Genomic DNA, 72,089 nt, shown 5'->3' with positions numbered 1-72,089 from the left:
TTAGAATCAAAAACAATATCAGCAGAGTAAAAAATGCAACCCGTGAAAAAGGAGAAAATATTTGCAAAAAATATATCTGATTTGGAATTAATGTATAAGATTTATGAAGAATTCCTACAATCTAACCACCACCAGAAGAAAAACATTACTATGTTTCTGACAACATACTTAAATAAAGATTTCTCCAAAGAAGATAACCAAATGGCTAATAAACACATGAAAAGATGCTCAGCATCACTAATCACGAGGGAAATACACATCAAGACTTTACTCAGATACCACTTTATACATATTAAGTTGGTTATTATTAAAAAAATTAATACAAAAAAAGAGAGAAAAGAAACCACATGATAACAGAATGTGGTGAGGATGTGACCAAACTTTAGTACTTGCTCATTGTCTGTGGTAGTATAAGAAGGTGCAACCTCTGTGGAAAGCTGTAGAATGCCTTCTCAAAACAGTAACCTAAAATGACCATAGGAGCCAATAATTCTATTTCAGGATAGATATCCCACAGAATTGAAAACAGGGACTCAGAGAGACACTGTACACCCCTGTTCACGGCAGCATGATCCACAGTAGCCAAATCCTTGAAGCAATCCAAGTGTCCATATGCAGATGAATGAATCAATCAAATGTGGTCTATGAATAGCATGGAATATAATTCGGCCTCAAAAAAGAAGGACATTTGATACATCCTACAACATTGATGAACTTTGAGAAATTTATGCTAAATGAAAGATAGCTGTCATATATGTATGATATATCTGTAGTAATGAAATTTATATACCAGAAGTAGAATGGGGATCACCAGGGGTTGATAGGGAGTTGAGGATTATTGTTTAGTGGATACAGTTTCAGTTTTGCAAGATGAAAATATTCTGTGGACAGAGGGTGGTGATAGTTGCAGAACATTAAAAACAGTACCACTAAACTAGACTCTTAAAAATGGAAAAAATGGTACATCTGATGCTATGCATATTTTATAATAAAGCTAAATAAAAAAGATGACATCAGGAAGCAAAAATAAATATTCATTTTTATTCACGTATGAAACTAGCATGTCTGTTGGACTGTTTTCCGGATCTGAGCAGGGCCCTGATGATTTGGAATTGGCTTGCTCATGCACAGGGCTTGTTTCAAGGGCACAGGAACCAAGTGTGCTCAGAAGTCCCTTTGGTCTTTCTGTGTGTCTGTGGGCTGACGTACCAGAGCAAAGTTGTCACTGTAATCACCTACAAACCCACCCAGGCTTGTTTACATGTTCACATTGTGGTTGCAGGGTTCAGAGAATGGGGAGTGTGATGAGAGGGGGAGAGATGCTCTCTTCTTTTTCTGGGGTGGAAGCATTGGAGAGATTGTTTACTGCTCTGAAGACAAGAAATATGCCCAAGCTCTTTGAGGGAATGTGAGATTCATTTGGGAGAACCTGAAAGACAACATATTTATAAGGGTACACATCCTGGTTAGTCAGGGCTGTGGCACCTTCTCTCTGTATTTAAGGTACCCATCTCCCGTGGGCTTAGATTGCCCTACATCTATTTTACATGAAGCATGTTTTAAGAAGCTCAACCTTCTACCTATCTGAAAGTTTCCAGTTGAGAACAGAGGTCTTTTTTCTTTCTCTTCAGTTTTAAAGTTCTTGTATTTAGTTGAGGTTTTAAAATATGATATGATTTTGTCATCCTTTATATTAAATATTCATCATGTTTGGGTCATCAGGTGTGAAAATAAATGAGATTGGAGTTATTAATTTGAAAAAAAGAAAGTATAGTCCCACAGCATTGATTTTAAATAGAATATAAACACAAATTAACAAGAAAATAAATCAGGAAGAAAAGTGCCTGCTTTCAAGAGAGCCTGGTTCATAGAGGAGCAAAATGATGGCTTTCAGCAACCTCAGCAACCAAGCTCTGGGTATTGGTGAAATCACCTTCCCTCAATAATTTTACAACTGAATTCTTCAAGCAGATGAGACACAGTCTACGGAAGCCTCAGGGATATGTGTGCCTGGTGCTTCCCATGAGCCTCCTGCTCCAGTCATCTGCAGTCAGTTACAATGATGCTGGCCCAGTTGGTTTTCATCCTAAATGCCATGCTATGCTTCAGCGCTTAAAGCAATCTTTCCAATATTGCTTACATTTAAATATTTGTTTATCTGACAGAGACTCAAACAGATGCAATCCTCTCTCTGAATATTCAAGACCCTCAGGAGCTCAGATTTGAAAGAAAGCAACCTTTAACATGGGATATGTGCATGGTAAGCATACACCTGAGCATGTGTGCGCTTACATAAAGCTAAATGTACAGTGCAACAATGACTTCTTTTGTAACACACTATAGGTCTGTTCTGCTAATTTCCATAACTGTTAATTATCATAATAATTACTCACCTGTGGAAGTTGGGAGGTGATGGACAACCCCTAGTTATATTGCAGCATGCAGACAGGGAAAGTGTGAAGGGATTAATTATACCATGTTAGGTAGGCAATGACATCTCTGTCTAATTGAAACTGAATATTTAGAGTTAGAGGTTTGCATTTCCCTTGTAATAACCAAGCTTTCTAAAAGTGGATTATAAAGAGCTGAGATTCCCTCCCCTCTCAGTTTTTATCAGAAACAGAAATATGCATTACAGAACCCAAACTATTAAGATCACAACTAAAATGTGAAATTTGGGTGTGTTGATTGTGTGCATTGAAAATCATTAGCTGATTTAAAAAAAAATTAAAATACTGTTTGCATGGTTTATGTTTTTTGGAGGGAGGGGACAAAAATTTCATTTCTTGCAATGCAGGAAAGAACTTTCTCATCAGGGAGGCCACTAAAGACCAAAGTCTTTTCTACCTTGGGTACCTGTCACTACTTCTTTAAGGCAGCTATTTTTTAAGCAAATTGGATCAACTACAACTTTTAAGTGGTCTACCAGCATTCAGAGTAACTCAGTCAAGGTAGTGTTATTAAGAGGGATAAAACTGCAGGTTTGCTTTTTAAAAAGTAAGAAGGAAAGAGAGGACCAGTTTAAAAAAATATATGTGTGAGAAAAATAATTCCTATTGACTGTTCTATATACTGATAAAATCTGAATTAATAAATATGATGAAAATAAAGTTTTGAATAAATAAGATCCTATCCTTTATTACTCCCAGAAAGTTAAACAGTTTCTCTTAAATACCTTGTTTTTTGTTTTAACTCTTCTTATGTAAAAATAGTCCAGGTCCAACTACTGCCAAGTCCCTTATAAGGCTGGATCTCTGAAAAATGTTGAAGCAAGCAAAATGCCCTCTGCCTTCATTCCACAAATTCTTTCCTCTTTGGGCTTCTCATCAGACCTAGTTTACTTAGGTGCCTTGTTCCTCCTACCATTCTGACCTGCTCTGCTGTCAGAGGATAATTTGATGAATTTACTTAAAGCAAAGTGAGGCAATTAATGGGTCTTAAACTATGAATCCTATTAATAGGGACTGAAAAAGATCTTAAATGGAAGGATTTTAAATATCAGTAAGTCGGAGATGTTAGGGATTGCAACCTGATGTCAGATCAAGCAGTGATTTTTTAAGTATTTTTCCTGTTCTTCCAAAAGCTAACAAGATCATCTTCTGGAACAATCCAATCATTAATGTTGACAGCATGTTTATTCTAAAATCAGAACTACAATTTTCATTTTAGGGGAAAGAGTGGAAACTGAGGGAGATTGGGAGTTCTGAGAGCTGACTCTTAAAGTCCACTGTCCACTTCCACAGTTAAGTTGTGTTAGAATAAGAAAAAATAGCAAGAGATTCTCTGAAGATAATGAATTTAATCAGAATTTAATCCCATTGCAGGGGAGTGTCCCAGTTAACCGTACATTCAGGGAGGTAAAGGAAGACAAGGATTTTTTAAGGTGAAAGGAAGAGAGTAACCTGAATTATTTTGAAACAATTACCCTTGGCTACAAGGATCAAAAACAAGATGGCACCAGTCAGTCCAAGGTTGGACAGCTGTTCCTGGGCAGACATCCTTGAGAAGTATAATCCATGCAAAGCTATGATTCTGGAAGAGTCTCTTTTGATAGTTCTTGTTATCAAGCATGAGGTGCCCTCCTTCATAGTCTTCTGCCTTTATTTATTTATTTTTTGGTTAGAGATTGATGGAGAAGACTCTGATTTGATTCTGACAAATTCTACAGTTGCTGTATCTTGAGGGAACATCAGGGAATGGTGACTCAGCTCATGGGCAGACCAGGGGGTGGCGACTCAGCTCATGGGCCAGAGTAAAGAGCTCCTTTCTCCCTAGAGATATGTCTCAGCAGCCTTTCCCTGCACCATTCTGAACACTTTGCTAAGATTGTGAATGCTGGCTGGCAATTCTGCTACTTGCTTTATCAGTTTAAAATTTCCAGAGCTTCTATTCACCTCGCAGAGACACCATCTTCCTATTTAGAGCCACATTGGACTGTGAAGTGCTCAGCTTTGAACCTGAGTGCAGTGTGTGACTGTCCTGTGAAGCCCTCCTCTGCTTTGGTGGTTCTTGACATCAAGTGTAATTGAGGAGATAAATCATCCCTACTTCCCTATGAGCAGTTACTGCAGCTTTTATCTTCCTGTAGATGTCATTGGGAAAAAAATCTGAAAAATGTGTGCTTGTCTTGGCTACAGTTCACAGAAATTTTGTCTCCAATTCTTTTTTTGACAATGTGGAGAGATTTTTTTTTTCTTTCAACACATGCTGATGCAAAGAGAATTTGAGGAATTTTCTCTTTTTTTTTGCCCTCAGTTTAATTTATAATTGTCTCCCCTCTACCCTGAAAGATGACTAGAAATTGGTCTTCTGAACATTGATGTTTGCTGACATTTTGAAAAGAGAAACTGTCAAGACAGACTGGATTTTTCATATTTAAAATATTCTCCAGATGATTCTGAACTTGCCTTTCATGCTGGATTTTTTTTTTGAAAAGCTGCTGTAGTGTTGGAGGCCAACTGAACAACATTTTAAAGTGACAGCACGGTCTCAAAATGAAGAGTTCTTAACAAGGTTTTGCTTCTCTCTTGTCATCTTAACAGTGCTACTCTTGAACATCGATTACAAGACCTTTTTAGATACAGGTGATACTTTCCTTAGCACTTATTTGGAGGTATTAGAGGTAGATTTACTTTAAAAACAAGGAAGCCATGATTCTTTCTGTTTTCTGGATGTTTCTATTTCAGGCACAGACTGTGTGCCCATTGAATTCATGATGTTCAACATTTGAACATGTTTGAAAATAGGATAGATGGAATTCCTGAAAGACTTGATAATGAGAAATAAACTGGGATAGGCTGAAGTACAAGTTCTGGGAAAGAGGAAGTCAAGTAGAAACAAATCAAGTTCAAGACTTTTCCCTTCTACAGCTTTCAGAGATTCCCCCGATGTTCCCAGGCATGAGGTGATAGAAGAGCCACTGGGATCACACTGGTGAGTGCTGTGGTGTCTGGTATGCAGTTTGTTTATGGCATTTGTGACTCTAGGACATCACTTCTTCTGAGGAGACCCAATTTTAGGACTGGTTGGTTGATAAAATCTGGATCTTGGGAGGTTGTACTTCATGATCACAATTTGCTCCATCTCTACAAAGATCTGGTGGTATTCCATGCAGTATTTTGCAAAAGGTGTGTAATTCTTTAATGAAGATAGCCCGACTTTACTCCTGAACTCTAGGGATTTGCACTGTGGTCTTGTAATTGAGGTCTGCCGTAAACACTACAGGACCTCTCTCCCCACTACTTTATACCACTGACTCTGAGTCACATGGACCAAAAGGGAGGGTTGTTTTTACTACAGCTTACATTGGCTGCAGCAACTTTTCCTGCTCTGAACCCACTCAAAGGTGGCAATGGCCTTTTTAGTGTCCAGTGTATGGGTTTGAGTAGTTCTCCCAGGTGGGGAATATGCTGCTTTCTGGACCCAAAGAATCCAAAGGTACCACACATCCATCTTGGGAATGCGAAGCACAAGATGCAACAGTTTACCTTTATTCAGTTAGGGCATCCCTGCATGCTCCTGCACACTGGACTTCCAAATACCTTATGGATGTGGCAGCCCCCGGGATCTTCAGAGGATTTATTGGTGAACCCTCTGAAGTATGGGCACCCTATCAACACTTAAATGATATCAGCAACTTCTCTGTCATTGTATCCAGTCTTCAGGGTATTATTGCTATGGTAACTTGACATGATGTCCTGAGAGATGTTCACCTGATCCAGATCTTGTTAGATTATATTATGAAAGAAGCTAAGGCTATTACCATAAACTTTAGACAAAATTATACACGTATGCAATTTTATATTAGAGCATAGAACAGTTCCAGGATTATTATTCCTGACCCTTGTACCCTGTAAGACTCAAAAACAAGATTTTTCACCCCATTGGTGGCCACGTGCCATGTAACAGGATCTGTGATAATTAGCTCTAGCAGAAATGACCACCTCTGGCATGGTGGCAATAAGTAGGGGTACCAACTGAGTTTGTAGCTTTCTACTTTCTATCTACAGGATCTATGTAATTTCTGCCTGGGTTTAACACCTCCCTCCATCAGTGACTTTAATTCTAGGTCTCAAATAGTAGACAAGGAATCAGAATTTTGAGGGTGCCTACTGCAGAATCTTGGTCACTGTTCATCTTTATTCCTTTTGTTGGTACAAATGGAGAGGTACCTTTGTTAGCTGCTCATCTATTTTACCCTTGGCAATGCCATAGTCAATTGAGCAGTCTTATAACTTTCTGTGGATCATTCACCCACCCCCAATTTTGCTATCCTGAAAATCACATCCTCCTGGTTTCTAGCTGTTATGTGCCACCACCTAGTCATTTCATGCTTTTATTAAGATATATATAATTTTGGCCAATAATGATGCATCTTAATTTCATTGAAATACAGAATATGTACCTTTCCTTTTCAGTTACCTTCAGGAAGAAAATTTCAATTTTGTCATCTTAGCTCCCTTAGGATAATGCTCCCATTTCTTTATATTCTTTTCAGGACTGCCTTAAAGAAGTGTTCTCTGTGATATGTGTATTTGAAGTTTTTCAAATGATACCTTTTATATGTAGCTTTATATAGAACACCTTTTTATAGGCATCATGAATGTATTCTGAGTAACATTATAATGTGTTTATTTTCTGATTTATTTACTACATTATTTTTTCTTGCTATTCAATACACCAACTTATTATTAATACTATTAATGATAATGAAAGTCAATATTTATTTGTGCAGTTTTTATATTTGCCCATATGTAAATGTCTGCTACATAAATACAATTATTCCCCCTCCATTCCTGACATAGGATACGCAGGAGACACAGAGACTGTGATCTATCTAAAGCCTTTGTGGATCATATGTGTATTTAGAGACGTTCTGGCTTGAACATCATTATTCTGTACCCTCATAAATGCTGTACATATTGTTGAAAAAATCCCTGTGTTGAAATTTTCTTCTGTTGAAGTCATTACAAAGGCAAGATCCAAGTGCCAGTCAAATAATTGGTCCTATATTAAGTATCTTTCAGTGTTATTCTTTCCAGACATACAGTCTTTTCACAGCTCATTACATCCTATCTTTTTTTCTCTCTTTTTAAATTAATATCTTCCTGAGCCCAGTGCTGAGCTCACTCAAGTCAGAAGTTATGAAGAAGCATCCTGGGGATTTCTTGAGCAAGTGTGTTTTTAGGAAGTCATTGAAGTGAAGGAGTTGGTCACTTAAACACAGAAAAGCATAGATCATTTTGACTTAAAAAAATAAATTGAATTCCAGTGTTTTCCTTGGTTTTGGTAATCCTTTAGACTTAGGTAAAAAGGTGTTGGGCTAAACTCCCGAACTGTCTCATGGCAAATAGCATGGTCTATGTACCCCACAATAGCCATTATGGCAGGAGGGCTTCATTCTCACTGACTTCATTTAAAATTGCTATTGGAATTATTTTACAAAGTAATTTTTCTTTTGTTATTTTGATTATACAAATATTTTATGTTAATTGAGAAATAATTGGTAACATGAGAAAACTTAAATTATTATTTTTTCTAATATTCTGAGGTAAAGATTTAGCAATCTGAGTTTCCCATCTCTCTGTATCTCTATACATGAAACTCATAACTTAAATCGCCAGTCCTGCCATTCATTGTAAATAGAAAAGGATGCTCAAAGCTGCAACCCAGAATCCTTAGTTCACAAACACAGCATCTCCTTTCTCCCACTTTCTTCCTTCCTGAGGCTGCAGACAAACATAAGTGTAAGCAAATGTACAGAACTGCATGTTGTGCACATGTCCCATACATGCACACATGCCTGCATATACATATGTGCCCATGCCCACAATAACACAACATGCACACACATAGACAACTATGAATCTATATGTTCACATGCAAACATGCATGTGCACAGGGGCTCACATGCCTACATGAACATGCAATGCTCACATGTGTATACATGCATATGTGCACACACACAGGTCAACCTCTGAACAAGGGAACATGTAAAACTGACAGGAGTCTGACTCCCACTCTATTTTTTACTCCTCTACAGGAGCCTAAAGTACTCTTCCTGCTCCCACTCTGCGTATAGTATAGTTAGCTCCTATTCATTTCCCATGTAATAAGAACCCCATGATCATTAGGATCCAGGAAGGAGAATCCAAAAGGAAAGGTGACTTCCCCCAAGGCAGCTTATTTTCACTCGTTCATTAACACTCTGCCCATTTATACAGACAAGTCAAAGACCTTGAACTTGGAACTTTCCTTATTTGGACACTTTTTGGAAGTCAAGAGTTAGGATCAAAGTAAAAAAAGAGCTGTCACTTTTCCTTGAGTCTAGCATAACGGGGACAGCACAGTTTATATAATTAAAGTCACTATTGTTGAACTTTTTAAATTTGATATCATCTTTATTTATAAACTTGTTGTGTTGTGTGGTCTTGCACAAAAAGCTATCTCTGATTATTAACTTGAGGAAATTTTCTAGGAAAAGACTTAGTCAGTGAACATCTTTAGTGCTTCTGAAACATACCTGGACTTCCTTTTTCAGATGTTATAGAAAATAAAGATAGAATAGAGGTGTTGGTAGTAGGAGAAGCAGTGGGCCACATTCATGACTTCTATTCTGAGTCAGGCTAGAGTTGAGAAGTTTTCATGTGTTTGTTGTTGTAATCTATTTTTCATTTTCCTTTTATCTTTAATAATTCATTTTAGGTCAGTTTTTTATTTAAAGAACAATTGAAAAGATAGTATAGGGAATTCCCAAAGACTTCTCAGATTCTCCTATTATCAACATCATCCATCAGTCTAGTACATTTGTAAAAACTGGTGGATAGTTATACATGAAATTAAAGGCATAACATTCAGATTTCTTTAAAATCTGCCTAATGTCTTTTTTTCTGTTCTAATTTCTCACCTAGGATACCTCACGATATTTAATTATCATGCTTCCATGGATCCTTCTTGGTTGTGACATTTTCTTACACTTTCTTTGTTTTTGATACTCTTTATTTATGTCAGTATGGACTCTAGGATATTAATTATTTATTTGGGGTTATAATCAAATATCATTTTATTTACTTTATTTTTTTTACCCAAATTATTCAGCTTTGACCATTGGCAGCTCTTTCAAATTTGCCCCTCTGACATATTGCCTTCAACATGGGGTGCTTTTTGTTTTGTATATACTTTGAATATATCCTTAACTTTCTTAATCTACTCAATATACCAGTCTCATCTTTTCCTGCCTCAGTCCTAGAATTAGCTGTTTCCCTAAAGAACTCTGGTTCCTACTTTTGGAGAATGATATCAGAAAGCAAGATCTGGGTGCTGGTTGGGCTTGTTGCTAATAGGGTCCTCTTTCAGGTCCTCTGAGCTGACATGATGAAGAAATGTGTGAGTATAACAACCCATGTATATGCATGCAATGGTGTTTCTGTCTACACCCATCTCTGTATGAAGCTGAACATAAGTTCGCTCTGATGCCCCCAATTTTAGCCAACCACCACAGGTGTGGTTCATCCCAGGCTCCTTCCTTTGCTTTAGTAACTTATGTCCTGAGAAATATGACTCATTGTACAACATGGTAACATGGCAACTGCAGTTCACACAAATATCTTTGTATTTTGAAAACTACTAAGGGTAGATTTAAGTGTTCTAGACGCACACAAAAGATAAGTATAAGAGGTAGTACATAATAGAATTATTTTGACTTGGCCATTCCACAATATATTCGTATTTTACCATATCATCATGTATCTGATAAAGATAAGATTTAAAAATTAATGTGAAAAAAAAGAAATCTTGCTGCTGCCATCCATTTGTCTAATTTTCAGTTCCTGTTTACATGTGGAACACTAACCTGCATTTAATCTATATCTGAGGGAATGACTTTATCAACCAGATTGCACTGCCACGCACATTCCTTTTGCCCTTGGTCCAACAGACAATTCACTTCCAAAGCTACTTAGACCAGCACCTCCTGTGCATCTGTAACAATTAGAGTTTCTTATCCCAGTCTTCCTTTCTTCTGGAATCCTCTAAATACAGTTTTATTCACTATATTCATATGAGATTTACAATGTTATCAACTTTAATCAGATGAGAAAATTCATGAATGAATGTTTTTTTTTTAATTTTCACTTTATAAATCACTTGTGATTTTTAACTTTCCTCACATTGTTCATAATTTTTAATTCTCTTTTCATGTACTTTCCTAATTTTTTGATTAAGATCATTTGTTTTCCATTTTTACTTATAAAGTTATTTGAGTAGTTATTACCATGCTATTTTTTCATATGTGTTGCCAATAATAATTCTCCAATTTTTTTTTTTTTTGTACCAGGGGTTGAACTCAGGGGCCCTCACCCACTGAGCCACATCCGTAGCCCTAATAATACCTCTAATTTCTCCAACAATCAGTCTATTCTGTCAGAGTCAATTTCTTATTGCTTACATTTTAAAGAAAAATTTGTTTTGTTTTGAGGAAGAAATGAAGGGTAAAATACAGCTCTGCATTTCCACACATTTTTTCTTTGAATTGTGGCATATAAGTGTGTGTGTGTGTGTGTGTGTGTGTGTGTATCCACTAATGAAGGTTAAATATACACCACGTGAGGAAATGATAGCAAGGACATGATAAAATGGGAAGCAATACAAATAATCAAAGCACATATTGTTATTAATTTTAATTCAAAATACAAAGAATAAAATTGCTCCATTAAAGTTATTTGACAACTCTCAGGCTCCCAAGCTTAATAAGTCCTCATTTCACCACGGATACTGTATGTGTTCTACTGCAGCCAATTTTTTATTATTTTCTTGGAAAAATCTCTGAGAAACTATGGATTTACTTTTTTAAAAAAATGTCTAATAACTTTTTCTAGAGTGTTCTATTCCATAATAAAATAATACACACTTTTGAATAAATCTGTAGGTCTATTTTTCAGAAAGGTAAGAAACTGCTTATGTTTATTTTTGGTGTTTAGAGTAATTTTATGACACAAAACTCATCATTATATTTTAATGTGTGAAATAATTCCAATTTGTGTTATGCACAGAATATTTATATTTTCACAAAAGAATGTATCTTCAGAGAAAATATTCATTGAGGAATGGGAGTTGAATTCAATACATTTTCCAGATTGTTCTATCTAAAATGCAGTGCGTTCCTGATTAATTTTTATTGCAGATGTTGGGTAGCTTATGCCCCCTGTGCCAGCATGACACTGGACCACTGGGACCCAGGGAGACAGTGGTTGACACTCACCCTTGTCCTGAGCTTGCCCAGGGAGCCATGGCGGCAGCCTGCAGGAACAGATGGCTCCCTCTCTCTCGTGCTCTTCTCTTCCTTTCAACCTGACGCTACTCTGGTGTCAAGTGCCCACATTTATTTATTAGTATTTATTGAAACATAATCACACCCCAGTTGGAATTATAAAACAATGCACACTTTTCCTGGGGGCTGAGGGGTTGGAAACAGTACTTCCAGGGTAAAGGTGAATTTGAAAGTGAAGTGAAACTTCTCTTCAGAGGACAGTGAACAGCAGCATAATGACCACTCTACACATCAGACTGCATTCTTTATCCCCAAAGGAGCATTATATAGACAAATAAATAAAATAAATTCATAGAATCAAGTGACATGCATAGTGTTCCATGATTTGCTAGAGACAATCTAAGATTCACTGCTTCAACTCTTAGGTCTGATTAAAATGTTGATTCATTCAACAAGTATTCGATTTAGTGAGCACCTTATTTATTTGTTATTCACAGGATTGTGCATCTTTATAGGGTAGAGTATGGTGTTTCAGCACATGGACATGTTGCATGATGATAAGTTCAGGATGTTTATGTGACCTGTCATTGCAAACACTAACCCTTGTCCTGGGATTGCATGGGAGCCATGGCTGCAGCCATGCAAACATTTAAACAAAACATTAGACAAAACATTCAAAATCACTTTTTAGCTGTCTTGAATGATACAATACTGTATTGTTACCTTTCATCCCCTTTCTGTGTGATAGACACCACTATGACTCTGCACCTGTTAACTAGTTTCCCCCAATCCTTCCCCTGTGCCCCTGCACTCTTTGGTGACCATTATACAACTCTCTACTTCTATGAGTTCAGCTTTTTAAACTTCTGCATAAGTAAAATCATGTGGCCATTTTCTTTCTATCCTGGCTTATTCCACTTAATGTTACCATCTCCAGATCTGTCCATGTTGCCAAACATCTCAATTTCATTATTTTTAATGGTTGAATAGTATTCCCTTGTGTATATATTCTTTCACTAATGGACACTAACTTTGATTCTCTATCTTGGTTATTGTGAATGGTGCTGCAATAAAAAAAAAATTCAGATATCTTTTCAAAATACTGGCTTCATATAGTTTGAACATATATATGTGTATGTGAACACACATGTGTATGTATATGAAACTATATTATTCAGCAACTGTACATTCACACACACACACATAATATGATTTCTGGATCATACAGTTTTATCTTGATTATTTTGCTGAATCATATGGTTTTATTTTTATTATTTTGAGAAACTTGAATAATGTTGTCCTTAGTAGCTGTTGTAATTTACATTTCCACCAACAGTATGTAAAGGTTCTGTTTTCTCCATATCCTTACCATCATTTGTTGTTGTTGTTGTTATTATTATTATTTAAGGACAACTTTTCTCAGTGGAGCAAAGTGATATTTCACTGTGGTTTTTATTTGGGTCTTCCTACTGAATAGTGGTGTTAAGGATTATTATTTTTTTATATACAGCTGTGGTTCATTTGCATGTTTTCTTTTGAGATGTGTTTACTCTGTTCTTTTGCCTATTTTAAATCAGATTATTATTGTTATTATTGCTGTTAACTTGTTTGAATTTCTAGTTTTTTTAGATGTTAACCCCTTGTCAGAGGTATATTATGCGGATATCTCATCACATATTGAGAGCCTACCTCTAAGCATTCCTAAGTGGGGATGCATTGGGGATGACAGGGTCTGATGAAGAAATCCTGCCTCCTCTGTGGTGACATTGCTCCCTGGACTGTGTGACCCTTGATGTTTTTAATCCCATGCCTGGAATTCTTTCATATTAGAGAAAACAACTGTTTTTTAGGTGTGATTCTCTAGGCTCCTTTTATTAAACTGCCACACCTACTCTGACAGGAGGAGCCATTCAGGTTGGATGAGCTCACTGCCGAGAGAACCCTGCTGGCAAGGTGGGCCAGGATTCTCTCAGGTGCTCCCAGCTCCAGGCTATCCATAGCAGTTTCTACTTCATTCTCACTCTGAGTTGTGGAACAGGACCTTAAAGCCACACAGATGGCCCCGTGAGAAAGGACGCCCACCATTCCTGGCAACCTGCCCTGCTCCTTCCCTAGCAGACACCTGGGGAGCACCCACTGCTTACCTGGTTTCAGGTCCCTTTTCTGGGAGATGGAACCCTGCTCTTCTGATCTGATCTGCTACTGACAGAAATGAGCAGAGTGTAAATCCCATCTGAAGTATTAGAGCTGAATTCTGTTGATATAAAAAACAAGCAAAGCACAAAACTGAGCACAAAAACATCTTTGTATTTCTTAATTAAAAGCTTTCACTGGACTGTTATACTCTATCATATTTCAGTTATTTGGGAACATAGTTAAATTTTTGGAATAAAAAATTATTCAAAGGAGAAGAGTTAAGCCATTTTAGTAGAACACTTTCTCTGCTTTGAATTAATGTATCTACAAACCATATAAAATTTGACTTTTAAGAAACTAATATTAGCCGGGTATGTTGGTGTACACCTGTAATCCCAGCAACTTGGAAGGCTGAAGCAGGAAGAGCACAAGTTCAAGGTCAGCATCAGCCACTTAGCAAGGTCTTAAGCAACTTAGCAAGACCACATCAAGGAATAAAAAATAAAAAGGGGTGGGGATGTGGCTCAGTGCTTAGGCACCCCTGAGTTCAGTCCCAGCTTCCAAATAATAGTAATAATAATAATAATAATAATAATAATAATAATAAATGCTAACATTAGATAAATAGGGTTTTTTTTTAGGAGACAACTTAATGTTTCTTTTTAATATTAGCAATTTTTAATGCATTAGAGAAAAACTAGCTTTGTGTCTTGTGCATAATAAAATTATACACTATTTTGCATATGTTAATGACAGGTGCAATACTTGAGATCTGCTGAGCCGCATATGACATGCTTATTTTGGTATGAGTCACAAATGATATCTATGAAGGAGCTATACTCATTTCTTCTTTCAGAACTGACTCATGTATGCACAAGACAGAAATGCAAACCAAGAAAAAAATAATAGTAGAGAAGAAAAAGAAAAAAGAAAAGACAAGAAAGGTCTGACAACTTTTTTAAAGAGAGAGAGTGAGAGAGAGAGAGAGAGAATTTTTAATATTTATTTTTCAGTTTTCGGCGGACACAACATCTTTGTTTTTATGTGGTGCTGAGGATCGAACCCAGGCCGCATGCATGCCAGGCGAGTGCGCTACCGCTTGAGCCACATCCCCAGCCCCTCTGACAATTTTTTAAAGTCTATATTCTAAGATCCAGAATATATAAATAACTTAACACCAAAAAAAAACAAAAAAAAAAAAAACGATGAAGAAATGGGCCAAAGAACTAAACAGACATTTCTCAAAAGAAGAAATGCAAATAGACAACAAATATAGGAAAAAAAATATTCAACATCCCTAGCAATCAAGGAAATGCAAATCAAAACTACCTTGAGATTTTATTTCACTCCAGTTGAATGACAATCATCAAAAATATGGGGGATAGTAGAGGATAGGAAAGGCAGCAGAACACAACAGACACTAGTATGGCAATATGTAAATCAATGGATGTGTAACTGATGTAATTCTGCAATCTGTATATGGGGTAAAAATGGGAGCTCATAACCCACTTGAATCAAAGTGTGAAATATGATATATCAAGAACTATGTAATGTTTTGAACAGCCAACAATAAAAAATTAAAAAAAAAAATACAAATAATAATAAATGCTGCCAAGGATGTGGGGGAAAAGGTATGCTCATACATTGTTGGTGGGAATGCAAATTAGTACTAATACTATGGGAAGCAGTATGGAGTTGCCTCTAAAAACTAGGAATGGGACCATCATATGACCCAGCTACTCCACTCCTTGGCATTTATCCAAAAGAACTAAAAGGAGCACACTGTAGTGATACAGGAGTTCAATGTTTATACAGTGCAATTCCCAATAGCCAAGCTATAGAACCAACCCTGGTGCCCAGCTTCAGATGAATGGATAAAGAAAATGTGATACTTATATACATGGAGTTTTCCTCGGTGATAAAGAAGAATGAGATTATGGTATTTTCTGATAAATGGATGGAGCTGGAAAGCATCATGCTAAGTGAAATAAACCAGACTCTGAAAGTCAAGTGAATGTTTTCTCTCAAGTGCGGGAGCTAGAACAAAATAAGGGGGAGGGGAGAGAAAGTGGAAGCCCATGAAAATAGAGGAGCGATCAATGGAGCAAAGGAAGGGGATAAGGTGGAGGGAGGAAGAACAGAAAAGTAAGGAACAGATAAGAAAATTAACCAAATGATGCTATGCACTTATATGAATATACCACAGTGAATTTCTCCTTTATGTATATCTGAAAAGCACCAACTAAAATAAAACAACAAATAAATAGAGAAAAGACCAGTAGAAGAGGTAAACAGGGAGGAAGAAAGGGAGGGATAAAGGAAGCACTGGGTACCAAAATGGAGCTAATTATATCCTATGTATCCTATGTATGTATGATTATGTCAAAATGAATTTCACTACTATGTATAACAATAATGCACTAACAAAAACACTTAAAAACAAATAAAATATGAACATAAAATGGGAATACATAATTTTTTGAAGAGAACCGATTTATTGTATACTGGCATTTCCCAAGAAAAATCCCAGATATTTTTCCTTATTTTAAACTACAAGATGACCATCAAATGTATTTTAATTCAACTATAGTGATGTACAACTTTCTGCATAAATTTATTTTTCCCTCATACCCCATCTAAAATCTCATCTCAGTTTCTTCAGATTAAAGAATATGCATCTCCCATAACATACCCAAGTGCTTTGTATTTGCTTATATAAAACTGTCTTTTATAGTGTATACAAACTGTACCTTGATTCAACTCTTACACAAGTGTGAAGGACAAGACCTATATGTAAATAAGTGACACAGACATTCACTAAGGGAAAGATCATAGTTAAACTTTTCATATTTAAATGTCAGCTCATTTAATGTAAACAAAATCACATATCATAGTAGTAAGAGAAGCTGAGTCATCTTAATAAAAATGCAAGAATATTTGCATTCTGTCAGAGGAAATGCCTTATTTATGGTCTGTTAATAAGCTATATGTTGATTTATTCCATAAGATATGTGCCTAAATCATTCTGATTAAGATAAAATAAAATGATCTTTATCTTTCTTGAAAAAAAATAAATCATCTCTAAGTTCATGTAATTTATTTTTTTTCTTAGAACAAGACATTTAAAACATTTTCAAGGACATTATGTCTTCAGGCTTTAAAATATCAAGTAATTATCAAATCAATGATCATTTGGGGGAAAGTAATGAAGTATGGAAAATAACCACTTCAAATTACATAAATCATTAAAATGGGTTCCATTAGGAAGGCACTTTAAGAGTGAGGGTGTTAAGTGTCTTAAAAGTTTGATAAAAATTGAAATCATCTTTTAAACAGTTTTTAACAAAATATCTTTAAGCTTTTATATGCAATACTTATTGATTTAAATTTGTTTTTCCTGGAAATTATTTCATTGAATAAATAAGGCTTACAAAGTTCACATAGAAGATTTTATCTGTTATTTTCCTTTTGCAAATGCATATTGCCAGTATTATGAGGGAAAAAATTCTTTTCAGTGTGCTTATGAATGGGATTTTAAAATTAAATTTTTATTTTTATCTTTTCTCATTGCACTTAGAACTAGCAGGGGAGAAACATTTTTATCACTCATAGAGAAAAATCACCAACTCCTTCAGAGCAAGAGGCTGAAAGGTCTTTCTTGCTAACCTGGAACAATTTTGCACGTTTATCTGGCATTCTTTTAGAACATACATTTTCAGTTTTAGTCTATGAACACTTTATTCTTCTTTGTGGTTTATTTTCTTAATTTTCTTCAATAATTTCTCTACCTCATTTGTATGTGTATCTTGGGTCAGGACTTATCCATCCATTATATTGTGTGTCTTGCTTGTGGTCTGCTGTTTTATTTAGCTTTTTCTCTGCTGCTACTAAAAGATCTGACCAGAATAATTTTAGAGGAGGAAAAGTTTATTTAGAGGCATATGGTCAGAGGTTTCACTCCATAGACAGCAGACTCCATTCCTTGGGGCTGAGTTTGAACATCATGGAGGAAAAATGTGGCAGAGAGAAGCAGCCCACATGATAATCAGAAAGCAGACACAGAGACTCCACTCACCAGATATAAAATATGTATCCCAAAGCCATGACCTCAATGCACTACCTCCTTTAGCCACACCCCACTTGCCTTCAGTAACCACTCAATTAATTCTATCAGGTGATTAATTCACTGATTGGGTTAAGGCTCTCTTAAACGCAATCATTTCTTCTCTGAACCCTTTTACATTGTCTCAATTGTGAGATTTTGGGGGACACCTCACATCCAAACCACAAACTTCTGTTCCTGATTCTCTAAAGCTCACACTCATCTGACAATGGGAAATACATTTAGTCCATTTCCAAGAGTCCCCATAGTCTCTGCAGTTCAAGTCCAAGTCCAAAGTCTTCTCTGAGGCTCAAGGCAATCTCAGGTATTGTGAGCTCCTACAAAATTAAAAGCAATTTACATGTATCCAGTATATGAAGGTACATGGTAAATATTTCCATTCACAAAATTAGGGACATAGAAAGAAGAGATAGGATCAAAAGAAGACCATAATCCAGCTGGGCAAACAAGTCCTATAGTCCCATGTGTAGCATATGGGACACATTGCATTTTGGTGTTTTCTCCAAAAGGGCTTGTGTGGCTCTGTTTCTGTGGCCATGTTGGTTGCAGCCCAAGTGGCCTTTCTGTTGTTTGACTCTGCTCATTTCCAGCAACTTTCCTAGGATGATGTCCTTTATTACTGGCATTTCTTAATCTTGGGGGTCTCCACTGCAGCTTTGGCTTCCTCCTCAAATTTCCACACATTGCTCTCTCAGGTGCTGGCTGCCTGCAAGGACTCTGACCTTTTGCGTGGCCTCCCAATCCTTCCTTTCAAATCTTGGTGGAAGTCTCCATGATCCCCTAATTCCAGCATCCTGCATTCCTACAGAACCAGCACCACATGTTTGACACCAACTTCTACTGACCTCATGAACACTAGCCTAGCTTCCAGGGACCCTGGATGCATCAGCATCTGAGTACCTGGGTGGCTGAGTATGTAGAAAAAAAAATTCCTAGCCTCCCTTGGGTAAGAAGCATGTGCACTGGTCTCTTCTCAAGATAATTTTTACTTTTACTTCCTTGAGTCTGAGATGGGTGTGGTCTTGCCAATTCCTGGGATGCCCTCAAGAGAACTATCTTAATGTCTTTAGGCAAAGTCTTTAGCATTTCTTTAGTGACAGTAAAAGTCTTAAACAACTATAACTTTCTTAGCTCCAGTTTTAATCTTGCCTTTAAGTTCAAGTTTTTCAAATCTTTCTGTTCTTCTTTCTGCTCCTGATTATCACAATAAATTTGGATAAAAGCTGCTAGCAATATCCATGCCAAGTTCTGAATGCTATGCTGTGTAGAAATTTCTTCCACCTGATTAAGAAATCCATTGCTCTAAAAATCAGCTTCAAGGCTGCTCTGGACCTCCTGCGCCTGTGTGGACCTCTTCCAGCTCCCCAGCCCAGTAGAGGGAGTAGGTGGTGAGAGAGATACAGCTTAGAGACTAAATTAGAGACCAGGAATTGCAGGGTCCACAGGAGATGTAAGGGGCTAAACAGGCTTTCACATCACAAGAGTGGACCCCAAAGGAGATTCCTGAGATTCCAGTCTTCCAATAAGGACCTGAAATCGCTATACCCCACATCCAAGAGTTCCACCTCCAAGACTAACCCTCCCACCCTAGTAACCAACATGGGGCTCTCCAGCTGCCTCAGTCTTGGGACACTGCAACTGCTGCCATAGTCCCCTTGATGTGGTAGTCTCCATTTTGGGACACCTGGCAGGGCCTGGAGGCAGCTGCCCGCAGCAGCACTATCTTCCCTTACTGCATCTCTGAACTGGCCACCCAACACCACCACATGACCTGCCTTCACTGCCCTACCTCTAGAAGTGGTTGCCTCCATCTTGGGACACTTCTGCCACCATCTTGGGTACCTCTGCTCCTGCCATCACCATTTCTAGTTGGGGAAACTTCCATCTTGGGACACTGGTGGGGACCTGAAAGCCCAACATTAAGGTACCTACAGGTTAGCTGTTACCAGCACCATCATCCAGGGATTCAGCTGCTTCCATCTAGGGACAATAGCCAGGGCCTGATATACCATCACCAAGGTGCAGGCTTGGTTACACCTGAGGTCTCCATGCCAGTTGTACTAATAGTTCCCATCTTGCTGCAGAGGCAGGAGAGAGCCTTGCATGGGGTCAGTAGTTTGGAAGAGGGTGTGAGGGCATCTTGATCCCAGCTTGCCCAGCCAAACCAGACCAGCACCAATTGGGTTCCCAGAGCCAACTGGGGCAGCACTTACTGGGAATCAACACCAACTTGGTCCCCAACTCCCTCCCCAATCTGGCATCCACCAATTACCTGGTCCTGTTGGTTTGGCAAGTAGTAGGGTCTTCTGGCTCCCAAATCCCCAGTCTTTCAACCCCCTCCCCAGCCACCACCCTGCCCTGCACTTGCAGCTATGTGGCCAGCCTGCAGGTCTCACCACCTGGTCCTGATTTGCCCGATACAGATCAGTTTTCAAGGACAGGCCCACAGGTCCCAGGACTCATTGCTCAGGACCTCCAGAGACAGAGGTTTCTGATTGGGAAGTTGAAAGGGTGGGGGGGCAGTAGAGGGAGTAGGTGGTGAGAGAGAAACAGCTTAGAGACTAAATTAGAGACCAGGAATTGAGGGGTCCACAGGAGATGTAAGGGGCTAAATCCAGGCTTTCACATCACAAGAGTGGACCCCAAAGGAGATTCCTGGGGTTCAGTCAGTCTTCCAACAGGGACCTGCAATCGCTATACCCCACCTCCAAAAGTTCCACCTCCAAGATTAACCCTCCCACCCTAGTAACCTTCACCAACCTGAGGGTGAAGATACCAGCAAACTCCAGACATCCCCATGTATCTGATGAGAAGGGAGCAGGGAAGATATTGAACTCCAACAGAAACAATTGTTCTATTTTCCTTTGAGATTTTTTTTTTCTCTCATTTCCCGCCCTCGCATCCCCAACATTTGGGAAACCAAGTACTTTTCAAGCATCAGGCTACTGAGTTCTGGGATGTTTTAGTAGTATATTTCAGTTTCGTTGTATGTTGTTTTATTTTTACGTTTTTCCTTTTTCTTTTTAACTTTTTCTCCCCATATATATTTTTCTTTCACTTATCTGGTTGCCCAGTCTCTTTTTCTCTTTTATCCTGCTAATAACCAACTTCTTTTAATTCTTTTATCATGCTTCCTATGATTTAATACCTCTATATTATCACCTCCTGCCTCATAGACATTCATCCTACACCACCCCATTTCTCTCTTTGTCCAGCAGTAGAACTTGTAGACCCTTTTTCAAACCTAATGTTTATATTGTAGATAATAATTGAACATATCATTTCTGCTTATTGTGACAAAACTGTAAATGTCTTAATAGGAGCTATTTGGTTTAAGGCCACACATTATTTGCATTATATGCTGTTAGTATTGATCTCACCCTTAAAGGTAAGGTATTAGAAACCTTCAGGGACACTATAAGTCTATAGGGTAGATAATATAATATCTTGGATCTTCACTGCAAGAAGGGAAGACACAGGAACAACATGAAGAAACAAGGGAAGAAAGCACCCCAAAGAAACCAAGATGCTACAATAATAGAATTCATTGACAGCACAGTAGAGGAAATGTTAGGGAAGGAGTTCAGAATGCACATAGTTAAAATGATATGCGATTTAAAGGATAAAATAAGAGAGCAAACACAGGCAGCAAAAGATCACTTCAATAAAGAGATAAGAGAGCAAATGCAGAAAGCAAAAGATTACTTCAATAAAGAGACAGAGATTCTGAAAAACAAACCAAACAGAAATCCTTGAAGTGAAAACTCAAATTACTAAAATCCACGATGAAAAAAGAATATCATGACAGACACTATTGAAATACAGATGATAATTAGAAACTCTTTTGAAAATTTATACTCCAATAAAATATAAAATCTCAAAGACATTGACACATTTCTACAGACATATGATCTACACAAACTGAATCAGGAGGACATACACAAATAAACAGATCAATTTCAAGTAATGAAATAGAAGACACCATCAAAAGCCCACCAACCAAGAAAAGCCCAGAACTAGAAAGATACTCACCTGAGTTCTACAAGATCTTCAAAGAAGAATGAATACCAATACTCCTAAAATTATGCCACAAACTAGAAAATGAGGGAACCCTTCCAAACTCATTCTATGAGGCTAGTATCACCTGGATACAAAATCAGATAGACACATCAAGGAAAGAAAACTTCAGACCAATATCCCTGATGAACATAGATTATGGCAAATCACATATAAAAACATATTAAAAGATAGTGCACAATGATCATGTGAGATTAATCCCAGGGATGCAAGTTGGTTCAACACATGGAAATCAATAAACATAATTAATCACATGTATAGATGTGAAGATAAGAACCACATGATCATTTCAATAAATGCAGAAAAAGCATTTGACAAAATATAGCACCTCTTCATATTCAAAACACTAAGGATAACAGGAACATACCTCAACATAGTAAAAGCTATCTATGCTAAGCCCAAGGGCAACATCATTCTAAATGGAGAAAAATTGAAAAAAATTCCCTCCCAAACTATAACAGGACAGGGATGCCCTCTATTACTACTTCTATTCAACATAGTCCTTAAAACTCTAGTCAAAGCAATTAGACAGATGAACGAAATTAAAGGGCTACAAATTGGAAAAAAAAAAAAAAAACAAACCTCAAACTATCACTATTTGTTGATGATATGATTTTATACTTAGAGGATCCAAAAAATTCCCACCAGAAAACTTCTAGAACTAATAAAAGAATTCAGCAAAGTAGCAATATATAAAATCAATATCCATAAATCAAATGCATTTCTGTACATCAGTGATGAATCCCCTGAAAGAGAAATTAGGAGAACTACTCCATTCACAATAGCATAAAAAACACTTTGGAATCAGCCTAAAATAAAAGAGAGATGGAAGACCTCTACAACACTAAAGAAAGAAATTAAAGATGACCTTAGAAGACGGATATATCTACCTTGTTCTTGGATAGGCAGAATTAATATTGTCAAAATGGACACACTATCAAAGAGATATACTAATTTAACGCAATTTCAATTAAAAGTCCAACAACATTCTTCATAGAAATAGAGAGAGCAATCATGAAATCCATTTGGAAAGATAAGAGACACAAAGTAGCCAAAGAAATCCTTAGCAAGAAGAGTGAAGCAGAAGGCATCACAAGATCTAGCCTCTTCAACAAATGATGTTGGAAAAACTGGAAAGTCATATGTAGCAAAATGAAATTAAATCCCTATCTCTCACTCTGCACAAAACTCAACTTAAAGTAGATCAAGGACCTAGGAATTGCACCAGAGAACCTATGCCTAATAGAAGAAAAATTAGGCCCAAATCTTCATCATGTTGGATTAGGCTCCAACTTCCTTAACAAGACTCCTAAAGCACAAGAAATGAAAAACCAAGAATCAATAATTGGGATGGATTCAAAGTATAAAGCTTCTTCTCAGTAAAAGAAACAATCAGTAACATGAATAGAGAGCCTACAAAATGGAAGAAAATCTTTACCATATGCACACCAGATAGAGCAATAATCTTCAGGATATATAAAGAACTCAAAAAACTGAACACCACCACCAACAACACCACCACCACCAACAACAAAACAAACAACGCCCCCCCCCAAAAAAAAAAACCCAGTCAATAAACAAGTTAAGGAACTGAGCAGATACTACACAGAAGAAGATATACAATCAATCAATGTGAAAAAATGTTCAATGTCTCTAGCAATTTAAGAAATTCAAATCAAAACTACTGTAAGATTTTATCTTGCTCCAGTCAGAATGACAATTATCAAGAATACAAGTAACAATAAGTGTTGGTGAGGACGTGGGAGAAAAGGCACACTCATACATTGCTAGTGGGACTAGAAATTGATGTTTCCACTTTGGAAAGAAGTATGCAGATTCCATGGTAAACTTGAAATGAAATCACCATTTGACCCAGCTGTCCTACTCCTTGGTATATACACAAAGGATTTAAAATCAGCATACTACAGTGATGGAGCCACATCAATGTTTATAGTAGCTCAATTCACAATAGCTAAACTATGGAATCAACCTAGTTGCCCTTCAATAGCTAAATGTATAAAGAAACTGTGGTATATATAAACAATGGAAATTACTCAGCCTTAAAAAGAAATCATGGTATTTGAAGGTCAATGTTGGAGTTGTAGTATATCATCCTAATCAAAGTAAGCCAATTCCAAAAAACCAAAGGGCAAATGTTTTCTCTGATAGTGAATGCTTATCCATAATCAGGAGAGAGGGCAAGGGAAGAATGGAAGAACTTTGGGTAGGGAAGTGGTGGGGAGGGAGGGGGGATATGGAGGTGGGAAAAATTGTGGAATAAGACAGACATTATTACCCTATGTATGTTTATGATTGCACAAATTGAGTGACTCTGCATCATGTACAACCACAGAAATTGAGTTGTGTTCCATTTGTGTACAAAACATACATACATACATGCATACATACATACATACATAAATCATCTTCACAGAAAGTCTCAGGACACGGGCAAAATACAGAAAACTTCTCAGTCAGAACATAACATAAACAGCCTCTACCCCAATTACCAATAGTGTTCTTCTTTTCCTCTAAAACATCTTGAGGCCTGTCTTCACTATCCATAGAACTTTGATCATTCTGGTCTTCATAGCTCCCACCAGAATCAGCCATTAAGCTCAGCTTATAACAATCCACTTTGTACTGCTGTACATCTCAAAATTCCTCCAATCCATTCCAAAAAGCTCCAAAATATTCTTAACCACATGGTCAGGTCAATCACTGACTGGTACCACTTCTTGATACTAATTTCTGCTTTAGTCAAATTTTTTCACTGCAGCTATTAAAAGATCTGGCCAGAACAATTTTAGGGGAGGACAAATTTTTAGGGGCACACGATTTCAGAGGTCTCAATCCATACATAACAAACTTCATTCCTTGGGGCTCATGATGAGACTGAACATCATGGAGGAAGAGTGTGGCAGAGGGAAGCAGCTCACATGATGACCAGTAGGCAGAGAATCCACTCACCAGATAAAAAATATTATATTCCAAAGCCATGCCCCCAATGCCCACTTCCTCCAGCCATACTCCACCTGCCTTTAGTTACCACTCAATTAATCCCATCAAGTGACGAATTCACTGATGGGATTGAGGCACCCCAATCATTTCTTGCATTCTGAACCTTCTTGCATTGTCTCAAACATGAGATTTTGGGGGAAACCTCACATCCAAACCATAACATCTGCCATGATGACCAGTGTGCTGGGGCCTAGCCCTGTGCAATAGTGACCTCTGAGCACTTAGGGAACAGAGTTCTGCTGGTCTCAGCTGACAGTCCTCCTATTCAAAATATTGTTTTTATAGCATTTAAGGAATACAAGTTAATCCTCAGTCTTACTTTCTGTCTGAAGCAGGATAGAGAATTAAATACAGCAGAATGTCTCTCTATAGGTGTCTAGATTTACCTTACTGCCTCCCTAAAAAAGGTATAAGGCTGGACTCTCAAATCCTCTGTTTGAAAGGAGGTGCAGAATGGGCAAAAATTAAACCAAATGTCTTGCACTACCAACACAAACTGTGCTGTCCTGGCTTGGTTTAGAATCCAGAGAAAACTCAATTTGTGTATGTTTTATACATACCAATATAAGAATACATTCACACATTCCCTTGCTAGCATATATGTGTATCTGTGTATCTGTGTGTGTATGATTTATATGCCAATGCATGTATATACTTGTACACACCCATCTGCATTCATTTGTGTATACATGTGGCATATACTCCTATAAGAGTCTTCGTGTGTGTATGTATATGTGTGTGTGTGTTTGTGTGTGTGTGTGTGTGTGTGTGTGTGTGTGTATATATATATATATATATATATATATATATATATATATATATATATAATATCTCCATTTTGATTTATGTGGAGGGATGCATGTGGATCTGTGTGTGTATGATATATGTAACTATACTGGTGTGCATGTCTTGCTAACACTATATTGAAGAAATGCATTGACTTGAAGGATGAGACACTAACAACTGGTAGGAAATGGCAAGTTCAAACTTTAGTTTCTTTTCCTTCCAAACATAGACAGTATATTTTGGGTATAATCATTCTTACACAGAACAAAATGTATAATTATTATCAATTTATGCATTTATTATTGATTTATTTATATGCACCTTATATTTTCTGAAGTAAGTAAAATGCTACCTTGCTTTATTTTGACTAGTTTGAAGTGAATGGAGATCTTATTATTTGGCAATTGGAGAGATTATCTTTATTTTCTTATATGTTACCTTTAGCTGGTAACATATTCCACACTTTCTAAAGAAAAATGAAGCAACATTTTAACAGTTAATATTTGAGTTTCATTATTATATTGTCAGCCTTCAAACATTTTAAAATTGTAATGAAAACTGCCTACTTATAAAATGAAAGCAAGGGTATAATAATGTTCATTGCACAGTAAATTTTCTTTCAGCATCTAAACTACTATGCAGATGCAGCAAACTGAACCTTTAGTGAGGCCCCTACTTGCTAGAATGCAAAGAGAATTCACAAAATTTTATTCTTTTAAAAATTAATTCTTTAAATAAATTATCTTTATTGCAAAGCACAATACTTTATCTAATGCTTCATGATTCTGACATTTTTCCACCAACTGACATGCTTACTCAATCCAAAATATCTGTATTTACTAAAACACTACTTTGTTCAATGTATATCACTTACACATGGCTATTGGGTATTATTTTTTTTCTCATTTTATGATCTTTGTGCTTTTAAACATTAAAATATGAGTGATCATATTTTTTTCTCAGAGTAAATTTTACTCATTGAAAAGCAGCATAATTTAATTACATTTTTAAGAACATCTGGAGGATCGATATTACACGTGGAGAAGCTGAAGCTGTACTATAGATATGGCTGTGATAGATGGTGAGATTACAGCCTGGGGACTTCCTGGGTGACAGGTGACAGAGGTGGAGACAAAAGGCCATGTGCCAAAGATCATGACAGGGATGTTATGGCAGAGATTGACATCCCCCTGCACCTGTGAAGAATCCAACCCAAAATCAGAGCATAATCAGCTACTCTGGCCTAGCCATGAAATATACTCCATGCTCTAAAAGAAAATGGAACACAGTAATGCAACCTAATGAAATTATATCAGCTCATGTATTAGAAGATGGTGTTAGGAACTTTGCAACATAGAAAGTGGTTGCATTGTTAAGCTTTTTGAGCTCTTTGTACATCATGGAGATTAATGCTATATCTGAGGAGCAGGTGGCAAAAGATTTTCTCCCATTCTATAGGCTCTCTCTTTAAGTTATTGATTGTTTCTTTTGCTGTGAAGAAGCTTTTTAGTTTGATATCATCCCATTTGTTGATTCTTGATGTTTCTTCTTGTGTTTTTTGCTCCCTAAGCTGACATGATGAATGGTTGGGCTTACATTTTCTTCTAGTAGGCACAGGTCTCTGGCCTAATGCTTTGTTTCTTGATTCACTTTTAGTTGGGTTTTGTGCAGGGTGAGAGTTAGAAGTTAAATTTCATTTTGTTTCATATGGACTTCCACTTATCCCAGCACCATTTGTAGAAGAGATTATCTTTTCTCCAATGTATGTTTATGGCACCCTGTCAAGTATGAGATAACTGTATTTATGTGGGTTTGTCTCTGTGTCTTCTATTCTATCCCAGTATTCTCCATGTCTGTGTTTGTACCAATACTATACTTTTTTTGTTACTATAGCTCTGTAGTATAGTTTAAGCTCTGGTATTGTGATGCCTCCTGCTTCACTTTTCTCTCTAAGGATTGCTTTGGCAATTCTGGGTTTCTTGTTTTTACAAATGAATTTCATGACTGCTATTTCTATTTCTATGAAGAACATCATTGGAATTTTAATAGGAATTGCATTAAATCTGTAAAGCATTTTTGGTAGTATGGCCATTTTGGCAATATTAATTCTTCCTATCCAATAACATGGGAGATCTTTCCATCTTCTAGGGTCTTCCTCTATTTCTCTCTTTACTGTTCTATAGTTTTTATTGTACATGTCTTTCACCTCTATTGTTAGACTGATTCCCAAATATTCCATTTTTGTATTTATTTATTTTGAGGCTGCTGTGAATAGGATAATTTAACCTAATCAATAAATGGGCAAAGGAACTGAATAGGCACTTTCACAGAAGAAATACACATGGTCAACGAATATATGAAAAAATGTTCAACATCCTTAGCAATTAGAGAAATACAAATTAAAATTACACAGAGATTCCATCTTATTTTAGTTAGAATGACAATTATCAAGAATACCAATAGCAATAAATGTTGGTGAGGATGTGAATACATTGATGGTGGGACTGTGAATTGGTGCAGCCACTCTGGAAAGCATTATGGAAATTCCTTATACAGCTTGGAATGGAGCCAACAGTTGACCCAGATATTTTACTCCTTGGTATATACTCAAAGGACATAAAGTCAGCATGCTATAGTGATTCAGCAATATCAGTGTTTATAGCATCTCAATTCACAATATCTAAGTTATGAAACTAACCTAGATGCCCTACAATAGATGAATGGATTAAGAAAAAAAAAAAAAAATATATATATATATATATATATTTTTTTTTTTTTTTCTCTTAATATATAATTGTCAAAAAAGACAAAGGGAATGAAGGAATGGGAGGCAGATAGACATAGGAAAGACAGTAGAATGAACTTGACATAACTTTCCTGTGCACATATATGAAAACATAACCAGTGAAACTCCACATGATGTACAATCACAAGAATGGGATCTAATTGAAATAAGTTATACTCCATGTATGTATAATATGTCAAAATACACTCCAAGGTCACGTATATTTAAAAAAATAAATTTTTTAAATTAAATTTTAAAAAAATAAAGTGCATGCATTATGGGTGCCTTGTTGTACACTGGTCAAGCTGCTCAGGCAGTGCTCAAGAGGTTCTAACCATACCTGCAGGAAGGAAGTCAGAAGATCAGCCTTGCCTTCCAACTCCACTTCTGAGGGTTGGCCAGCTTCTCTGCCTATCTCAGCACGATGATAATCCTGATCCCAACTGGAGTTCTACTTTCTTTTGGTCTCACACATGGCAGCTGCCCTGCTCCAGCTGGGTCACTGTGCTGTCATCTATGCTGTCGGTTTTGACAAGCTCATTCTCCTCTCCTACTGAGGGTCTTTCTTTCCCACCCTCCCAAGTCCAAATGCCTTGTGTCACCCACTCATGATTTGGTAAGCTCATGAGTTGGAAAGTTATGTCAAGTTCATTCTACTGTCTTTCCTATGTCTATCTGCCTCCCATTCCTTCATTCCCTTTGTCTTTTTTGACAATTATATATTAAGAAAATATATATATTTTATAATATATATATATATATATATATTTTATAATATATATATATAAAATATATATATTTTATAAATATATATATTTTAAGAAAATATATATATTTATAAAATAAAACATCTGTTGAAGGGCACCTAGGTTAGTTTCATAACTTAAATATTGTGAATTGAGATGCTATAAACACAAGTAATGACTCTGAAGTTCTTGGAGGTTAAGTGGCAGGCCTGAATGGCTGTGAGGGATGGTCAGCTTGGACACCTGGTCCTGGCTGGATTTTGTTGGATTCTGCCTTCATAAGAAGCTCTTTGTTAACTCCTTGTCATCTTTCTGTCATGAGCAAATAATGCCAGAACTTTGTTAGCTGACTGTTCTAGCCTGCCGGGGCCCTCTTCCTCTCCTCATGTCCTGGGTCTGCTTACTCTGCTCTTAGAGTATCTGAGTGTTATTTTTAAAACATAAATTATGGTACTCCTTGCCCCAAAACCTTCAATGACTCTGCATCATGCTTGGTAGAATATACGGCTTATAGTCAGATGACAATATAAATCAATCCTTCAAACTGGGACAACTTTAATAAAGACAGGAAAAGTTATTGAGAATGTTATCATGACAACCTATAACAAAATAGCAGTGATAATTAACTTATAAAGAATAAAGGTTTATTTTGGCTCATGATTTTTCAGTTGGACCTGTCATTTTGGGACCTGTGTTAAAGCAGCACAGCATGGTGGGAGCCATGTCACAGAACAAATCTGTTTGCCTTTGGCTGCGAAGTGAAAAAGAGGAAAAGGAAGAGACTAGGACCCAACCATCCTTCTCAAGGGCATACCAGCACTGACCTAAAGACCTCCCACAATGCCCCACCCTAAAACATTTCATCATTTCTTAAGAGCAACTTGGCCTGGGGACTAAGGCTTCAACACATGGGTCTTTAGGGGACATTTGAGATCCTAACTGTGGCAGTTGAGTTTCCTGGGCAGATCAGGATGCATGTTCTCATCTACAAAACACTGGGTTGGGCCCTATCATGGTCTAGATATGGGGTGTCCCCCAAAGTTCCTGTGTTAATGCAGGGACATGCCAAGGTGAAGTGACTAGATGATGAGAGCTGTCGCCTAATCAGTCCATCCTAGTTTAAATGGACTAACTGGATGATTATTATAGGCAGGGAGGGCAAGGCTGGAGGACATAGTTTGCTGGTGGTATTCCCTGGGAGGTTCATCTTCCATGTGGTCCCTTCTCTCTCTCTCTCTCTCTCTCTCTCTCTCTCTCTCTCTCTCTCTCTCTCTCTCTCTCTCTCTCTCTCTCTCCTCCCTGGCATCCATGAGTGGAGCAATTCTCCTCCCTCCTCCACCATCTCTTTCCACCATGATATTCTGCCTCAACGTAGGCACAGAGCAATGGAGTCTGCCTACCATAGACTGAACCTCAAAACTGTGGGCTTACATTAAACTATTTCCCTTCTAAGTTGTTCTTGTCATGTAATTTGGTCGCAGCAATTAAAATAAACTAACACAGATCCCCAACTTCCCTTGCTTACAACATTCCATTCCCATGGACCTTTTCTCTGCTCCCAGAATGTGTGAGCTTGTGCTGCCTTGGGGCTTGCACTCTGGCCATCACACTCTCCCCACACAGCCCAACACATCCTAGCACTTCCCCTTAAACCCTGTTAAGTTGTTTCTTCACCCTATTACCCTTTGTCTCAGTTGCCTATGGCCCATCTTCCCCTGCTTCCTTGGGTCTATCTCCAGGTGTTATTTTAAACCATGATCTTCCAGTTACCTCCATCAGTTATTCTCAATAATCCACAGAACACAAGCTATTTTCCTGAGTGGATCACAATGCTTTGCACCTTGAAATCATTTCTGTGATTCTCTCTCACTTTATGCCCTCTCCTTGCACATGGGGTGGCTGAACAGTATTCCTCCTTCAAGTTCCAGCCAAGTCCTCTGTGATAACCTCTGAGATCCCTCCCTGATATTATACCGTGTTGTCAACCTCGGTGGTACCAGAGTCTTACTTCTCAACCTCCAGTAAAGTTGTCCTCACACTACATCTCACCTTGAGTCTGCAGCGCTGCCTTCCTTATCCACTCTGAGCTCATGAATCAGTCATCTGAACTTAGGAATCTTTGATTTGTCTTCTAGGTATCGAGTACAGCTCAGTTGAAGGGTTTGGGTTATGGATAAGCACGTGTTTAGGTGTTTAGGTTTAAATCTGGTAGTCCCTCCCTACATGACCTTAGTCCAGATACTTATATTCTCAAAGCTTTAATTTTTTTCACCTGTAAAATAAGATGATAATAAAAATATTTACCTTGCAGTATCATCTTATGAATTAAATGAAATAGTATTTATGACTCACTTGGCATAATGAGAGGCACAATGTAAGTTCTCAGCAAACATCTGCTATTCTGTTCATTGCAGGTATTGTTTTTACTAAATAGGTGTTGAATAGATAAACACAAGAGATCAGCTACCTCTCAGGTGAGATTTGCATGCAACTGAAGACTAACAGTCAGTAAAATGTAGTCAGGTACAAACTTTTTTGGGACTTGAAGAAAGTAAGGACAAGTGTGAGGTTTGTTAATGGGGTAATGTTTTATAGGTATGCACTGGAATAGAACTTTCTACCTCCTCCACATTTTTCCCAGAAAAATAATACTTTTAATTTAAGTTCATAGTACTCTAAATATTCTTCATTTGTGATAGAAAATAAATTTCATTGGTCTTGATGCTCATACAAAATAATTTTGTCTGGTGATACATTATCTTTTTTTATACAGATAATTTTCCTTAGATCCTGTATAGGTTTTGCCATTATTAGTCTGCTATGATTTGATGAAAATAATAGAATCTTAAAAATTTATGCACATTAATCTGTCATGACTCAGTGGCAAGAACCTTGCTGGGACATATGGACAGACAGATGGTGGGTAGATGAATAGATAGATACATGAAGGCATGGGTAGATGGATGAGTGGGTGGGTGGGTTGGTAGATGGATGGTTAGATAGATGGATGGATAGATGGGTAGATAGATGAATGGATGGGTAGGTATGTGGGTGAGTGGATGGATAGATGGTTGTGCATATGGGTGGGCAAGTGGGTATCTGACTTAGATTCTGGCTTTAGTGACTCTCACATGGCCATTTAATATTTCTTGGTCATGATTTTGGCATGAATTCCCTCATTTTTAGGAATCATATGAAACCTTGAGAAATAAGCAATCATTGGAAATATGAAAGTACTTTGGGAAGTTAAAGGCAATGCAAGAAGTAGCCAGATCTTTGACTGTAAAATTCTGAAACTTCAAAAGGAGAGATGGAGTCACTCTCTACTTCCTGGTGTGCAGGAGAGTTATTTTCCAGACTGAAAATTCTCAACTCAGTCGTGCAAAATACTCTCTCTGCAGCTGTGAAGTTTGGGAGCTTCTTTATCTATTTTTCATACACTCCACTCTGGCAGGCAGTTGTTAAGCTGGTAATGGAAAGGTAAGTAGTTTATTGCGGGCGGCTGTTAGCAAGCAGTCAGATAGCTTGAAGCTTATCCTCGCAAGGAAACATGAGTAGTGACCCCCTGGACGTCCTAAAGGATTTCGGAGGAGCCATTTCAGGGATCAATGGCAGTTCCATTACTGTTTTCATGGTTAATCAATGGAGCACACACTGTGACAGACCATGGTTCCCAGACACATGGCTTCCTCTCTCCCTGCAGAAAGGGTATGCCCCGGAGGGAAGGTGGGTCTGAAACCCGACTGGAAAAGGAGCAGTACTGCTTAGTAAATTTTCTCCTGCCACAGAAAGGAAATCACAGCTCAGCATGTTTCACCTCAGTACCCAGGGAAGATTAAAACAGAATTGATGATATGGTTGGCAACAAATTGTACTGTTCTTCAGTGTGGCTGAACAAGGTACGTGTCATATTTGAAAGTAAAAAAAGCTCCTATTTTTAAAGAACAAAAGTCAATGAAACCCAAAACAAGGTATATTTTAAACATTGCTGAATTGTTTTTTAATGTTCTTTATCTTTTTTTCTCTTTTATTGCCTCAGAATGTAATCTTCAGCGCATATTTCCACAAGGAAAAAAGATACTTTGATACGTATCAACATGCAGAATCTTATATTCCAGCTCTTTTTCCATTTCAGTTAGCACGTAATTTGCTGTGAAGACTAATATTCAATTGTCCATTAGGTAGAGAACACCAGTGGTACTACAGATAATGAGACTTTTTATAGAATTTGCTTTTTGAAATTCTCAGTTCTGTTTTATAGAATATTAGACAAATAATACTAGACAATATTTTCTGACTCTTTTCTGTCTGGTCTTCATATATATTTTTCATAGTAATTTGAGTTTATTGTTTCTCTTTTGACTTTTTTACTTCTTTTGTGTTGAAACTTATCTAACGGATGGATGGTATTTGGCAAGCCAGTGACAATGTATTCCTGAGACTCTCTCCAAGAATATAAATTTGTTTTGTTGATGTCATCATCGTATATATTCAGGAGATGATTTGCTTTCCATTTAAATAGGTGATATGTACATTTGTGTGCATGTATGTGTGTGTGTGTGTGTGTGAGTGTGCACATTTTAAAATAAGCAAACCAAACCCTAACAATTTTCAAATCTTTATTAGGTGTCAAACATTATATACTATAATGTACCTATACATTATAAAGTTGTCAAAAGTGTTCTCTGAAATGGCATTACGACACTGCCCATTTTACAGCTTAGGAAACTGAGACCCAGGAGGGTGAGTAATTTACCCCAGTGTCTGGACCTGTGAGCTGGACCGTGGAACTAGAGCACTGTACACTTTGCTGGCTCCTTGAGGTAATCACTGAACTTCAGAGCTCTGCTATCGGAGTGGGGTTTGTGGATTCTCGGGCCTTGAAAAACCATTTAAACTCATGACATTACTCATAGACAGAGCAAAATATGATATATGCTGTGATTATTTAAAATAGGGATTTGCAAACTTTTAGTAAAGGGCCAGAGAGTTAGCTTCTTAGCCTTTGCCTGCCATATTGTCTTGTCTTCAAGGCATTTGAGTGAGTAACCTTGGATTGAGTTTCACATAGAAAGTTAATAACAAAGATTTTTCTTCAGTCTGGGCCTTCTTGACTCCAAGCTGCCTATTTTCCAATGAAATTTACCTTCTATGAAATTCCAAGGCACATGGTGGTGGATGGGGCTGGATTTCTCTGTTGCTGAGTAAAGTCTACAGCCTGAACTCTAACCAGAGAGGAAACACCACCCTCCCTGCGTGACCTCTCTCCTAAGCTTTCATCCTTTCTCACTCACAATGACTTTGGTACATTTTTTTTTCTGTTTGAACAGGGTGTTAGTGCTGCCACAGAACCAAAGTGATCAACATTATTATAACAATTGGGATAGTATTTTGTAAAAGGAGGACTATTATTAATCAGTTCACCTTTGCTCCATGAAATGGAAACTCAGAAACCTCAATGAGGTGCATGGCTGACAAAGAGAGACAAGAGCTTCTTGAGGTCAACTATAAATAAGATTCCAGGTCATAGGGTGTGTGTGCTGTTCACTTTTGGATGCTAGCTAGGCAGGTCTAGATCAGAGCATAATATGTTATAATATATGCATTAATAAAGTGACCTCGTACTGAGAACAGGTAATGCAATTTTAAACTACTAGTTATGTTTAGGTTCAGTTACTTTCTTCAAGACTTTGACTTTTCGTGGTTAGTGCTACATGTTTAAAAATTCTCAAGAATTTTTGACCTTTGTGTAGTAAAGAAATTACAAATTGATGCTAAGAATCTGTGAACTGGAAATCAAAATCTGAATGTCTCAAATTATTTGTAGCTAGGTGGAAGTTGGATTCCTTTCTCTGCAACTCTGGGAACTCCTTTCAAAGTGAAACAGCATGCTGCCGAGAAAAGACATGTCTTTGATTTTGCTGTGTCTAGATTTCTCCTTTGCATAAATTACAGAGTTTATCATTTCGTCCAGCCATTTGGGTGTTTTCCTATGTTTATCAGAATCTTCCCACAGGGCCACTCCCAAGTAGTAGCTCTTTGCCATACATCCAACAATAAGGCTTATCTGAATGATATACATATTTATATATATATATATATATATATATATATATATATATACATAAATGCATTCATGTATATTTGCTTTAAAAAGGTAAAATACATAAATTGGGACACATTAAAAACCTATTATCTTGCCATCCGAGACAATCTCTTTCAAGGCGACATGTTTGCCTTGAAACCTCAGTGAGGTTACACCTCGCTGGGTTAGCACATCACCCTGACAGTGTCCTGTGAGTCTCCAACAGAGCTGTTCTGCCCAAGATGTCCTGTGGTCCTGGTTGTTTTGTGCTGGCAGTTCTGCTGTGTCCTCTTGCTGTCAGTCTCTGCTGGGAGGAAGAACAGGGAGAACCACTTACTGCTGCACTTCCTCTTGGACGCCACGGTTCCTTGGTTCTTCAATCCACAGCTGGCTGGCTAGCTGTATCCCCCAGCCCTGTCTTTCTACAAAGGGCTGGGAAGGATTGCTGAACATGCGGCTTCTCGGTGAGCACTAACAATCTGCCATATTCTAGAAACAGTCAATTTTAATAAAAACTGGTCTTATGATCTATTGCAGTTCTGATGAATAAATGAAGATGTTAACTCACTTGAAAATGGCATGGTATTCCAAGGTACTCGTCCTTGTTTTATTTCTGCCATTGACTTATTCAGTTCCTTCTTTCTACCTTTTTAATGTAACAAACAGCATTTTTTATGAATTTGCCTTAGCATACGTGGCTTTGCACACTGGAAGTGTAACTGTACATTCCACCCTCATTGGACTCTAATTAATAACTTCCTGGTGGCAGTTGGGACACTTCCACCCACAAGTCCCAAGTGCCTGGCCTATTTGGGACACTGGACACCACGTTCTGGCAGAGTTTCCATGATTTCAGTCAGTAAGCTCCCTCAGTGACCATATCACAAATGTCTACATGCTGTCATTGAGAAATTTATCTGTAAGGATGTACTTGTCCTCCATTTCTGGTTCCACAAGGAAGGATTCCCCTAAACACCTCCCCTAGGAGGGAGGGAAACCTCTGTTTGAACTTACCAGGCTGGTTAATTTGAAAAGAATAACTATTGTGTTTTGTTCCCTTGCCTCAGTTCTGCAGTTTCCCTCCTTGGAATAGAGCTAGCGATGAGAAACAGAGATTTTTCTCTATGATTCCCTGCAGCTCATATAGTCTCAGTGTGAGCTGGGAATACCCCTCACCCATCCATCCCTGCCTGTCCCTCTTTTCTGAGCCTTGCACCTGCCCTATGGAAAGAGTCAACAGGCTACTTCTCTGAAGATTGACAGGAGAATCTAGTTTCCTGCACCTCACTTGCCAACCACTGTCTTGTCATTTTCGAAGGGAAGTGGACATCTTTATCCATATATCCAGACCATGTGGTTAGGGTGCATTGGGCCTGAAAGATGGTAAGAGCTGTAGCATTAAAGAGTTAATACCAAGGACCTGAAAGTACAAACTGGTTTCACTTAAGTAGGCCCCTCCAGCGTGTGTTTGTGTGCATGGCAATTTTAAGAGGAGGTCTGAACTAGAGGGGAACAGTGATTATTTATAATCAGCTCTGCTGTGGGTGTTGGGAAAGGGTGCTTGTGTGTGAGGACCAGGTCTGGTCTCAACCAGAGCTGTTCAAAGACTTTATACCCCAAGTCAGCATAGGAGCTAAGCATCAACCCAGGAGGGACATTCCTGGTTCTCAACTTTTCTGAATATTAGAATTATGAGAAAAATGAAAGAAGAATTTTTAGGGCTGGGATGTGGGTATCAATTTTCTTAAAAAAACCCCTCCCAGTTATCTCTAATGCCTACTGAGCACAAGTGAAAAGAATTGAGTTGACAGAAGATTCCTCCAGAGACCTCCAAGCAGGTGAGTCTGACCTTCAGTGTTTCCTTCATCAGAAATCTTTGGTTTTTCACTCTTTCTTGTCAGTGAGACTTCTTTACTGATTACTTGAGCTTGTGAGGACCATGGCTTGCTGCCCCATATCGTCGCATGCCCTCAGGAGTAAAACCCTGGCAAAACCTATCCCTGCTCAGGGAGGGAGGTCACATCCTCAGTCCCTCAAGGTCAGCCTGGAGTTCTATTTAGGCTTCTGAACTTCATCTCTTTTTATCTGTATGTCCTATTCCTCGAGACAACATTACTGCCCTTGCACTGAAGTCCCTGGATTGATCTGTCCTCCTATCTTCTCACTGTAGCTCACAGCTTCTTCCTCCCTGGATTCCAGGAGTGTCTGCCAAATCAATGCAAGCTGCCCTTGTTGTCTTTCCTTCCAGGCTCCATCCTGCACCCCACTTTGTGTCCTGGAACTTAACCAGCAGTATGCTCCCAACTGCTGGCTCCTATTTGGGCTCAGAAGGTAGGAGACACCAACAAGGGGATTGGGCTATGCCCCTCCTCCTTGACTATCATTTACATGGATGGGCCTCATCCACAGCCCCTCTCTCTCTAGGTCCTGATAGTTGCCATCTTTCCTTATCCATTAGGCCTCAAGGTCCTAATGCCTCCAGTGGCTACTAGCACTGGTTTACTGTACTATACCATGTTGTATTTTTCTTAGTATTCCCAATTTTGGTGAGTATTCACTTCTTTCTTTCCTTCCTTCCTTCCTTCCTTCCTTCCTTCCTTCCTTCCTTCCTTCCTTCCTTCCTTCCTTCCTTTCCTTTCCTTTCCTTTCCTTTCCTTCTTTGTTTATCATTCAACTCTCCACCCATACACAAAAATCAATTTTAAAACTCAAAGCAGTATGCAAAAATAAGGATATAGAATTCGTATTATCTGGTGCCCTAAAATTATTACTCATGTGAATCTTGTGCACTTGGTTATGCCACTTCTAATAGGAGGAAATATTTAAAATTGGTATTTCAAAATTGCTTCATGGCTAAATGGCTAGTGTTTTCTCCCATTGTAGGATAGGGACCATTAGACATACTCCCATAACAAAATTAGATAAAGTGATTCAGAGAAAATAGAAATGTGGTTATATGTTGAACCTATGATTTTATCAATCTAGTCTCTGGTCTTTTATTGAAAAATGTTTTGTGTTCTTTTAGATTATTTACAATTGATAAAATATCAAGCATATTGATTTGTCCTGCAAGGTATTTGGATGTGAGTAGAAGTGTCACTAGTTAGTGATTCCCAATGTGTTTATGAGAAAGAAAACCAAATTTGCCTTGAGAATTATTTAAATTTCAGCATGTGTAGAACTATTTTCCTAGTATTTTTGTCTTTAAGTAGTTAAGAGAAATGCCCTAGTTTAGAAAACAAAGCAATATTATTGTGATAGTATGATGACTTTTTTATAGTGCCAAAAGCAAGAATTCAGTAATATCACCATATGAGTCAGCTTTTGGTCACTAAAACAAAATATTCAAATAAGCTAATGAAGAAGAAGAATTTTATTTAGCTCACAGATTTGGAAGCTAAAAACCCAAATGGCACAGCACAGGGTCTATGAAACAGGTCATCTTTTCATGGCATAACATCTTGGCACAGACAGCAATTGGGTATGGGTGTGTACAGAAGCACCTAGTGATTACATCTCAACCAGGAGCAGAGAGACAATTGTCCCTCAATCTGTTCAAAGGTGTGCTCCCAATAACCTTTGTTTCTCCTCAACTTCTGGGGACCAAGTCTTAGGGGACCTGTAGGGTCCCACAGTGGAGTCCTGGGGAACACTCAAATGATATGCAACCCATAGTAGAAACTTGATACCAAATTCATATGCATATACTATTTAGAGTGGGAGATAATTAGGGTTAGTTGAGATCATGAATTGGCCCATGGTGGGATAAGTGTCTTCATAGGAAGAAAAGGGGTCACAGCTGACACACTCTCTTTCTCAACATGTGATGCCTTCCACCATGTTAAGATGTAGCAAGAAAGCCTCACCACATATGCAGCCCTCAATCTTGGACTTCCTTGTCTCTAGAACAGTAAGAAATACTTATTATCTTATAAATTAGTCAGTCTCATTAAGAGTTATTATTCTCTATTTTTCTTTCTCTCTCATCTCTTCTCTCTCCTCTCTTTCTCTCTTTCTTTTTATTCTTATAAGGCAAAGTACTATTGGGTTAGGACCTCTTCCTTATGACCTCATTTAGTCTTAGTACTTCCTAAATACTCTATCTCCAAATAAAGTCTACTGGAGATTATGGCTTCAATATATGAATTTTGGGTGTCTTAATTCAATCCGTAATAGGAAGCATCAGAGAACTATTAAATAATGAGGATGTAACAAGTCAAGGTCTCAAAGGGAAGAAATATGCCCTTGGAGATAACATTTGCTTCCAGTTTTGAGTCTTTTCTAATTTGAAAGGAAGAGCTACTGAGAATCTTATCAGTGGAGAAGCCCAAGGACAAAGAAGTGTTGATTGCACAGGGAAGGAGATGTTTAAACAATTCTCTGGGAGTAGGAGGCATAAACTTGTGAAAGTAAAATGTGGTGGTGGGAGAGGAGTTGTCTATTATTTCAAGTTTTTACCAACTCAACTGAAGCTCCTGTTGGCTTTAATTCAATTGCAGACCCAGTTAAGTTAATCTGTATCTACCTTATCTGTCTCTCAGAACAAAATAAAATCCTATGAGGAGATAGACAGCATAACTCAGTATGTCAAATTGATTCCAAATTTTGTATGCAGTGCACAGTATCTGGACTTAAATGTATAAAATACTTGGTGTACTACAGACAAAAGCAAATATCTGAAAACAAAAAGAAGACAGACAGAAGTATATCCAAGGTAGAAGGATAGTTATTTATGTCATTAAACAGAGACTTAAAAATAAGCTAGATGGTATATTTTAGCATCTAATCAGAATATTTAGTAAATAATTAAATTTCCTGATAAACACACATGTTCAAAGGACAGCTAAATATACACCTTTGTGACTTCACAGTTCAATTAGATCATTAAGATACACTAATAACTTCAAGTTGTTAAGTTTAACCTATGATAGCATTTGGTTAGGGTAAATGAATGCTGGTTCAAGGCCAGGATTTGCTGTGGCAGGGAAATGGTCACTTAGAAAAGAAAGGAGGCATAGAACTTGTCTGTTCATCTGTGCACCTGTGCAAGCTGGGCATGCCATTGCTGGAGACCAGCATTTACTTCTGTTGATAAAGATCTAGGTCAAGATGTAGAACTAAGCCTCTTAATGGTCTTCTCATCTCATTTTAAAAATGATCTTCTGCCCACTCCTGGGCTGATATGGCATCCTACAAAGATTTCATACAAAATTATGATTTTGCTAGGACATTCATATTCTCTCTTCATAGCATTTGTATTTAAAAGCCAAAGTTGTTACTTTTTAAATCTAGTTCTAAATGGAACCAAGATTATTAAATCATGTACCCTAGAAACTAAGTGATTACCATTTTGAGTAAGGAAGTTAGCACTACACTTGAATCCAAGTAGAATTTTATTTTTCTGAGTTATAATTCTTTTATAATCATTTTTTATATCAGATTTTCAAAAATTATCCAATAATGGGGGAAAATTAATGGATACATTGCTTGGTTTACTTGTGATTGCTTTCAACTAACATATTTACATATAAAACAGGTGTATACTACTAGGAAATTTAATTTCCTAATTCATAGTATGGTTGAATATTAAAGAATAAGTGTAAGTTTTGTTTCTAATTTCCTGCTAAAAATATGAACAAAAAGAAACTGATATGTTTACCCTAATGACTTGAATACAAGCCATTGAAATAAGAAATTCATTTTAAGGAAAAATAAGAATCATTTTTCCTTTTTCTGCTAGATGCTACATATTTTGCTGAAGGCTATGTTGTGTGGTTCCACACACTTGCTGAAATCAGCAAAATAAAAAATTCTAATAATTAATTTTACATGCATGATTAAAGAAATTGAGCTCTACAAACCTATAGATTCTAAAAATTAATGAACTGCAGTAAAAGTATGCTTTGCAAGAATGAATAATTTAAAACAGAGAAGTAGTAAAACATAAATAGGCTTTTTCTAACAAGATTGTTTTCTGAGAATTCCTAGAGGCTTTTAAGAAGCTATTCAATAATTCTGTGAAAAAAAATGTTATACTTTTTGTCACAATTTTCAATTATAGTCTCTCATTTACATGTTAACAGAAAACATCTGATGGCTGATTTTCATTATTCTTACCACTATTATTGAAAATAAAATAAACAAGCCTTATTTTTGAAGTATCTGTCTGATTTAAATATAATAAAATATTAACAATGTTATTTTACAGAATATGTTATTTTTCTACTGTTAATGATCAAAAAGCTGAGGCAATCATCATCTCTCTTCACCTCATTCTTCAGATCTTGCCAGAAAGATTTCAGACATGTCACTTAGAACAACAGCCATGAGTTTATTGGAAGGGATAGAAAAGGGAAAAGATGACACTCTGAAGGGAGAGAGTAGGTCAACCCAGGGAAAAGAAGGATGTCAGGCTACTCCTGCCATCCAGTTTTATTGGGTTCCCAGGGAAGTTTCCAGAGAGTCCTGCCCAGGTCCAACATTTGACTTATGATTGACAGCATTGGAGCTTCATAGACTGGCTTCAAAAGAGGATGGTGTGGTGCTCAGAAAGTGTAAGTTTTTAAGGAAATTGCGTTTCCCCATTTTTCCCTCAATTTTCTGCCACGTTAATCAGTCTATTACACCTTGAATAGCCCTCATCCTTGTGAGGGTCTTGATGTTTTGACTATCAGGTTGATTGGGGTTTATGACATAGTTTCATGATAAGGATGACATGATCTTGAAACAATAATTTTTTCTTAAGGGAGTGTAATTATGTCTGGGGGAGGTTGTAACATACCAAGTCCCTGTTTTTCAGGTGCTTATCTGTCAGATAAGGTTCCTTGTGGTTGTCATCTGTCCTTCATTGTCTTTTCCCTGCTCACCCATCCATAGCTGACTAGCTACCTAACAATACCCATAAAAAGTTATCTTCTATTAACTCTTCAAACATTGAACAAGATCGTATAAAAATTCTTCCAAATTTCTGGGGTTTCATCTTCTTTTTTCTTTCCTTTATGTGTAATAGCAACCTGCTCACTAATGGTTACACACACTGGTTGGGAGAAAATACTTAGCGTGGGATTGCACAAGATGGGCTCCAAGTCCTCCTCCCAGGCTGTATGTATGCCCCTGTTCAAGATTGCTGCTTTCCCCATCATAAGACACACTCATGAAGGAGTGGACTGGACTTGCTTTGACAAATGGAATGCAGTAAGAAGTTTGGGAAATTCAAGTCCAGGTTTTAAGAGGTTCTAAACAACAACTACTTCTCTCCTCCTCCTCCTCCTCACCCTCCTCCTCCTCCTCCTCCTCCTCCTCCTCCTTCTTTTTTCCTCCTTCTCAACATGGGGAATGAACCTAGGGGTTCTTAACCAATGAGCCACATCCCCAGTCATTTTATATTTTGAGACAGGGTTTTGTTAAGTTGCTTAGCGCCTTGCTGAATTGCTGTGGCTGGCTTTGAACTTGAGATCCTCCTGCCTTAGACTTCAAAGTTGCTGAGATTAGAGTCATGGACCACTGGGCCTGGCAAGAAGTTCTCATGGAATTGACATTGTATTGTAAGCAACTCAAAACGATTTGAACTGTATGGGGAAGGTATGTAGGTTATGGGAAAATACTTTAAGCATCTACAACTTTCTTATCTGTGAAAGGGTTGTGGAACCAACCCCACAAAGATACCAAAGGATGACTATACTGGAGATCCAGGCCTACACGCTGCAGGTGAGGAGAGTGTAACTACCTGCCTCTCCTTTGTGACATCTGTATGGTCACCATAGCAGACAGAGTTGTGTGCTGAAGTGTGGCAGATGTGACAACAGTCAGATATCAGGAGATGTGTCAGAGAGAACTGGACTTCTCCCAGAATTCATAAACACTCTTAGATTAACAATCCCTGGGTGCCAAAGAACAACTTCCTTGCCACATGCCAACAAGTACTCGGAGTTCTTTAAGTCAATATTAAATTTTATTTGATCTTATTATTTGAACTTATTAGGAAAAAAATTAGTGAAATAGAATACCACAAGTATTCTTCTATGCCAACCTAAAAGACTCACTGTGAAGCATCGACTCTAGGAATACAGGAAGAGATGTGGACGAAGTTTTATAACAACATTTAATCACCGAGAGCAAGAAACTTACCCTAAGTCTAGAGAAGGTAAACGAAGATTCTCCACGGTTTCTCCTTCTCATGTGTGAAAAATTGAAAAGATAAAGTTAATAACAGGCTCCCACAAACCACCGTGCAATCCTTGTTCAGGATACTAAAATTAAAATCTCACCAATTTCTCTTAGGTCAGCTTGGGAATTGCCTCAGTTGCATTCATATACATTCCTACTATGCAATGCTAATACAATTCTTTATTTATTTGTTTTTTAAACTGTGAGAAATACATAATTTGAGCCTCTCAAAGTGCTTAGCATGCATATGTATTTGGTTCAGACCTTTCTCTTTATTTGTGACTATGATTATATGGCTATCAAAAGTGAAAGAAGCAGGTGATGGAATTATAATTGCAGGTCTTAGAGCACCTCTGTCAGCAAGTCATCCAGCATTATCGGGCAAGGCAGAGTTCTCAGAATGCATTAAAGTCTAAGTGGATTAAAGTGGGAAATATTTTACAAAGACTTTTTTTCTTGCTTATCCGAAGAGCTGTTTCTTCCCACCAAAAAGAAAGAAAAAAAAAGTTATGTGTCACCCTGAAAACTCATCTCATTGGCACTTCCTAAAAATCAGAGGACAGTTCTGTTTGTGCTGCTCAATGTTCTGCTGTTTTTCTGGCATCTGAGATGGGTATTCCGGATGCTGTCCTAGCAGTACCATTTTTCCCTGTAAGATGTGCAGTTAATTGTGTTGTGAGAGATGGGCTCATCAACTGCAGCGTGCCCCCTTTTTATAGGGAAGGAAACTGATAAAGTGAAAATGGAAATTTGGAAACCTGAGACCAGTTGTCAAGTTTCTTGCTGTTGTTTTGCTTTGTGTGTGTGTGTGTGTGTGTGTCTCTGTGTGTGTCTGTGTGTGCACGCACACACGTGCAAGTGCCTGTGTATGTGTGTGTTTCTGGGTAAATTTCCCCTTAATTATCTGACATGGCCATTATTCTCTCTCTCTTCGTTGAAGAACAGTAAGGATTGTTGGATCTATAATAGTGAAGAGAGAGAAAGGATTGCAAAAGAAGGAAATGTCAGGTAAATACCAGCAGGATGAATTCTGCTTTCCTCGGATTCTTTTTTAGGTATATTTTCCCTCTGAATCCACTAAAATATGACTCAAACAACATGTCAACACAAATGTCAGCGTCATCAGTTTTCTATTGATTAAGGCTGATTTTCACATTTTTATTAAAATTTATTAAAAACTAGATTTCCAAAGTCGAAATAAATTTTACTTATATTAAAAACTAGATTTCCCACTAGAAATAAAATGTACTTAATTTTCTCTGCACATAAAGCAGAGGAAGTGTGGTCCTGGAGTGGTCCTGGAATAATTATTAATATTATTAATAAATAATTATTTATTCTAATTATGTATATATGACCACAGAATGCGTTTTGATTCATTGTACACAGTTGCAGTATAACTTTTCATTTCTCTGATTGTGCGTGTTCTAGTGTTGCACCATATGTGCAGTCATACAAGTACCTAGGGTAATGATGTCCATCTCATTCCTCCATCTTTTCCTGCCTTTATGCCTGATATTTTTACATTCGAATTGTTCTATCATTTTTACTGAGATTAAGGCAGAATTTTTTTGGTGGGGATATTTATGCTTACTATTCAACTTATCTAAACGTTAGCAAAGCAAATAAAAATTCTTTAGAGTTCTTGAGAATTCTACTTTTCCAGCTTTATTGAGGTGAAATTGATAAATATAAATTGTATATTCAAGTTATACAACATCTTAATATGATAAATTTAGGCAGAATTCTTAGTGACATATTAGAATAAAATGAATAAACAGGCTTAAAATACTAATATAAACATGAAATAATCCTATAGTTTGAAATATATTTTTTTAAAAAAAACTATAAGTTCATTATTGTTTTATAAAGTAGTCAATGTTTCATGCAAGTAACATGAAGGGGTAAGGCAAACTGAAGGAAGAGAAATTTCATTTTTGTCATGTCTTATCAGTTGATAATGGAAATAAATGTCTGTTTTGCCTAATTTATTAACAATGATTTAAAAACTCTTTTCTGTTGTACAGAACAACCTACTCCTATTTTTTATGAAATTGTTCATTCTCTAAGTGAAAATCATACCTAAGAAGCTCAAATTATGTTCTATACAATCATCCTGTTTTACTCTACTACCAAAACATGGTTCAACATTGTTTTAGTCAGCTTTTGCTTTGCTGTTACCAGAACAACTTAGAGGCAGAAAGGTTTCTTTGAGGTTCATGGTGTCAGAGGTTTCAGTTCATAGATGGCCGACCCCATTGCTTTGGGCCCAAGGAGAAGAAGCACATCATGGTAGAAGGGCCTGGTGGTGGAAACCTGCTCACTCATAGTGGGGTCAGGAAGCAGAGTGGGGAAGGGCTACAGGGAAGATGTACTATTCAAGGGATGTCCCCCAGTGACCTACCTCCTCCAGACATACCCCAGTTGCACAGAGTTACCACTTAAGTCAATTCATTAAAACTCAGATGAACGGCTCTCACAATCCAACCACCCCACCTCTGAGCATTCCTGCATTAACACAGGAACTTCTCAGGGATGCCTCACATTCGAACCATAACTTTCTGCCCCTGCCCCACAAAAACTCACTGTCTATCCCACAGTGAAAAATCCATTTCCTCTATGACTAAGCATCCCATTGTCTTAAGAGTCTTAGTTTTGTCCCAAGTATAATTTCAAAGTCTTCTCTCAGAGTCAAGGCAAACTCTTGGCAGTAAGCTCCTATAAAAAGTCAATCATTATATATATGTAGTATACAGTGGCAAAGACTAAACAGTCCCATTTCAAAATGGGGGTACAGGAGCATATAGAAAAAGGATGGAGGCAAAGCAAGACTGAGACCCAACTGAACTGGTCCTTTAACTTGACCTGTAACTCTGCGTATAGCATCCTGGACACCTGGTGATGAGATATTATTTCCAAAGAGCTTAGCATTCCTACCCCTTTGGCCATCAACAACTGAAACACGCCCATGAGTTCTTTTTAGCCTGGCTCTCTCCAAAATCAGCAGCTCTTCTCAGCAGACAATCCATTTCATTGGCATCTCTTAATTTCTGGGGTCTTCACTCCAACTTTAACTATATCTTCATAGCTTAATGTATTGCCCTCTCAGAGGTAGCCTTCAGGGACTCTGACCTTGCTACACTATGCCTTGCCTACCAGTCCTTCCTTTGAAATCTCAGTAGAAACCTCCGTGACCCCTTAACTTGAGCATGCTGTATTCCTACAGAATCAGCATCATGTGGATGATGCCAAGGTTTGCTAACAGCTCACGCCATATCTGGGACCCATAGAATCACAGTTCCAGAAACCTCTAAGTGTCTGTGGCTCAGCAAGCTGAAACAACTTTTTATACTATGCTGTGTGAGCAGGGCACCCCCAAGATATGTTCTCAAAAGGTTTTTCTCTTCCTTATCATTGAGACTGTAGTGGGTTTGGTTTAGCAAATTCCTGAGATGCCTTTAAGGCATCTTTCTTATTTCTCTGTGCAAAGTACTTAGCATGTCTTTAGGAGCTGTAATCTATTCAGCAAGCCCCAGCTTTACATGCACTTTTATGGTCAAACTACACCTTTTAAAATTATTTTTGTCTGCTTTCTGTTCCCATTTTCTTTTTCACATTGAATCTTTCTAAAAGCTGCCAAACAAACAAAAAGCCATGTCACTGCCCGAATGCTGTGCTACCTTGAAATTTCTTTCACCATATCAATTAGTCTATCATTTTTAAGTTCAGCATCATACTAAGACTCAGGACAACAGCAAATGAATCCAAGATCTTTGCCAGAATACAATGTGAGTGGTCTGTAGTTCCATTCCCAATAGAGTTCTCATTTCCCTCTGAAATTTCAGAAGCATAGTTTACATTGGAATCACCATTCTGGTTTTCTGAGCTTCTGCCAGAATTGCCCATTAAGCTCCACTTACAGTGTTCTATAAACCTTTCCAGCCTCCATTTCTAAATTTGTTATAATTCCTTTCACAAACCAGCAGCAAATACTTTTGAACCATGTGGTCATGTTAGTCACAGCAATGATTCCACTTCTTGGTGCCAATTTCTGTTTTAGTTAGTATTTACATTGCTGTGACCAAAATATCCAACAAGGAAAAATTAGAGGAGGAAGAGTTCATTTGTGGCTCACAGTTTCAGAGGTTTTGGTTAATAGATAGCCTACTCCTCCATTGCTCTGCACCCAAAGTCAGGAAACACATCATGATTGAAAGGCCCAGCAGAGGAAATCTACTTATCTTGTGGTAGGGACAGGAAGTGGAGAGAGGAAAAGAGTAGGCCACCTGGAAGATGTACCTTTCAGAGTATGTCCCACCCCCTGCAACCGTGCCCCAGTTGCCTACAATTACTACCTGGTCAGTTCATTAAAACTAGGATGAACTGATTAGGTTACAGCTCTCACAATTGAATTCCTTTACTTCTGCACATCCCTGCATTAGGAAATTTTGGAGAACCCTACCCATCTAAACCTTGATAAAGTAAAAAAAAAACAAAAACAAAAAAAAAAAAAACTTCACTTTAAGCACTGAAAAACAACTCATCTTAAAAATAAAACAAAATTTAATTAAAGACTAATTATATTATAAAAGGAAAATCTTTTATGTTATCATAAAGATGTTTCTGGCAATATAATAACAAATATTGAGTCTGAAATACAATGCAAAAGTGTTTATATCAGGTATTTTTAAGGCCATCTCCCAATTATCATTTCCCAGAAATAAATTATATTTGGCATAGGAAGAAGGATAATAAAAAGTACTTACAGAATTATAGTTGATAATTTTAAATCAAACCTAGGGAAAACATTTTTCCCCAAATCCCAGATAAATAAATTGTAGAATCTAATGGTTTTATGTTGATGAAAAGAGCAACTCAATTTTCAACTTAGCAATATAATAAAATTTGTTCTGTTTTATGTGTGTCATGTATTTAACATTTGCCAATGTCTTTTTTCCATTTCTTACAAAAACTAGTTCCAAGGTATTTATTTATTACACCATGAAAATAGAAGACTAGTATCTTATTCATATGTTCACCAAGCCTGTGATTATCACTTTATGATATTCTTTAGAATTCACTTGCTATCTTACATAATTACTATGCTCTGATGAAATGTAGCAGACATAAGAAAAAATCAGATGAAATGAACACCTGCTGGAGGCCACCTTGCAAAATTATCCCAAGGTGACCCAGTGCAATTACTCTGCCCACACAGATTTTTTATTAGTTCCCATATTATTAGCAAAGGTGTAAATAATTACATGGTAAATATTGGCTCATCACAGATAACAATAGGCTAATAAAGTATTTGAATGATTCATATGTCTTTTCAAAGTCCCATATTATGAGAACAACTTCATAAATTCTGAAGCACAAATTTTAATATTCCATTTAACAAGTAAGTCTTTTAGAATAATTTCACATAACTTCTCAAAAGATTTTTCTTTTCTTTTCTTTGAAGAATAAAACTTTGAAGAAGCAGAGTTGTGTGTGCCCCCTTTCTTCTCCCAAATCCTGAACAGATGAGGCCCACTTCCTTTTCAGGGGTAAGTCAAGTGGAGAGAATCTTTCTTAGACTGGCTGTGTTAGGTCAGCTCTTCATCACTGTAACCAAAACACCTGACAAGAACAACTTAGAAGAAGAAAAGTTTATTTTGGCTCATGGTTTCAGAGATTCTGTTGATGGTCAGCTGAAGCCATTGCTCTGGGTCCAAGGTGATACAGAACATCATGGTGGAAGAGGGTGATAGAGCAAATCAGATCAGGATATGGCTAAGAAGAAGCAGAAAGAAAAAGAGAGGGAAAGAGGCCATAGGAGAAAATAAACCCTGCCAGGGCAAGTCCCCAGGAACCTACTTCCTCGAGCCATGCTCTGCTCATTTAGTCCTTTCAAACTAGGATGGGGTGATTAGTTTATAGCTCTCACAATCCAATCAAGGCACCTTCAAACATTCCTGCATTTGCACAGGAGCTTTGGGGGGACACCTTGTATCCAAACCATAACCCTGGGTTTTCTAGAAAATAGAACATGAGGCAAATACATGCTAGTACTTTCATTGGTAGTGTAAACTGAGGCACTCAAGAGTAACAGAATAAGAGAAGAGACACCAGTAAGCCTGAAGAACAAACAAGGGGTGTCAGGCCAGGCTGGCCACCACTGTGTCCCAAGAGCTGTTTGCTCAGGCTCATGGGACATCTTCAAATAATCATATGAAACAGTCACAAACTGCAACATTTTGGGACAATCCATCTGGTGAAAAGAAAGAACACTTTGAGCTGTAGTCTCTCCCTCACCCCCAGGTTCTCTTCTCTCTAGAGTGTTTAAGTCCCTGCATTTCCAAGCTGTATTACCAGACTTTCCAGACAGACTCTGGGAAGTGTGTACCACAAGGTCTCAGTCCCTGGAGCAGCAGGGAGCCATGGTACTTACTAGCAACGAATGGCGGCTTCCTTGGTTTGCAGAGACGGTTGGGATGTTGTGATCTGCTTCCTACAGTAGTAGCTCTCCAAGATGCAGGGCATTGGGTTAGAAGAGACTCACCTTCTCTGTCTATGTTGAAGCATGATCCAGTCCTCTATAATCACTGTTTATATTCTCCCCAATCCTATCTCCATTTAAATTTTCTTCTCCTCCAAGCTTATTTAATAAAATTATTAAATTTTGTTTAGTCAAACATGTTTTCAAAAGCTTAGGACATTTTATGATTTTTTAACAATATGTGACACCACTTGATTATTGGTGTATAAGTAACATGATTTTATGAGTTTTCCCTTCAATGAAAGTCATCAAGATTCAATGACTGGGAAGTGAAAGCCTTATGTTAGTAAGTATCAGTTCCTAACAACCTCCCACAGTAGGACCAGATATCCATGTGTGGGTACTGGAGAGAGCTCAGTGGGTGAACAAGTTTCAGGATTGGAGTGTTGCAGGCATTTGTTTCCACAATTGAAATGTTCCTTTCAGAATTTTGCCTTTTTTTTTTTGGCAAAAGAAGGGGATTTTTACACACACACACGCACGCACACACACACACAGGTATTTTAGCAACTGTTTTATATGCTATTCAAATCTTTATTCTTAGTCTTCATCCTTACTTTTGTGATTACAGTTCACTGTAACTTCAATAAGACAAATAAATTAAAGTACATATAGGCATATTTTTTCCCCTCCACATAAAGAAAGGTCTTGAATATCCAAGAGATGGCTTTTGACAGGAGGAAGATCTCTATGTATGGGTACAGCTGGTACAGAAGGAAAATAATGCTAAAAATTCTCCCCAAATATATGATACTCCCTGAAACCTAAAGCAAAATTTCTGTCGGGCCAAATGTATACATCACAGCCATTGTATTATCTTGATCTTTTTTCTTCCCATAAATTTCCATTTGTTGATTTTGCAATGATTTCTTTTCTAATTGGAGAGTTTGCTTGATTTGCTGTAAAGGAAACAGAAGAAAGGAGGGTTATATATCCTTAGTGAAGAGGGATTCAAAATGGGAAGACTTGAAAAAGGAAGATAAATAAATACCAGAAATATCCGGAAGAGTCTGCTCCCTCACTTCTCACAAAATTGTCATTTTATTTCAACAAGGGATGCAACTCTTTCTAATAGAACATTCCTAAGGATGAGATTAGATTTGAAGAGGAAATCTCTAATAGATATCTCTAGTGCATGTGGTGACAGTTTGAGGGGCTCACAAATAGCCACCCCTCTCTCACCTAAACTTAGAGTTATTAGAAAAAGGCTAAGAAGGAGTCAAGACTAAGCCACATTAACAATGATGTGTGCTATTTCGCGAGAGGGGAAAGAATTGTAGCCTCTTAACTCCATGGTTTTGCTCCTGAACTTGGAAATCAGGAAGGTGTGTCCACCCAGCCACATGCAGAGCTAGAAACCTGAGCCTTTAATAAGAGTGGAGCAGAGTATATGTGTCCTGTAAGACAGTCGGGTGCAAATAGATAGGGGAGGGAGCACTGCCAAGCTGTGTGTGCCCCCTTTCTGCTCCCAAGTCCTGCACAGATGAGGCCTACTTCCTTTTCAGGGGTAAGTCAAGTGGAGAGAATCTGAAGGCACTATGGTAGAGAGTGTGGTCTCCAGTGGGTGTGACGTTCAGGCATGGCTGCTTCTGGCTGGGCACATATGGGTGGGCTGGTTTTGTGCATAAGTCTTAAGAAAGAAAAATGAACCTCTAAAGTCTCCATTATTCAATCTTACACGGATTATATTGAGCATTTTATATCAATAAAGCAAGTTACAAAACAAACAGCTTGTTCTACCGGCCTCAGAGTTCGATTTGAAGTCTCCTCCTTCCAGAAGCTATTTGTAGATGTCAGACACATCCTGGAAGGTACTGCTTTGGTGCTGCTGAATCATAAAATATAATTCACCAACTGTTCACTATGAAAGCATGTATAGGACTTTGTGGGCCTTTCCAGAAAACTAAATTCCTAATTAATCCACATTAACGGGCTGGATATTTGTTCACCTCTGCCCCAAGGCCAGTTGTTTTTATATGGGAATTGATGAAAACAGAAACACTTTACTCAGATTTCCAAGAATAAAAATCCTTTTCTTTGGTGCTTAGTTGCCTGGAACATCAATGATTTAGTGTAATGTCGGAAGTCAAGCAGGATACATTGAGATCAAAAACAAAAGTTGGCTTCTTTGCAAATGTCTATTTGCAAATGACTTCTGCCTCTGTGTGGACTCCAATATGTACCAATCCATTTTTGTTATCTGCTAAGACCTAACGTTTGAAGTTCTCTTTGAGAGGTTGGCGTTCAAATATTGTAATGCTGACTCTCTTCTGTAAGCACAGTTGGTGCTGTGGTTTGGACATAGAATGTCCCCTACTGACTCATGTGTCGAAGGCTTGTTCCCCTGAGTGATGTTACAGTGAGGTGGTGGAACCTTTAAGAGGTGGGGCCTAGTGGGAGGTATGAGGTCACTCAGGGTTCTCCTTGAAGGGGACTGTGGGACCCTGGACCCTTTCTTTTTCTCTCCTTTGCTTCTCAGTCCTGAGGTGAATGGTTTTACTCTGCCACATGCTCCCACCTTGGCGTGCGGCCTTGCTACATGCCTAAAAGCAATGAGTCCAACTGATCATGAAATGACATGTCCAGAACCGTGAGCCAAAATGAAGCTTTTTTTCTTCATAAATTCATTATAACAGGTGTTTTCTTATAGTATCAGAAAGCTGACTAACACAGTTGATAGGAAAGCTTTTTAAATGATTATTTACTTACATTACGAATCTGCAGAAGAGCCTGCACTCAGTTTCATGCGATCCTATTATATCATTTCCCTTTGATGCTTTTAAGAATCAGAGTGTAAACTCCTATCCTGTGGCTAAGCCCTTAGGTTTTTGTTGTTTAAACTTGTTCCAACTTGATTTTTTTCCCCCTTTGGCTTTGGGTAGGGTTTGGAATGATGGGTAGCCATATTAATTTACCTTTGTTGTATTGTTATTACCCGGGTCCTTTCATCAGACGTTCAACTCTGAAAGCTTCTCAGGTGACTTCTCATAATTCCAGCTCCATATTATGCTTCTTGCCACTTCCCACACTTCCCTTCTTCAATCTTTCCCTCTGCAGTGGGACAGGCATCTGTGAAGTTGAATATTTAGAAAGCAAGAGTTTGCTTTGTATGTGATGATACATGACAATGGGCCCTTCACATGTAAAGGTTCTGACAGGAGTGAAGTGACAGTCAGGCATCATGAAAAGGACCTCTTCCAGCAGAAGTAAGAGAGGTCTTTGTACTGTCTTGGTACAGTTTAAGAAAGGATTTGGCCTTCAAATTTGTGACCAAGTATAAGAGCCAAATAGAACTCATTGAGAGACTTCAAAAGCACAGGGAATAATTTATAGCCTAATCAGATAATTATTTAAACTGGTAAAAAAAACAATGCAGACATACAAGTTTAGACGATGACCTTCACAAGAGTCATTTTGGGAACTTAGACTTTCCATCACTACTATTACTTTAAAAATACTTTTTATAAATTTTCTTTTTTTTTGGAAATAACCTGTAAAATATCATTTTTATGAGAATCCACATGTACACATATCTGCAAGGCACGTACAGTGCTCAGACTCAAGTTTAGCTGGGAAATATTATCATAAGGCTAGTTCATGCTGTGTTGATAGAAATGATAATTCATGTGTATCAGAAGGTTTAATATATGTCAGGTACTGATTCTAAGAAATTACATGTGAATTAATGAATTTAGTCCTCATCACAGTCTTCTAATCCAGTTGCTGTTATTGCCCTGTTTTATACATGAGGAAACTGAGGCATAGGGAATTTGAGAATGCTGATCGTAGAGATGCACCTGTGTTTAAACCTAAGGCGTCTAGGTTTTCTGTCCGTATTCTTAACATTAAAACATCCTGCTTCTCTTAAAAAATGATAGCTTACAGGTAAAAGTAAGGACTGAGTTGAATTTTCTCCTGTTTATAAGTTGATTCATAAACTGACTCATAGAAGCAATATCCCAAGATACTATTTAAATGCATTTAATGTTTAACTCTATGCTTATTTCAACTCCTGTGAAATACATTTGTTTTCTCAGAAAACATGAATACAGCATTTTTACAAGAAATATAAAATTTGAAAAAAATAAACCATGAAAATTTTGAAAAACAAAGTCAAAATTCTTTCTACGAATGGCTCTATATTGAAAATTTCTTTCGTGTTGCGGCAACAGGTTATTGTTGTTTTCAATCTTCTTAAGAAATTGTAATTTCCACATGATAGAAACTGCAACAGATCCCTAAAAAAAAACTGTAGAAGATTTCCAATTTATTTTGTGGAATTAGTTTAATCCTGATATCATAATCTCTCAAAGAGTAAATAGAAAAAATACATCACAATTTTAATTACACAGATGGATGGGAAATCACTAAATAAAATAACAACTAACCAAATCCCATGGCATATTCAGGATTGCATTTACAATCATGCTCTGTGAAGTGTTATTTATAAAATGAAAATGTATTAAGCAAAAGACATAAAACTTCTGAGAAAGAAAAAGTGAATTCGTCAAATTATCATATGTAATAGTAATATTAGCTATTGAAATAGTGATAAGCAATAATTCTAAAATTTAGCAGGAAGATATTTTATTCCTATGCTATTCTAATATGCAACCTAGTGTGCAAAGTTGATAATGAGGTGAGTCTTGCTTCTACCCTCTCATCTCAAGAGCTGAGGGCACTATAGAAGCAAAATTAGAAAATTAACAACATGGGAAAAACCGTTGCATAGTATTTCTAAATGAATAAAGACGACTGAAAACTAAAAACTTGACAAATTCCTTTTTTTCTGAATTTGTTTCTGTTCTGACTGTCATTCCCTAAGCCTGACCCTCACCTTCATTTCTATTTTCAAAGTTGCAAATATCTTTCTGGTTGTTAAATCCAACATTTTTCCAGGCTAGTCCGTGCTGACCTCTCTGTAGCACTTGTTGGAGCCTCTAATTCTTTTTACTCTTTAAACATGGTTGCCTCAATGTTTTGTCTTGGTCCTTTTCTCTTCCCCTTCTTCCCATAAAGACTTCACATTCCAATGACTTCTGTTACTATTTACATGAATATAATTCCCAAGTTAGTATCTTTTGCCCAAAGTCCTTTAAATTAATCAACTTCTATAATAAATTTATCTTCTCTATGAAAACGGCTCTGTGCTTATAGTCCCCCATGTTTTTTTTTTTTTTTTTTTTTTTTTTTTTTTTTTTTTTTTTTTTTTTTTTATAGCAACCACTATTTTACCTATTTTCAAAGCCAAAGCTTGCCTGAAGCTAACAGTTGTCAAGGATGAATCCATTCTGAGTGACATATAGTTTGAACCCTCCTGTTTTCCACTTAGTATAAAACTTAGTGAATAAAGAGTTATGAGGATAGGAACAAAGAGAAGAATCAAAAGGAAGGTATGCATAATACAATTTGCACAGAAAGCAAAAATATGAAATTTTTGGTTATTATAATTTTCAAAACTTGTTGTTCACATTTCATTCAAAGGTTCATTGCATTTTTTTGAGCTCATGTCCTATGAAATTGCTCCAAGGCAAACATTTTTATATTTCTTCACCCTCACTACCAAGGCTGCATCAAATACAGTAGGAACTAAAGAAATGCAATGGATGTTTGATGGATAAATAAATGAAGGAAAAGGAAAACCACCCTGGATTGCACAGTGGTGAGATATGAAAGCCACCATAGTAACTAGTGAGGTGGCATTTATATGCATTACTGTCATAAATAATAAGAACAAAAAATGCTGACAGAATGATGAATTCAGTGAACTGTCATAGTATATCTTGGAAAAATATCACAGAAAGGATGGAGAGAAAGCCTGATACCCAGCCTGGGGCCCCTGACTAGCGAGGTGGTGGTATGCCATATCTCATTCTTTCCAGTAGTTGCCAAACATGATCATCTTCACGATATCATAGAACTTTTTATCTGAAAAAATTTAAGTCGAATTTTATTTATTAAAATTCGTATTTTGATGTTGATAATTTTATGTTATTATTATTTAGGTACTGGTGATGAACCCTGAAACACTTTAATGCTGACCTACAACCCAGCCCTTTTTATTTTATTTTTTATTTTGAGACAGGGTCTTTCTAAATTTCCCAGGCTGGCCTTGAACCTGCTATCCTTCTGCCTCACCCTGTGAAGTTGCAGGAATTAGAGGCAAATGCCCCTGTACCCAGCTAAGTGAAATTTCAACAAATACAGAAAGGGTAAAAATACATATTCTATATCTATGTCCTATTTATACAATAAAAAATACTTAAGACCAGAAGGTCTAGCCTGAGGGTAAAATAAGCCCCTTTATCCAAGATGGACCAGCCTAATATTAAAGAAAGGGCAGTGATCTCTACTAAGGTTGCGTTCAAGCTTACAGAGATGACCAGTACAATGACTTTGCTCACAAATTTCAAATGTCTGTCTACCTTAATTTTTGGATGCTAGTTAATGGAATAAAAAGGAATATAGTCTCCCAGGTCTTGTGTCATATAGGAGGTTAAAAATGAATAATGTTTTTTTTTTTTTTTTAATAGCACTTGGCTGAAATAATCTAAATTTTACTTCTCTGAGGGTTTGATCACATTCTTAGTCAATTTTATGTCCTTTTCTAAAGGGCAGACTCTTTGACATTGCAAACTGCTTTCATTTTTTGTACTGGGTATTGAACCCAGCGGTGCTTAACCACTAAACGACACCCCCATCCCTTTTTTTATATTTTATTTACAGACAGGGTCTCATTGAATTGCTTAGGGTCCTGCTAAATTGGTGAGGCTGACCTTGAACTCACCATCCTCCTGACTCAGCCTCCCTCTTTAGTTGCTGGGATTACAGGTGTATGCCACCATGCCCAGCTTGGCAATTATTTTTGTACAAATGGCACATAGACTTAGGACAGGTACTTTTTTCTCATTTTGTTTGTTAAAATTTTATTAAAAAAATTTCCAACTATTAAGTGCTATAACATCAAAAACATAATTGTATTTTGGAAATAGTGGGGAACTTGAGATGTGACAAACCTCCATGTCTCAGTCAGGGTGCCTGGGCTGGTGTCACCCTTTCTCTCCATCCTGTGGTCTTTGTACATTTAGAATCTGTGTTGACAGTTTACCCAGTTCAGCATTCTGTCAGCATTCTTTGTGGTTATTATTTATGTAGCTTGAATAAGCATGACCTCTCTTCCTCACCCTGGTAGCCTGAAGTAGACTGTGTGGCATAGTCACAGAGGTTGCCCACCAATTAGAGAATTTAAACTAGTGGATTTAATACAAGGAGAGGTCTCTGTAAAAAGGGGAAGGGGGGCATTGAAAATATCAGGTGCCATAAACCCATAAGTGATTCTCTAAGTTATATTTTCTCTTTCTTTCTTTCTACTTTTTTTTTCTTTCTCTGGTGCTAGGCATTGAACCCAAGACCTCACGCATGCTAGAAAAACACTCCACAACTCAACAGTATCCTCAACTCTACTTATTATATTTTTAGTCATATTAGCTGACTTTAACCACATTAGCACCCACACAGAGTGAACTACTTGTTGGGGCTGAAAGATTGTCCCTCTTTTTTCCCCTGTTTTTAAAATCAGTTGCTTCTTTCACTCACCACTTGATGTGAATTCTAATTCATATTTTGTTCACATTCTTGGTAAAAGTGAAACTCAAGGCTCCACTTGTCATGAAATAGTAGTGAAAAGTTAAACCTTAATTTCACCTGGTGGTGTAGTGAACACTCAGTAGCATCCTGGGGTTCCTCCCTACCCCCATTTATTTGCATATCATATATTGACAATTATGTAGCCAAAATCATCTGGAGTCAGGGGAGAGGGTGGACAAAAGGACATGGGACACCCTAAGTTTTGGGAAAAAAGGAGAATTCCTTTACTGTGCCTTGAGATAACGGAATACTAAATCTCCATCTGGGGGTTGGGTGGACACCTCAGCCATATGCAGACATCTTCCTCAGTCCCCATCTCCATTGATATTAATGCAACTTGGAATCTTCTAACTTTGACTCTGTTATTTTCTGTCAATCACATTTCTTAAGATCCTGAATGAAAAGTTAGGCCTTAAGGTACACGGAATGTGGTATAAAGATTTATTTTATGATAGTGTTTGCTGTTGTTAAAACCGAACTGCATTTGGAAGCAAATTATTTTATCAAGAAGTGAATGGCTTAAGTAAATGTTTTCATCGTAGTGACACGTGATTGAGAATGGTGTCATTTACAGAACCCAGCTTCATGACTTGCAGCTCTGTCGGAGAATGTAACTGTCTTGAAAAGAATCAAGATGGCAGGAAAGGGAAGCAAACATTTATAGAAAACAAAGAAGGTGCCAGGTTTGCAGGGCTTTTTAACTACCAGTAAATGTTTCTGTTTCGCTGCAAATTCGATTATTGGGGGTTAACTTGGTTGTATTCCTGTTGATTTTCCAGACAGTCCTCCTTCCCATTTTTTTCCCTTCAAATGCCTTGTCAGTTATTGCCCAGCAATTGCACTCATTTCAGAGCCAACTGTAGGTAATGAGATGCTGATTGGGGATTCTATAATTCACTTGCCGGTGATTATGTGTTATTTTAACAGGAGAATGACAATAATTTCCTGTAATGCCACTTGTTAAGGTAATTATGCTATAATTGCCTTATCAAGGTGTCATAGAGGAAAGGGGAGAAATTTCAGGACTCCACAGCTGCTGTCATGCTCCTCTAAGTTTTATCTTGAAACTGCATTGTCAGCTATCAGGATGAAGCCCTGCAAAGTGTTTTATACCTGAGCATTGTTGTCCTGGTAGGTTAGCTGACCTTAAAAGGAGATTTTCAAGAGTTTTCTTCTTTTTCTTTTTCTTTTTTTTTTAATTTGGTTCTTCTAAAAAATCTTGATATTGTAGCTATGTGGTGAATTAGATGCATGTATGTTAAATTCAGCTATGTTTCCATTGCAATAGAATCTGAAGTGTTTGTAGAAAATGTGGATTTAAAAATAAAGTTAACTATTTATAAATACACTACTATAAATTAGACAGCAGGTGTATCTAAAATATGAATCAAAATCATGTGTTTTGCTGCTAAAATCTCATTGAATATGGTGTCTGCAGAACAGCAGGCAAATTTAAAATAATTTGTTTGACTTTATAGTTCTAAAGTGAAGATGATTTGTTCATTCAAGTAAAACTTTATGTCTTTTTCGGGGAGGAGGATTGAACTCAGAGGCACTCAACTACTGAGCCACATCCCCAGCCCTATTTTGTATTTTCTTTAGAGACAGGGTCTCACTGAGTTGCTTAGTGCCTCGCTTTTGCTGAGTCTGGTTTTGAAATCTCGATTCTCCTGCCTCAACCTCCCTAGCAGCTGGGTTACAGGCATGAGCTACTGCTCCTGGCTAGGCCTTATGTCTTTATTGCTGATATCAATAAAACAAACATATTTAGTAAACAATATTCCCTGCCTTAAAATATTAAACAATAATGCCTCTCAATTTAGAAGATTCAAAATGTGTTTCCTTTGTGTACATGAAGCATGCATTCTGTTTGAAGGGGCAGACTCTAAGAAGAACAAATAAAAAAAAGATAGTGGCATGCCATATGGATGAAGACCAAGAATCCATACAGGAGTTAGGGTGAGGGAGGGTTTGTATTCCCAAGGGGTGGCTTGTGAGTAGAGCAAGTTGTGAGTTCACACTGCAAGGAGTTGAAGGAGTTTGTTGTTGTAACCCTGTGGAGAACTTTAACAAAATAGCAGACAGACAGGCCACTGCAGAATAAGAGGAGGGGAGCCCAGGTGGGATGGGAGAACAGAGGCAGGGGACACAGCCGCTGAATTCAGAATGGAGATGAGGCTGGACCATGGATGGTCTTGTGGACCGTCATGGAGTTTGGGCCTCCAATCCTACAGGCTCATTTGGACTGTTGTGTTGAGAGCAGAATACTGGGGGCACAAATGAGAAGAACACCATCACTACCATATAACCTACTGAAATGGAGAATGGATGGTGGTGGCATGGACCAAGGGAGGGATGATATGTCCTGTGTGATATGCTGGTAAACCAAATGTGGGGGAAGTCAATGAATGAGTCAAGGTTCTTCACCTGTGTGTCTAAAAAAATATTGAATTGCCAATGTCTGAGTGGAGGGAATAAAAAGAGGATCTGGTTTAGGAAGGAAATACCAGAACACTAGGTGCAGATATGTTTGGTGTAGAAGTGGTTAAGAAATGAGATGTAATTATCAAGAAGGGAGTTGTATATGTGATTCTGGTTTGCGGGGAGAGGGAGTAAGGATTTTGTATTTTTGTGTCTTAGAAAGTAATATTGTATAGTATGCACATGATTATAGAAATGGTTAATAGTGAGAAGGACAGTGTAGGAAAGATGGAATCAGTCAAGTAAAGTTCTTGAAGAATGTAGGACTGACTCTGAGATCAATGACTCACCTTATTATTTGATAGAAGAATGTTTATTTCTCTATTAATGCATGCGAATGAGATGTGGGCCCAGAGTAGAAGATGGGACACATGGCAAAATATTTTTGTGGCATGATATTTTGATAAAATGCCAAAATATGTTTACTTTTCTTCTCTCCTCTATTACATCTACATTATAAGGTTAAACTCTATCGCCTCAGGTAAAAGAGCATATAAGTACTGAACAAATATTAATCTCTTGAGTTTTTTGATCTCCTAATTGGGCATTTAAAAAATAAGAGTTGAGTAAACTTTTGTTAAGTCAAATACTTTCAATTTCCAAAGGGCAGACTTGGTGGAAAGAAATTTTGTAGCTTCAAATGAAAAAAAAAAGCTAAGAATACCAATAGAACATTCCAGAGAATTTAGAATATGGGATAGGAGGGTAGGAATTAAGCTTCATTGAAATGAACAGAATCTGATAAGAAGGGATCTTGTTTTCTTTCCTGATATGTAGTGAGTTTGACATCAGACAAATAAGAGATGCAGGGGGCTGTAATATGAATGCAGGTGTTTCATGGGCATCTGAGAAGTGTTTCTTTCACTCAGCACCTCAGAGGAAAGCTACACAGGAGAGGATGGTAATAGAAATGAATGACAGTTTCATGGTCAGAAATGAAATCTCATTTAAATCTCCATTCAAATAGAAGTGGCTGAAACAGGAAAGTTTGAGTCCATGGATCAAACACAAGAGGACATGAACAAGTATCACTGGTATTTCAGTGAATAATATTGAGGGAGAAAGGAACATGAGTGCATTAGTCTATCTTCTGTTTCTGTAATAAAATACCTGAGGTTGGATACTTTATAAAGAAAGAAGGTTTAGTTAGCTCATGGTAAGGAGGCCAAAAATGTAAGTTTGGGCTGTCCCATTTGTTTGGCCTCTGGTGAGGGTCTCATGACAGATGGCGTCTGAGTGATGATATCACATGAGGAAGCCAGAGAGATTCAGTGGAAAGTCTTGCTCTTTTTATAAAAACTTGCTCTCATAGAAATTACTAGGACAACTATGAGAAACTCACCAATTCCCTCTGAGGCAGCATCTGCAACAAAATATTACCTTGCCATAAACCCCACATATTAAAGATCCTCCACATCTATGTCATCACAGTGGGGAGAAAGCTTCTATCCCATGAATTTTGTGGGGGACACAATCAAACTGTATCCAAAATGTAGCAAAGGGCCCTGTGAACTCTTCCTGAGTAAAGTTTAATTTTCCAAACAGGTAATTTCTTGTTCTCATGCAGATAGAAAATGAATATATTTGCAAAGTTTTCTTTGATTAGATAATTCATAAGGGATGTGTAAGGTTAATATCACTTAAAAGAAGAAAGAGAAAATGAATGGATGGATAGATGGATGAATAAAGAGATGGGTGGGAAAATGGAAGACAGATGTATGAACCAATGCCTATAACTATGCTCACATACACATACAGGATCCACGCTAACAATGCTGGCACCTCATGAATCTAACCCTCTCCACGTCTGCTATAGGAACTTAAAGCTATTTTACAAACTTTAGATTTTGTGTTCTATTTTCCCATTTTTTTTAAAAGACACAAATTTATAAATAGCATTTGCCATCAGGAATCTGATACTGATGAGGTTTTCCCAGCTAGCTTCTACCAGCACTTTCCCAGGGCCTCTGAGTTAAAAACTGTTATAGCCCCAGTAGGGCTCAAGCTGCTCTCAAGACCCATTGAGTACAGGTGAGTGACACTAGCAGGGACAGGCTGCTTCTGAAGGAAAACATGCAAAACTGATTTCCACTTCTGTAGGACACTTTGGTTTGGTTTGGTTTTACTAAGCTGTTTCCTCCCTAAAAGACTCAATATCTCCTTGTTCAAGGGAAACATCTTCCAATTGCCACCGATCATTGTCAAGATAAATTGCAAATTTTTTCATTGCCCGAAGTTGTTCAAACTCCTCTTTTCCTGCACCCTTCTTCTTCACCCTAAGGTGGTTCTCCTGAGATGCTCTTCTCAGACATCTGCCTCCACCTAGCACATCTGAATGGTCCTGCTCATGTGGGGGGTTCCCACACTGGAGACAGGAACCCACCCTCTATTGTTCTGTGACAGCAGCAAAGGCTGGAAATGAGCAGAGAGGCACTGGGAGAAAGGTATCATGCATGTTAGCATCTTGGTGCCCAAGTCACGCTACCTGGGCTTATCACACCCTGCCCCCAAATAAACACGAGGCCCATTGCAGAGGGTTTCATGACTCTGCATCCTTTTGCTCACTTGTACAGGTGAGGAAAATAGTATTTACCTCTTACGATTTTGGGAACAGAAGCCTGTGAGTCTGAGCTATAAGATACACAGAACAAGACAGGGAGAAAGAGCCATGGCAGTGGGGTAGAGAGAGAGGAGGAGGAGGAGGAGGAAGAAAGTAAGAGGAAGAGAAGTAAGAGAAAGATGAGCAGGAAGAGGGGGGAAGATATCTCCAGACACCTTGGGTCACATATTTACTTTAAGTGTATTTTAATATTTTGACTTTTTCAGTTTTTTTTAATTTCACTCTCCTTAATCTTGACTATGTGTTACATTAAAAAAATAATGAGAGTGATACTCTTAATGCATTTCTCTTCATTCTCGAAACCAAATCAGATGATGGTTTTGCTTAGAACTAATTCCTCAGAATCTGTTGCAGTCCAATTTTATAGAATGAAAATTATGGATAAATATCATTCATCTTAAAAATTTATATTCTGTTATTCATTTTTTTTGGTTGTATTGATGCTTGTATGTATTATGTGTGTATTTAGTGGGAGAAAAAGAAAAGTATATCTGGCTTAAAAATATTATGATTTAAAAATAGTAAGGAACATGGCTAGTTATGAAATCTGCAGTTCCTAAAAATCACATAGCAATGATGTCACTGTGAGAAGACCTGGTTAAAAGATGCTGCAAGTTGTGTGACCATTCCCCTCCTTCTTAACTTCTCTGCTAGAGAAATGCCTTGCTTTCCTTGATAGGCGGTTTCCTTTATTTATTTATTTATTTATTTATTTATTTATCTATCTATCTATTTATTTATTTATTTATTGTGTGTGTGTGTGTGTGTGTGTGTGTTTAGACATTTGGGATCCCTTAACAGAAGCAAATAGTAGGAGTTAGGAGCAAAGTAGTCAAGTGGAGTAACTCTCAATAAGCATAAAAGCAAACCATCCTCCTTACCCCCTTGAGCTGATGCAAACAGCACATATGATAAAGCAGTAGTTGGATGTCAAGCTTTCAGATGGTGGTTATGTAAAGTTAGACCTTTGCCAGAGAGTGGAGACTGCCAGAGCATTTTCTTGTCATCCCAGTGCCTTTGGTCAGTGATTTTGTTTTGAAAGAGATCAGTTTATCTTCTAGAGATGAGATTTGTAGGTAGCTGTGAAGCAAGTGCTCCGGAGTAACACAAATCTAATGGGTGCAATTATGACTCCTTTTTTGTTTGTTAATTTTACCCTAAATTATCCATCATACCTCTCCTTGAACACAGAGACTTCTCTAGTTGGAAGTTAATACTTCACTTTCATTTACCAGATGAGTAAGGCAGGAGTAATAGCATTTTAAAATAAAAACAGTCTCTCCAGAACATTCTAGTTGGATGTGGTATGTTTCTAAATAATGAAAATGAAAAGAAAAAGGTACTAAGAAAGGTGATTTATACTTCATTTGAATATTTTCCAGTAATTCTATATACAATTAGAGCTTTCTGATGCAATGGTTATTAAGACAGAAAGATGCTTGATTGTTGCATGATTTCCCCATGAATGAGGAAGGATTAATTGATCAACATAACAGTGAACAATAAACATTTTGTGGAATATTCTTTCTGAACACATTTTATCCACATATCTTTAAAAGGTTACTCTTGTCACTTACCTTACATTAACGACATTAAATCTACCTCTTGGAGCTGACCGTTATTTTTCCTTGCTAAGATATTACTAAATAAAGATATTTCTTTTACGACTAATACTGATATTTTAGATTTGATGAGTTTAAATCTTTCACCATTTTACTTTTTCAAAATTATAAGATATAGTACAATTGAAATAATTGTGGTGAGAATTACATAATATCTATTTTAAAACCCCACATTTTCTTACATGATCCTGAAACTTTTTTACATTATTTTTTATCTTCTGCATCATCTTATAAAATTACACAATTCTATAGCTACATTTGGGGAAAAGCTTTTTTTTAATATAAAAGAAATATATGACATGAGTATATTAAGCAATTTTCATAAAAGTAAGTGACATTTTAGAAACAATAATTGGAGATAGTATTTTAATTAATGTTCTCAGAATTTATTATATTACTTATGATGTAAATACCTGGTTCAGGTGGATCCTTTATATACTGCCTAATAATGCTCTTAGAAAATGCCCACTGGGTAATGGTTTCCAAATATACACACTTCATTAAATCTAAAATGCCATTGATCAAAAAACATACTATCATTTTATGTCACATTTTAAAGGCAAAAATGCTGCTAGCTAAAATATCACCTAAAAATTCAAAATTATCTTACAGGAAAAAATCTTTAAGCTATTTGTTTAAAAAATATTCATCATATATTTCTCTTTTCATACATAAAACAGGGTATAAATGAACAAATTGTGTTCTTAAAATTTTGAGTTTTCTGAATACAGTTTTCATTAAGCTATTCAGTCTATGGGTTTCTCAATGGCATTGACATTGAACCCTACTCACATTATAGTAAACTTCCGTAAACCAAGGATAGAGTAACAGCATTGATAATACAGAGTCTTCTGTGTGTCCCATTATTGTCCTAGAAATTTCTTCCAAACATATGACATCTGGTAGGGATAGTGTGATGCACACACACAGGTAATGATGACTATGTTTGCAGCAAACATATCATGAGATGAATCCTTTTCAGATAAATGATATGCAAAAGACAGGAAGGAAGAAGAGACGAGAGGGAAAAAGCAGCATCTTACAATCGTGGAACATGGCAATGGTGATATTGCTACTCTCATTATTTAAAATAAAAAGAGGATATGTGGATATTTTCCTTTCCTTTAAATTATTTGTCTTCAATCCAATGTTCACTTTTACCTAGTGAGTGTTTAACTGATAAGAACAAATTTTTAAGCCCTCCTTAAAATATGCAACAGTTATTTGTAATCCTAGAAGATAATTTCTACTGTCTCCTACAGATTATTCTGTTAGTGAAATGGGAGAACAAGAGCCCTCTTTACGAGAACTCTTAGTGTTTTGGAGTATTAGCAGACTATATTACAATTTTTGAATGCATGTTAATGTATAGTTTTAGTTAAGTAAAAATACAAAGAGATACTTTATCAGTTACTTGAAGAAATAATAGCTAGAAATTCCCAATATGGTGAAAGACATTAATTTAAAGAATTAATAATCTCAGTAAAGTTTAAAGGATTGATTTCTTTTTCTTTATGAAGGAAAGTTTTTCTGGCGAGGAACTTCATTTTCTTTTCTTTTTTCTTTTTTTAATTTAACACTTTCTTTCTTTCAGAAGTTTGAATATGTCATTTCACTGTCTCCTGACTTTCATAGTTTTCAGTGAGAAATAAACTGTAGATTTCTTGTGATTTTTTTTATATGTGGTGACTCACTCCTTTATTGATTTCTCTTTCAACAATTGGATTATACAGTATTTAGCTGGGGATTTCTTTGTATTTATTTCACTTAGGTAGTGATTGAGTTTTTTTTTTTTTGTTTTTTTTTTTTTTTTTTTTTTTTGTATATGTAGATAATATTTTTCATCAAATTTGAGGAGTTTGTAGCTATGATTTCTTCAAATCACTTCACGCTCCTTCTGTCTTTCCTCTCCTTCTGGAAATCTCCTTATGCACAACTTATTATTGTTGATGTTAGTTCAGAGGTCTCTGAAGCTCTGTTTATTTTTAATTGTTTTTTCTCTCTGATTTTCAGACTGTATAATTTCAACTGACCTGCCTTTAAGCTCACATTTTTTTTGTCAAGTTAGCTTTTATGTTGAGCTTCTACTCTAGTGAATTTTAATTTCTGGAATTATCTCTAGAATTTCTATGTAGTTCTTTTTTACAATTTCTATATATTTATTAACATTCTCTACTTAGAACATTATTCATTTATTTTTCTCTAGTTCTTTAGATGTGCTTATATTTAGTTTTTTGAACATATTTAAAATGGCTCATACATAATATTTTCTAATAAGCCCAATATCTCTGGGGTTCCTCAGGGAGAATTTCTACTGTGTGCTCTTTATCTGATGTATAAGTACTTATTCCTGTATGTTAAATATTGTTTTGTTGCTGTTGTTGTTAAAAAAGCTATATCTTAAATGGTGTAGTATGGCCATCCTGGAAATATGAACTTCTGTTAGGATTTGTTCTTGTTTGTTCAGTCACGCCTCAAAAGTTTTGCAAAGTTTGGTTTCTTGATGACCTATTGCTGATAGTCTCTGAGCGATTACCTTTGTGGTTGGCTAATGACTTGACAAAGATTTCCTTAAGTGCCTGGGACCAGTATCGCAGGATTTTTTAACTTCATGTATGTTGGTTCATCTCTTTAGAACTCAGGTATGTGCTGTCCACTCTCTCTTAGTTTTCACTTTCTGCTTTTTCAGAGCCTCAAAGTCAACCAGAGATGACAATTTAGGTCTTTCTTAGCTCTTTGTTGTGCTCATATATGCCTTTAAACATGCATGTGAACTTGTTGACTCTCAGGAATACATCAGAAATATCAATATCCCTGATTGCAGCTTACACAACAGATTTCTTTTTCTTAGTAAGCTTCTTACCTCCAGCCCAAACTTGTATCATCTCCTCAGTCACCTCCTATGTTTAGTAAGTGCTACTTATTTTCAGTAACTATCCCAGGTCTGCCTGCACTGAGCAAGGTCTGATAGAGGTAAGGGACAAAGCCTACAAAAGGGAGATTTTAGGAAACTATAAAAATAGGCCAAATAAAGGTAGTATCTTGAAAATGGTGTTTTTGAAGAGCTATGAACACACCAGGCTTCCTCTGTTGGCTCCTAAATGGCTGATTTTCATGTTGATGTGGGGTTGTTAGTTTCTAAGACTATCCCAGATCCAGGGAGAAGAGAATGTAGATATGGCAAGTTAAAATGTCATCAAGCGCTCTGCTTTTACTGATGTGAAGTCTGTTTGGTTTGTTTTTGAATAAACATTCCAGAGGTTGTTTCAAGTCTATGGTTAATTTTGAAAGTCCTGAAAAGGTTAATTTTGATTATTTTTGTCAATGTTCTCATTATTGTTTGGATAATCTTACTCAACATTCCCACTGGCATTACTCCTAGGTAATTATTCTGATAAACAAAAATATATGTCTAACAAAAAGGTGTCATAAAAATGTCCAGACCACCTTCTTTTGGGAAAGCCAGACTTTGAAGATGTGTTATGAAAAGAAAAATGATGAAACTCTATAATATTCATACAACCAATGAGTGTATCACCAGTGTGTGTAACATGGATACATCTCAAAAATATAGTTTTCAACTCAAGAGTAACACTTGATTATTGCCTAATCAATTCTTCTATTTTCTTTGGCTTTTGATATATTTGTTGAAAGAATAATAGGAAGAATAAAGGAATTGGAGCTTCAAGCACTGGACTACTATTAAGTTGTCCAGACATATAAGCAAGAGATTCATTCAACTTTATTCTCAATTTCAGGCATTTCCAACATGTACTTCTGAATAGTAGATGTGAACAAAGGATAGAAAAATTTGTGTTAGCATATGCTTAAAAACATGAAATGTTACTACATACAGTCAGTGGTCAAAGTTAAGAACTAAAGTAAACACCTACTTTTGACAACTATTGACCTGAATCAGCAGTGGATAAAGAGAATGCATAGCAATAGGGAAACCTGAGCCCTCTGAATCAGAACTGAGCATGCTGAGTTTTTTACACTTAGAAAACTTTAAAACAGGAGGCTTCAACCTTATAACTTGCAAAAGGAAATACTAACAATATCAGGTAACATATACATTTCATCTTCTTTGTTCATGTGAAGATTATTTAAAAATAATACTTTCAGGTGGTAATTTTGTCTTTCAGAATAAGCAATTATAAGGCTTAGAGAACTTTGTGGCCACAGAAAATAGACTATACACTCGAGTTTTAAAATTGTGTGTGTGTGTGTGTGTGTGTGTGTGTGTGTGTATAAAACTGGGGATTTAATCCAGGGTCATTTTATTACTGAGATACATGCGCAGACCTTTCTATTTTTTATTTTTATTTTGAGACAGGATCTCACTACGTTGCTTAGGACCTCACTAAATTGTTGAGGAGGACCTTGAACTTGTGATCCTCCTGTCTCAGCATCCTGAGACCTTGAGATTACAGGTATGCACCACCATCAGCTATTTGGTTTCTTAATATAACATCGTTAGAGGAAGTATTTATTCTTTATGCTCAATAAATCAGAAAAACTTGGCTAAATTCTTCTTAGACACAGTTTTTTTCAGATGTTGCTTCTGGATTACCATAGCAATATCATGGTAATAATAGTATGAGAATTTGCAGTTGCACTATGTTTGACTTTCACATGTGTTCTGCAGTTTGAAGAGCCTTGCCACAATCTTTGTTCATCAGAGAAGACACTGGAGATGGGTATTTAATAGCTGGGACCTCTGATCTTCTTAGTGTGTATTTTTTTTATTTTTCAATAAAGTTAGTGTCATGTTATTCTAGAAAATATGTTTACTATCATTTTTGTCAGTCTGGGATGCTATAGTAAATTACCACAAACTGGTGGCTTACACAATAAACATTTAATACTCAACAGTTCTGCAGGCTGGATGTCCAGGATCAAGGTGCAGCAGATGAGGTGTTTGGGGAAGGCTTCTTTCTGGTTTGCAGAACTGTTGCCTTCTCATTTTATCCCCACATGGGGAAGAGAGAGAAAGCAAGCACTCTTATATTTCTTCTTAGAATGGTTCTAATCCCATTATGAGGACTCCACTCTCATGACCTACTCATAAATTTCCAAAGACCCCAGTACCTAACCCCATTCCACTGAGGGTTAGGATTTCAACATATGCATTTGGGGAGAACACAGACATTCACTCCATAGCAACAATAATTTTGGCTTTGGCGTCCTAATTTGGAAGAGGTACTAAGGTTATGTTCATTGTTTACACAAGTGGAATAGATACCTGTGTTTCTATGGCTTGCTTGTTCATGGATTTCACACAAAATTATGTAATATTTCAAACACCTTCACTCTCTCCCAATCCCTTTATGCATCATTCTTAACACATGATCTTACTTCCTACTTTATAGAAAAAGTACTTTCAAAACACCTGAAAGGGACCACGCACAGAGCAGGCCCAGCGGCCTGCTGAGGGGCAGAGCCGCCCCCCAATGCCTGCGCCTGCCAGGTAGGTGGAACTGTGACCACCGACAGAAAAGGCCCAGTGGCCCGCGGCGGGACAGAGCTTCCAATCACTCCTGCAAGGTAGGCGGGCCTGCGACCCACCGGCAGAAGAGGAGCAACGGCCTGCTGAGAGGCTGAGCCGCCCCCTCCCCCTGCGCCGGCAAAGTAGAGGGAACTGTGACCACCCACAGAGCAGGCCCAGCGGCCTGCTAAGGGGCAGAGCCACCCCCACCCCCCACGCCTGCCAGGTAGGGGAACTGTGACCACCGATAGAAAAGGCCCAGTGGCCCGCGGCGGGACAGAGCTTCCAATCACTCCTGCAAGGTAGGCGGGCCTGCGACCCACCGGCAGAAGAGGAGCAGCGGCCTGCTGAGAGGCAGGGCCGCCCCCTCCCCCCCGCGCCTGCAAGGTAGACGGAACTGTGACCACCATCAGAACAGGCCAGACCTGCAACCGAGAGACAGAACAGGCCCAGTGGCCTGAGGAAGGGTAGAGCCGCCCCCCCCCCACGCTTGCAAGGTAGGCGGACCTGCGACCCACTGGCAGTACAGCCCCAGAGGCCTGCAGAGGGGCAGTGCCGATGCCTGCGCCTGCAAAGTAGGCAGAACTGCGACCACCGACAGAACAAGCCTAGCGGCCCGCAGAGGGACAGAGCCGCCGCCCGCGCCTGCAAGGTCGGCGGACCTGCTACCGACCGGCAGAGCAGGCCCAGCGGCCTGCTGGCGTGGTAGGCACATTGCCCCAATTGGAGGAGGGGCAGAGCTGCCGCCCGCGCCTGCGAGGGAGACTTTGCAACTATACAAGACCAATATAAATATATAGGGGGAAAATTCAATAGCACAACAGTTTCACCAAGTAGAAAAGAAAGCGAACAGTATGAAGAGACAAGGAAAGAAAGGACCACAAGCAATGCAGGTCAACTCAACGTTAGAAGAGGTAATAGCTGCAGCAGATGGAATGTCAGATAAAGAATTCAGGATATACATGCTTCAGATGATCTGGAGTCTCAAGGAAGACATCAGACAGCAAAATCAGACAGTGAAAGATCACTTCAACAATGAATTACATAAACAAATCCAAGAAGCAAAAGATCAACTATACAGGGAAATAGAGGTTATAAAAAACAAACAAACAGAAATCCTAGAAATGCAGGAAGCAATAAGCCAACTTAAAAACTCAATTGAGAATACTACCAGCAGAGTAGAACACTTAGAAGACAGAACATCAGACAATGAAGATAAAGTATTTCAACTTAAAAAGAACATAAGCAGCTCAGCAAGACTGTTAAGAAACCATGAGCAGAACATCCAAGAAATATGGGATAACATCAAGAGACCAAATTTAAGAGTCATTGGGATACAGGAAGGGACAGAGTTTCAAACCAAAGGAATGAGCAATCTATTCAATGAAATAATATGAGAAAACTTCCCAGACTTGAAGAATGAGACAGAACCCCAAATCCTAGAAGCCTACAGGATGCCAAATGTGCAAAATCATAAGAGACCCACACCTAGACACATTATAATGAAGATGCCCAACATACAGAATAAGGAGAGAATTTTAAAAGCTACAAGAGAAAGGAAGCAGATCACATTTAGGGGTAAGCCAATCAGGATAACAGCTGATCTTTCAACACAGACTCTGAAAGCTAGAAGATCCTAGAATAACATATTTCAAACACTGAAAGAAAATGGGTTCCAACCAAGAATTGTGTTTCCAGCGAAATTAAGCTTCAGGATGGAAGATGAAATTAAAACCTTCCACGATAAACAAAAGTTAAAAGAATTTGCAGCGAGAAAACCATCTCTTCAAAACATCCTTGGCAAAACATTACAGGAAGAGGAAATGGAAAATAACAATGAAAACCAACAGTGGGAGGTAGGACACTAAAGGGGGGAAAATAATCAAAGAGGAAAACAAACCATGTTTAGTAACATAAATAAAGAAATATGGCTGGAAGAACAACCCATATCTCAATAATAACCCTAAATGTTAATGGCTTAAACTCACCAATCAAGAG

The sequence above is a fragment of the Marmota flaviventris genome, chromosome 12 (assembly GCF_047511675.1).
Source record: "Marmota flaviventris isolate mMarFla1 chromosome 12, mMarFla1.hap1, whole genome shotgun sequence".
NCBI lineage: Eukaryota > Metazoa > Chordata > Mammalia > Rodentia > Sciuridae > Marmota > Marmota flaviventris.
The sequence above is the reverse complement of the archived record's forward strand: the minus strand, read 5'-3'. Positions refer to the sequence as shown.